This window comes from Bidens hawaiensis, unplaced genomic scaffold (assembly GCF_021521415.1).
Source record: "Bidens hawaiensis isolate Kalapana, Puna unplaced genomic scaffold, B.hawaiensis_p1.1 tig00008968_1, whole genome shotgun sequence".
Classification (NCBI taxonomy): domain Eukaryota; kingdom Viridiplantae; phylum Streptophyta; class Magnoliopsida; order Asterales; family Asteraceae; genus Bidens; species Bidens hawaiensis.
This window is the reverse complement of record NW_027491654.1, coordinates 477,736-549,824: the sequence shown is the minus strand read 5'-3', so window position 1 is coordinate 549,824 and position 72,089 is coordinate 477,736.

Genomic DNA, 72,089 nt, shown 5'->3' with positions numbered 1-72,089 from the left:
ATAGCTGGTGGAGCAATGCTGGATCTCGCGCCAGCATCGACCGGATGGGCCTGGTCTGCAACTGTCCTCCTCGGTGGTGGATTCGTGTCGCCCATAATCCTATCCCTAATGACGGGTTCAGAAAAAGTAGGAGAAGAGAACGTATTACCAACGGATGTAGATGAACTGGAAGACGGTTTGGTACGACGTCTCTCAAAAAGCTCTCTCTCTGGTTCGGGAAATCCTTCAATTTATGGTGGTCCTAGAGATCGTGTACGTCGCATACAACTATTAAAATAAATAAAAGAAACTATAATTAGCTAAAGTGTTTTAAACTAACAAACAAAACAAATAAGAAAGACAAGTAGTAAACAAGGCAAGTCCTAACTCGAGTCGTTCTAAATACGCCTCAAACCGTGTCCCCGGCAGCGGCGCCAAAAACTTGATGTGCGAAAATATATATAAATATATATATATAAATAAAACACAAGTCGCAACTAAGCTTAAAAACCAAACAATCCATCCTAGTTCACACAAACGGCAAGTGTACCGGTCGCGTATAGCACAGATGAGGAAAGTCCGGATATCGAACTCGAAGACACGTGAAAACGTTTATAATCACTAAACTCTAACCAAGACTCACCAAAATATTTAATTGATTTTTTTTATTTGATTTAACTACTTAACTTAACTAAGTGAAAACTTTTGACTAAACTTCGGAAACTTTGACTGCAATGATAAAAACGTCTACCTAAGTAAGAATCATATTGAAGGAGATGATAAGACAATGGATTGAAAACTCTCACGACACCAGTTCTAAAGGATGACACAACTAAGGTTCGCTCAAGAAGGTCAGATCACCTCTCGGTCTCACTAACAAACTCTAACTTATCTTAGTTGATTTTAAGAACAAACCGGGAAAACAAATTATTAACGTGTTCTAATGCCGACTCACCTCTCGGTCTCACCGACACACTAGCCTAATGGAAACGAATACTACGCAACCAAGGATAGAGGAGCAATTCAACTTAACTTAAACTAGACCAACTAATCGCTCAAACACCCGAACCAGACAAGAACAAAACCCGCTCTCGCGCGATCTTAATTCTAACAAGTAAAAGTAATGAGACGAGTTTACTTCTTATCACCTCTTGGTCTCTAAGAAGGTGTTTCACAACTGATTTTATCTAATTAATTTTCCCACTTATCCCTACGGTTGTACTTCCCGCAAATAAACCCTAAACACAAAGTAAAGAGCCTTAAACATGCAACAACTAATCAAAACCGATTCAATTAATTAAAGCACGAGGTTATTAGGTATAATCAAACAAAACACAGCCACTGAACACAATCTAATTTACTGTTAAATCAAACTTTACATTAACAATTTAAGCCATGATCATTAACAATCCATATAACTAGTCAAAACCTAACAATATTCATCAAACCTAGGTAGAACAAACAAGATTGCTACTCATTGATTTTGGACAGCAGCAATATATCAAATTAAACATCATATAACTCATCATAAACATAATAAAACTCATTCAATGATCAAGAACAATCAAACACAAGTCAATCTCTAAGTTACTTGCAAAACAATCCAACAAAAAGATCAGGTTCAACTAGTTAGGGTTCTTGAACAAGAGATAAAGTTTATGAATGAATACTTATGATTTATGGCTGAGATTTTGAGTTTAGATGATGCCTACCAGCTGCACAAGACTCTCCTTGGTGTTCTTCTTCCTCTCCAGCCGTCACAACCACCAAACCCTAGCCGCCACAAGCTTTTCTTCTTTCTTCTCCCTTGCTGCCGATCGCAAATATGGGCAGAATTGGGGCTGCTGAATTTCGGGATTTGTGGCTGGATTATGGCAGAAAATTAAGTTAATTAACTTAATATAATATCATGTAAGGCTTCTAACTTGTGGGCTTGGGTCGGGCCTTGAGTTGTAGTTTTGAAACTTGACCAAAAACGCCCCTAGATTCTTCCAACTTAACTCTTTTTTCACCATCTTTAATAAACCTACAATTAACTTTTAAACTGTGTAAATTATTGCACTTAACCCCCAATACTTTAATAAAATAAACAATTAAGCATAAAAACCATGATAAAATCATAAGGAAAGTAAGTGTGTTTTACAACACATCAATTTCCATGGCATGGAATCCACATACGGTCAAACCTAGTCTTAACACCATGAGTGTTTTCCATCAACTCTTCTTGCTGACCAAAAATCCTTTCCTTTTTCACTAACACTTCATCTGTCAGTACTTCTGTTTGCACCTTGGTGATTTCTTCGAAAAGACTTGAGTTCATGATCAATTGGTTCGACTTCACTGTTGCAATGACTTCTTCATTCTTACGGCTTAGCGCATCAGCGACCACGTTAACTTTACCAGGATAATACTTGATATTGCAGTCGTAGTCCTTTATCAACTCCAACCATCTTCTCTGCCTCATGTTCAATTCTTTTTGCTCGAAGAAGTACTTTAAACTTTTGTGATCTGTATAAATAGTACACTTAGTACCATACAGATAATGCCTCCATATCTTGAGATCATGCACTACTTCTTCTAGCTCTAAATCATGCGTTGGGTAAGTACTTTCATGAACCTTCAACTGTTTGGACGCATAGGCTATAACATTTCCTCGTTGCATCAATACGCAAGCTAACCCACGATGCGAAGCATTAATACAAACAACCAAATCCTCGTCACCATCGGGTAGAGTAAGGATTGGATCTTGCGTGAGTCTTTTCTTTAATTCCTCAAAAGCTTCCTCTTGGAACTTACCCCAACTGTATACTACAGAATTTCGCGCCATACCGGTCAACGATGCAGCTATCTTGGAGAAGCCTTCGATGAATCTCCTATAGTAGCCATCCAACCCTCAGAAGCTTCGTATATCAGTCGGGTTCTGCGGAGTCTTCCAATTTGTTATCACCTCAATCTTAGCTGGATCCACGGTAATCCCTTCAGGATTGATAATGTAACCTAGAAATTGCACTTCTCGCAACCAGAATGCGCATTTCGAAAACTTAGCATACAACTTCTCTTCTTTCAAAACCTCCAACACTTCCTTCAGATGCTCAGCATGATTAGACTCGCTCTTTGAATAAATGAATATATCATCAATGAAAACGATAACTGACTTATCCAAAATCGGCCGACATACCCTATTCATCACGTCCATAAACGCTGCCGAAACATTTGTTAGACCGAATGACATCACGAGGAACTCGTAGTGTCCATACCGCGTCCGGAACGCTGTTTTAGGGATGTCCGCCTCTTTCACTTTTAGCTGATAGTAGCCTAATTTGAGATCTATTCGTGAGAACCAACTTGAACCTTGCAGTTGGTTAAACAAATCATAAATCCGTGGCAACGGATATCTATTATTCACCGTAAGTTTATTCAACTCACTATAATGTATGCACATTCACATACTTCCATCCTTCTTTTTAACAAACAACACAGGTGCACCCCACGGGGAAACACTAGGTCTTATAAAACCTTTGTCGAGGAGTTCTTGTAGTTGGGACATCAATTCTTTCATCTTGGATGGTGTCAGGCTGTAAGGTGCTTTCGCGATGGGTTGGGCTCCTTGTATTAAGTCTATCTGGAATTCTATCTCACGCTCCGGTGGCAACCCCGGAAGATCCTCAAGGAATACTTCTGGGTAGTCGCACACGATAGGAACATCTTTCATTTCTTTCATCTCAGCCATAGATTTGACAACATACGCCAGGTAGGCACCGCACCCTCGCCTTAAAAAACCCTCGGCTTTTATCATCGAAATGACATTAAGCCCAGAACTTTCCTTATCACCATAAACCGTCACCGTACTACCATCTAAGGACTTTAACCTTATTATTCTACTCTTACACACTATCTAAGCTTCAAACTCAGATAACCAATCCATTCACAAAACTACATCGAACCCTCCTAAGGTCATCACATACAGGGTAACAGAGAACTCACATCCCTCTAACTCTATCTTACAATCCTTAACCATTTTCATTCTTTTAACTGAACTGTCACTAGTGGTTTCTCCTATAAAGGTTTCAGGCACTCGGCAACATTTTATTTTAGCTAATTTAATAAATGGTGTAGCTACAAAACTCTTATTCGCACCTGAATCAAACAATACGGAAGCGGAAACACCGTTTACTAGAAACATATATGTGACAACGTCTGGAATTTGCTTGGCTTGCTCCTGAGTCAGCATGTAAGCTCTGGTCTTTGGCCTTGCTTGCTCAGCATCCTTCTTTCCGCTTCCTCCGGCTCCACCATCAGTGCATTCCCTAACACAATGACCTGTCTAACCGCACTTGTAGCACGCGGGCTTGGCATTACACTCATGAGCATAATGGCTTGCCTTTCCACACTTATAGAAAACATTTGTTCCAGCTCTGCACTCCCCAGCATGGATTTTCCCGCACATATGGCATGTATCAGAACCAGTCCCCACCTACACTCACCACCGTGCATCTTACCGCAAGTCTTGCACGACATCTTCTCCCAAACCTTCTGTTTCATGTCTTTAGAGTTCCACAACTGAGTACCGGGTCACTTAGCATGATTGACCAATTTCTTATCCTTTCTCTCCTCCCCCACCACAACATCATCCACAACCAAGTCATCATAAACCATCTTAACAAGTTCCACTGCCGAGTCAAACGTAGCAGGTTTATTTTCCCTGACTAGCGTGCGGACGTTCTGCGGTAGCCCTATTACATTGCACTTGATCCTCTTAGCCTCAATGTTAACCATATCTGGCACCAACCTATACATTCAGTTGAATTTGGTAGTATACTCACGGTGTGTCATCTTTCCCGTCTTCAAGTTCAGAAGCTTCATCTCAGCTCTTTCAACCTCAGCATCAGCACATAACCTCTTCATTACTAACTCCTTCAGGTCATCCCACCTCATCTCCTTAATCATATCCCGGGTCTTCCTCTGCTCCACACTTTCCCACTAATACATAGCTTCATCACCAAACGACTGAGTGGCACAACCCACGGCTTGGTCGGGACGGCAGTCGTTAATTCGGATAACCTTGTCCATTGCAGTTATCCATTGAAGAGTAGCGATTGCGTCTCCCATACCATTTAGTTTTGGCGGATCGCAACCTTTAAATGACTTGTAGTTCACCGACCTGACCTCACTAGAGTTACCCTTCTCTCCATTATCATATTTCTTACCATTCTCTCCTAACTTCTCGGCAATTCTTGCATGACTTCCAGCAGACTTTTCTGGATTCAAGTTCTTCACTGCCGCAGCTACAGCTTGAGCAATGGCGGCTTGAACAGACGGGTCAAGCTGGTCCCTCATTCTGGATTGGCCCTCGTAGAGTCTCACTTGTTCCTTCTACAGAGTTAACAACTGGTTCCCAAGAAGGCTCTCGGATCCTACGTGGCCTACCACGCCGTCCCGTATAACCTCCTTGTCCAGCAACTTTCCTAGCTCCAACCATTCGTATTCTATAAGGAAACATAAACATCATCACTCAAGAAACTATTTAGTACAAGGATAGTAAAGCTAACAGGTAATAACAGTGGCCAGCTGCGATTAGCTGATCACGTTACTCTCTGTGTCCTATACACTTCCTCTTATGAGTCTATTTGTGCTAAGTTCTACTTTTAAACGGTTAAACAATCAAACAATCAGTTAATCCTATCCCTAACATACACATATCTTTTCTTTAGCAATTAAGCTAAAATCATTACACGTTGTTTACCCATACACTTTACCATTACTGAGCTTGCTTGAGTGACACATGGCTTATCTTGAACTGACATCTTCTTTCTTTTCTTACTTAAATCCAATTCTCTGTTCGAGTTTAAGCATGTAGGATGCTTAATTCTCTCGAACTTATGCTTTGATACCAACTTGTAATGCCCTATTATCTGTTCCTCACTTTAAACGTTGGATTTTACTCATAAACATAGTTCTAGATATCAGAGTTAATTAAAACTTTCGCGGAACATAAAAACTTGCATTAAACACTCATAATATTTCATAACTTGTCTTAAACAAAAACTTTGTCTTTCAAATTAAACACCAAATAACATAAAACATCTTGAGTCTTCAGATGCCAGCCTCTTATTCTTCTGCCATGTGCCCCACTCAAGCTAGCTACCTCATTCTACTCACCTACGTACATACTAAAAGTCGGTTACGCTGAGTGAGTTCTAGTTAATCATATAACATACAACACATTCATAATTACATTCTTTCATTCATACTTTATACTTTCATACATTCGAACCTTATACACTTATTTACCTTCATACTTTCTTTCTTTCATTTTTGTACCTTACGTTTTAAAGAGCATTACGCCCTACTTTCCTCGGGTATTATTAGGGACCGGTTCACTCTTGCCTCGAGTATTATTAGGGCCCAGCTCCCTTTTGCCTCGAATATTATTAGGGTCCGGTTCCCTTTTTCCTCGAATATTATTAGCGTTCGGTTCCCTCTTGCCTCGAGTATTATTAGGGCTCGGTTCCCTTTCGTACCATACCACCATACATTACCTTTCTTTTTCATTATCATTATAACATTAATACATACTTTCATAATATCATACATGCAATATTCATACGAGATGTTGTTCCGTCAACGAGTGAAACTTGTTATCTCTGGGTCTTACGTGTGAACAAATATGTGTCAACTCTGATTTGGATTTGAGGTTGTGAATGGGTTATTGTTTGAAACTGGATAGTGACACATATTCGGGTGTTTGTGGGAAAGGAAATTGTTGTTGTTCGTGGTGACCAACCGAAGAAAGTCAAATTGAACTGAAGGTTTTTCGTCATTACTGGATTGCGGTCAGTGCATATTATTTATGTTATTTTCAAGGCGTTCGAGAATTGGATCCTGAAACGTGATGCTTATTTATTAGAGTGAAGATTCTGGAACAAGTTGGATTTAACCGGGAATTAAAGTGTTTATGTTCCTGATCGTTATCCCTGGTGATTGAAGATGCTTCAGATTTTTTAATGGTCATGTGTTAGATTCTGTCAGGGTGGTTTTGTGATGAAATTGATCACTTGATGTTGAGTAGTTGAAGATTAAACCTTATCGTATGCCGACGAGTTGGTGAAGTTGTGGAGGAAGCCCAACTTCATGTGTTGGTGAAGTCAGATGGACTCACGTGATTGGTTGAGATGATCTATTGGCACGGGGATGCATGCATTACAAAGACCTCAATCGTTATAGTCGGAGAAGCTTACACTGAAGGGGAGATCTGATATGGAAGACGTTGGGTGATTGGTAGATTTGTGAAGCTACAGGACAGTTTCAGACACGGCTGGTTGACTGCAAACAGAAGATCATCAGTTAAGAGGGAGTCTGTTGGTGCATGTTTTGTAACAGATGATCTTTCGTGTTTTGTTAGAATTGAGAGCAACGGTCAAAGGGGAGACTGTTGGTGCATTTTGTGACCGTCGCTATGCAATTCTGACAAAACACGAAAGATCATCTGTTACAAAACATGCACCAACAGAATCTGGCCATTGTATGCGAATTTAGCCATTGTATGCGAATTTAGGCATTGTATGCGAATGAGCTGCTACTGTTTGGTCCTTTATTCCCATTACCCTTACTTGTTTTAACATTTATACCCTCATTATGGTATTGTATCAATCCATAAACATTTCCTATTCCCATTTTCGGCCAAGACCTAGCAGGTTTAACCATAAAGCTTGAACCTTTATGGGTTTAAAACATTTTTATGCTAGATCTATGGTTTTCTTTATGAACCATATATATCCATGAGTTCGTTAAGTCCATTTCAAACATCAAGTTTGTAACTTTATGGTTCATCTAGACCCTATCTACTCTAGGGCTAAGTTTTAGGACAACCCGTTCATAAAAACATAACTTTTATATGTAAAGAACTTACCTTTTGACATTTTTAAGCTACGGTTAGCTTCGGTATGAGGTGATAAGTTCGTATCTTGCTTGTATAGTCAAGATCTATCAAAAACTAGGTTCGGTTTGGCCTTGGATCTCTCTTCTTAATTGCGGCCGTGGTTAGGGAGGTGTTTGTGTGTTTTTAGAGTGTGTAGAGAACTTGAATGATAAGAAATGAGGGTTTTATGGAGGTTTAAAGGAGTATTTATACTCTCTTAAGCTCATGGACCTAAGGCCCATCCCATCCCATATTAAATCTTTCCCCACCCAAGTCCATACTCTTTTATTATATAATCCTAATTAAATATTAACACACATTTAAATAAATGAACATCATTTTCCTTTTATTTTTTATTATAATATTTAGGATGTTACATACGCCATTCGATTAGAATCTGCCATTCGATTAGAATATGTCATTCGATTAGAATGGTCATTCGATTAGAACTGTCATGCGATTAGAACTGTCATTCGTTTAGAATTGTGATTCGATTAGAATTGTGTTTCAATTATAATGATGATTCGATTAGATGATATAGCATAATTATTACACCGTTAGCCGTGCCCAACTGAAGAAATGTGTTACAATTAATTCCGAAAGAAGGAGGACCCAGGTGAGTTTCTAGCCCCATTTCCTTGTTATGTTTTCGGGGCTGTGTGCATACTCCAATGTGTTTACTTAATACACTTATCTTAAGTGGTAAGTGTATGCTATATGAATGTTATGAATGATATTTGAATAATATAGAAATGGTTAAGAGTATGTACGTAGGTGTATATGAATATATCTATAACTAAAAGTATGTATGATATGTGATTGTTTTATGAATGTTGTATGTACGATATATGAATGGTAGAGAAAAGATTAAGAGTAAGTATGAAAGTATATAAATATAAATATAAAGAAAGTAATGTATGGTAAGAGGATGGCAGAACCTAATAATATCTTTAAAGGAGGGTGGCAGAACCTAATAATATCTGCCAAATGAGGGTGACAGACCCTAATAATATCTGTGAAAGGAAGGTGGCAGACCCTAATAATATATATGAGGTTATATGGCGAAAGTCTCTTTTAGGGTGGCAGACCCTAATAATATCTGTGAGGTTATAGGGCGAAAGGCTCTTTAAAACGTATAAGTATGTATGTGAAGTAAGATAAAATATGAAGGTATGTAAAACTAAATATAAAGAAAAATAAGTATGGTTTTATGGTAAGAGGGTGGCAGACCCTAATAATATATGTGAAAGGAGGGTGGCAGACCCTAATAATATATGTGAAGGAGGATGGCAGACCCCTAATAATATATGTGAAAGTAGGGTGGCAGACCCTAATAATATCTGTGAGGTTATAGGGCGAAAGGCCCTTTAAAACGTATAAATATGTATGTAGAGTAAGATAAAATATGAAAGTATGAAAGAACGAAAGTATGAAAGTAAGAATGAAGGTATATACATATGTACGTACGAAAGAAAGTAAAGCATGTTAAGTATGTAATATTTGAACGTACTGTATGTTGCCTGACTAACTAGAACTCACTCAGCGAGTTGGCTTTTATTATGCACACATGCAAATAGGATGAAGGAGCTGGCTTGAGAGGGGGGGGACACATGGTATGGACTGAGCTGATTGGCATCCAGTGAAGAAAAGTTATGAAGTTTTATCTTAAGACAATAAGAATGTTATGCTTTTGTAAAATATGTTTGATGCTTTTATATTCCACGAAAAGTTTTAATTAACTCTGATATTAGAACTGTGTTTATGAGTCAATCTAACGCCAAAGTAGGGCACCGGGACTGGGGCCTTACAAATTTTTGAGGCCTCAATTTAAAAATATATAAAGGTCGAATATACAGGTTTTAAGTTGATTTGTGTTGTATATGAAACTTCTCTAGCGTAGTGGTCAGTTGCCTTGTTTTTATTGTGTATAACAAGAGATCGAATCCATTCCCTGTATTTAATTTACTTTTTTTTTCATTCAGCTCAATAGTCTATAATCCAAAACTCAATTACATTTATTTTTCTAAATAAAAGGATTAATTAAATAATATTAACTAATGCTTCAAATACTTTTCATTTTTCTTCATTTGAGAACTATTAGATACACTCATGTTATTATCTTATTGAACTAATATTTATTTTCGAGTTTAGAAGATTAAATTTAAACATTATATTAGTTATTATGACGTTAATTATTTTTTAAAATTAGGATGACATATGAACATTATAATTGTAAATGCTCATTTTCAAAATGTTCAATATATGTGGTCATGTTTTCCACAAAATTTATTCAATATATTTCAATCAAGTTATTTTAATGTTGTATTTCAACATATTTATATTTTCTTTGTTTTCTTTAAAGAGACAAATCTAAAATTGTGATACACTAGCCTAGGGATGAGCTTTTTTTCCTAAATACACGCACCCGTACATGTTTAGTACCTGTATTGTATTTATACATGTACCTGTACATGTCTTTTGGGTACGGGTATAGGTACGCAAATTTACTGATTATAGGTACGGGTACTTTCGGGTACATGTACGGGTATAACGGGTACTAGTACCGTTTAGAATATGTAGGGGTTTTCATTAGGTTTCCAACACTTATGACTTAGCTTTCAAGCGAGATTTTCAAAACTTGAATAAGTTCATTCTCAATTTATATGTGTATATATGTAAGTCCCGAATCTGGATCACTACAACTATGATATCAACCCGAACACGATGTTAGTGCGGAATCCTAACACAGTGGTGATTCAAGAACGAGATACGAAATAATATAAATATGATGCACACAGATGTAATACTCCAAATGCACACGATTATATTATTAAACCGTCTGGTACATGAGATTACACAAAATCGTTATTGCTCTCTAGATGATGGCTTATGTTTCTACTCACCAGTAACTAAACTAGCAACCTAGAACCCAATACAATGCATTCTATATATAGGGTACTCAATACACAAGCCCAACCATAACCCAAAGCCCACCGAGATCCATTGGATCTCGTTTTACATTCATAGCCTAATACGAAACCCAATAAACATATAACTAAGTACAAACCACCAAATATGGACCCAACAATCTCCCCCTTGGTTTGTAGCTTCGTTCTTGTTTATTTCACTTCAGACTAGCCTAACCGAAATCCCTATGGTATTACACCAATGCAATTCTTTAACTCGTCTTTGTTTATCTCACTTTAGTCTTGATCATGTCATGGCCTTTTGATATGCGTCAGTCTAACAAAATTATGGCCCAACAATCTCCCCCCTTAAACTGATGCTTTCAAAACCTTCGGAATCTTTACTTGAACATGATCAGCAACTTCAACATCTGCATCCAATACTCTACCATCTCCCCCTTTTTGCAGCATCATCCAATTTGAATCTCAGATACTTCATATGCTTCCGTTGCAAGAAATTAGTCTTGAAAGAACAATCAACTTTGATAGAAAGATCAACCAAAATATTTTGAAAACAAATAAATAAGACAGACATATTTTTGAATTTTTATTTTTTAATTAATTTTTTTTAATGATTTTCTTGAAAAGACTTGAAATGAGATCATACCAGCTAAACCAACCATAACACAATAACCGATATCATGTTTCATTAGCTGAAGACAAATTTTAAATTGATTTCTTAATACATTTGTTTTGACAAGAGTAATCAAGAAATAAAATAAAATAAATGAAATGAAATAAGACCAAAAACAACAAATAAAACAAATTTAATCACCCGATCTTCTTGTAATTTTGCAAAACTTTGGGATCAAATTTCAGTTTTTGATAAAAACGTCGCCCTTTTATGAAAAGATTCAAACATGGAATCATATCGTTTAAGAGGCAGTCACTAGGATTCATGTTCAGCGTTATTATGACATAAAGAGACAGGTTGATAGCAGGTTTAACATACTTAGCATGATTTTCATTGTGTCAGTGATATGATTAGGGTCCAGTTAGGCATAAAGCTTAGATGGACATCACTCATGGATCTGTGATGCCTCCTATCTCTTCTCAAAGCGTATTTGGCTTTCCCCAGATCACCCCAATTTGACTCCAACCCCCTAGTGCTTGATCAAAAGATTTTATAGATAGTACATATAGTTTTAAGCTTTAAGGTTGAACGTTGGACTTACAAGCCATCCGGACTTGCAAGCCTTTCATTCGAGACATGACAAGACTTACTTTTATGCCCCCATCTCTGTAGTTCTAGTTTGACCCTTTAAGATTTTGAAATACGATTTTTTTTTTTGCTTCACAATATATTTTTTTATTATATATTTTTCTCTCTTTTTGTTTTTCTCTTTTTTTTTACTTCAGCAAAAACTAGAAACATAATATTTTTGGTGATCAAGACAATAACGGACTCATGTATGACTGGGTAATTGCTTTTCTGCCTATCATTCGGAGAGACGTATATGGAGACATGCACATTTCTTCAAAATGACTCTCCACAATAAGTTTAGCATATTTAGTTTATATCACCTCAACTTTTACGCATCATGGAAAGCTACCACACAAATCAGTGATTGTTCTAGAGTCTTCTAAGTTTAATAACTTTACCCGTTAGGCATACAAAAACAATTTATCTATCACTATCCAAAGGTTGGATCAATTTTCATTTGAAAATGTTTTGAAGCTTCAAAAAAGCTGTTAACTGAATAGTAATATCACTTCCCATAAAATTACAGAAGACACACATGTTAAGAACTTAGTCACCTCGGTCACTCTTCATTTTCAGGTAAATGGCTATCCTGTGTGACCACTAGTGGTTAACAGGACCAAAGCACATATGAGAATACCTGTTCCTCCAACTTGGAATTACCGACATAATTTTAAGTGAAAGAATTCAAAACACAAAAACGCAACATAATCGCCCCAGATGCTTTCAGTCTTTAGACAAATGGCTATCCTGTGAATCTACAAGTAGATCACCGAACCAAACATATACAAGTATATGTTCTTCAAACTTGAGCAACCGACATAATTTTAAGCGAGAATGAAGTTTGAAAGACATAAACAAAACTTTTATAAATTAAAATTTTTATTTTTATTTTTTTTAAACACACACACACACACACTTTTTTTGAATTTTTTTAATTTTCTCCCCCTAAATTTTGCAAAAATTTTGACCGAAATGAAAACTTTTATGTACAAATTTAACCTCAAAAAGACTCAATCGTCGAAACATGGAATTTTTTTTAATAATATATGAAGAAATGTGATAGTCGGCCAACTGATGTACTATCATTTCTCATGTATGTTCAAGTCATTTTCTCATTTTTGAGAAACAAAATACACTATACTTGAAAAACTATACGTGAACATATTTTTTGTATTTTTTATAAAAATTTAAAATTATAAATCTTTTTGACTGATCAATCTTTCATACCAAAGTGATACGGTTACCTTTTATCTTCAAGACATCATCTTTCCTTTTGTGAGAATCTCCCCTAGGAATAAGCTTGTTTTGAGATTCTGCATCCTTGCAAGTTGAATGTCTGGAACAAACCTTTTAATATGCAATGTATTCCCTGATTTGTTCCTACACACTTAGAGAGTAGATTAAAAACGTTCTATCACCCTAAAATCCCGTCCAGGCAACAAATAATCCATTTTATAGTTTAAATATTTAAAAACAATGGATATTTGCCCTGTCATGTGCCTGGAACAACCCATTTAATAAACAATGAATTTGTGTTTGTTCCTACACGCATAGCGGGATCAGCTGGACATAGGAACCCGAGTCATAAATGTCTTGGGGTTCCCTTGAGCATCAACATATGTGACCTCTTGCCAACTCATATCTTTCCCATCTTTAATAGAATCGTTTGTTAATACAGATTCTGTTTGCTGAGTCTTAAGTATCCAAGTCTGTCTTGGTTTAGTGAAAGTTGAAAGAACAGACTTTGTAGTGGAGCAATTCGAATTTGAATTCTTAGAACTCTCAACACTCTTTGATTTTTGAAAAAATATTTTTCTTTTAACAGTTTCTGAATCATTTGAGTGCAAATCTGTCATATTAACTTTGAATCTTTGAGTATCTGTGACTCATTGTACAGATACACGTGGTTTTCTAAAATAAGCATTTTGTTTAACTACTGGATTCGTTTGAAATCTGTTACCTTTCACTTGAGAAGCTTGTCTATTAACAGCACGGTAGTGACACCCCTTTGCCAAATGCCCGCCGTTCTCGCAGATGAAACATGCCTTCATCCTTCTTCTAATGCCAACTGAAGCACTTGCTTCATGTTGGAATTCCTTCTTAGGAAAGGCTTTTCCATTCTTCTTGCCTCTTGGCACAGCCTTCTGATTTTGCTTGGAATAGGGAACATATAGATGATGAACACAATTTATGGCTATATGTCCTGGCGTGCCACAGTGGTAACATGTTTGCCTCTTGATATAAAAAGCACCCAATGATTTATCAGCACATGGACATCCAGAGGATCTATGAGGACGATATTGTCCTTGTTGTGCTGATTTCTTATGTGCCTTCCCTTTGTTGCCACAACTATGTGTATTATTATTAGTACAATTTTGTGTGGTGGTGTCATCTGAGTTTGATGACACGTTAGAATAAGATTCATGTTCATTAGCCTGAACCTCTTTACTATCAGAAGAAACATCATTTACTATATCTGTACATGAAGTAGAAGCATCAAAATTGTTCACACATTTAAAAACAGGCTTGATTTCCTCTAGGGATCCTGATCCAACAATTTCAGATTGAACCTGTTCACCATACTTCATGTCCTTTACCTGTTCTTCCTGCTCTTTGGTAAGAGGAAGACTAGTATAGTTGTCATTGTATGGTGGGGGTACTTGACTATATCCTATACCCTCACTTCGTTTTCTTTCCACCATAATTGATTTTCAATCATTGAATTGACTACTTTACTGGAACCCTCAAATTTTTTGAAGTCTAGTTCAGCCCTTTCAAATTTACTAGTTAGATTTAGAATTTCTAACTTGGAGGCTTCCATTTTAGCAGTTAGTTCAACGATTTCCTGTTTGGCATCAAGGTGGTGACAACTTTTAATACTGAAATCAGATTTAAGCTTAGAGATGTCCTTTTTATGTGCTTCTATTATATCTAGAAAACCTTTTTCATTTTTCTTAAGTTTAAAGTTTTCAGATTTTATTCTCTCCATATCTCTAGTTAGGTTATCGTGAATCTTATATAATTCTATTTTTTCAACACAATTTAAAGAACATGGTTGAAAACGTACCTCAAACGAACTCTGAGCAGACTGATTAAGAGTGATTCCCAACATTGAGAAGGTTTGTGGAGGCGAACTCTGAATTTCCCGCCAAAATTTTTCAAAAAAAATATGATCGCCAAAATTCTCAAGAACGACATTCCACTCAAAAGAAGCGTCTAGGAAAAATTTTGTTCAAGACGAATTTTTCCGATTTTCCCGCCAAAAAATTCACCGAAAATCACCCGGAAAAAATGTTTTCGCCAAAATTTTCAAGAATGAAGTCTCACTTATAAGGGGTATCCAGGAAAAGTTTCGTTCAAGAAAAATTTTCCCGCCAAAAAACATGTTTTTTTTTACCGAGAACTTAAAGCTTGACCGAGAACAACCTCTGACCGAGAACAGCCTCTTACCAAAAACAAGGGTTGACCGAAAACCCAAGATACCGAGAACTCCTTGACCGAGAACAGATTAAGTCAATAGACTACTTTGACCGAGAACAAGGTTGACCGAGAACCAAAAAGTTTTGACCGAAAACCTTTAAATCTGGTCGAGAACCCTCAAATCTGGCTGAAAACGATCAGACTTCACAAAAGACTTGAAAGATTTGACCGAAAACCCACAAAACCACCCGAGAACTAATTTCCTTGGCCGAAAACTAGGGATTCAATTTGACATTGACAGTAACAAACTTCCGAATTTAGTGGAATTCGATTTGTTTCCAAAACAAAGTCAATCTTTCACCATAAATAATTCCTTATCTTCTCCGATGGCCTTCTCGCCGAAAAACTCACCCAAACCACCAAACAAAACGAGATCTTGAATCTGTTGATATCAAACTGAGCCTTGAAAGGTTCAAAAGGCACTGATACCAATTGTAAGTCCCGAATCTGGATCACTACAATTATGATATCAATATAACAAGTATTGGTGCGGAATACCAATACTTGGTGATTCAAGAACAAGATACGAAATAATATAAATATGATGAACACGATGTAATACTCCAAATGCACACGATTATATTATTAAACCGTCTGGTACATGAGATTACACAAAATCGTTATTGCTCTCTAGATGGTGGCTTATGTTTCTACTCACTAGTAACTGAACTAGCAACCTAGAACCCAATACAATGCATTCTATATATAGGGTACTCAATACACAAGCCCAACCATAGCGCAAAGCCCACCGAGATCCATAAGGATCTCGGTTTACATTTGTAGCCCAATACGAAACCCAATAAACATATAACTAAGTACAAACCACCAAATATGGACCCAACAATCTCCCCCTTGGTTTGTAGCTTCGTTCTTGTTTATTTCACTTCAGACTAGCCTAACCGAAATCCTATGGATTTCGGTATTACACCAATGCAATTCTTCAACTCGTCTTTGTTTATGTCACTTTAGTCTTGATCATGTCATGGCCTTTTGATATGCGTCAGTCTAACCAAATTATGGCCCAACATGGAGCTGGATCACAAAGAACAACAAGACCACAATCACTTGTGGATCTTCCAAGAACTCTATACTATAATTTAGTTTCTCAGTCTCTAAAGGTGATTATGGAAAGCAAACAGTTGAGAGACATAATTATGTGAGATGATTTTGCTGAATATACTCAAGAACAATTGGAGAAAATGGCCACACTTGATCTATATGACTATCATGACCCAAAAACGTTGGTTGGAAGACAGCCAAAATGAACTCTCCAACTTTCTGAAAGATGAAGCTGACAAGGGATTCCCATTCTTAACGGAGAAGAAAAGCTGGAAGTTGACAAAGCATGATAGAACAAGAAGGGCTACAAAGATGAAAAAGATAGCCAGTGCTGAATTGGATTATCAGTTGAAAGTCAAAGACAAGAATCCACTGTCAAACATGAACACGTGTATAAGCCTTGAAAAGAGAATGACACGCCCAAACTACACTGTTAAGAAAAATGGCATCATTGTTGAAATTGAGTATAAGGAAATAGTTGGCCGTTATATTCTTCTCAATTCAGATGGAATTATATTGGGCATAATCAGAAGAGATGAAGACCTGACCTATTTTCATAATGAAGACCTAAGAGATATAAGGGATTTGGACATTCCTGAAAGTCACATTCATTACAAGATCCTTTCTATTTTTAGACAAAGGGAAGGAACTGTAAGTAAATCGAAGACAAGCCGCCTACAATGTAAGAAGAAGATGAAGATCTTTATAATAGGCTTTGTTTTGTAATGTCTACGGACAGATTTTTGAATATGTAATAATTTTAACTTTTGATATGTAAAAAGTTTGATTTCGATTTGAATATGTATTTTAACTAAGTGTATGTAACCTTAGAGATGTTTTGGGACAGTTGAGGTGTTCCAATCTAGGGGGAGATTGTTGAGTCAAGATTTGACCTAAAAATGATCTTAAGGAAGATTGGAATCTTCTCAACCTCCTTAGAAATCGCTAAGTATGGAACCGGGCACACTTGAGACATCCGAGCAGGGTTTTACTTAGCCGGGCATGATATTTTGCCTATCGATAGTAGGGCACAGTTTGCTACTTTCAAACACTTGACTGAACCAAACTCTTGAAGCTAAGTCATTAGAAGATCTAGCAAGGTTTGCTTAATAAAGTTATCAAGAAGTATTCTTACTTTCCGGGCAAGGTTCAACTCAGAGCAAGCTACAATGTACCGAGCACACTATGGTTGCTTAATAAGTTATCGAACAAATGAGTTGAAGGGATTCTTGAAGAACATTATGGTAGTAGGATCTTTTCAGGAAAAGTCTAATATGGTCAAGAAGATTGAAGTCTACCCGGTGAGTAGTTTGGTAAAATACTCAAAGTAAAGTCTACCCGGAGAACTGTACCCGAGCACACTTCAAGGTTACCAGGTCTTAGTAAAGGCATAGCACAGAGTCTACTCGGAGAAGACAACTACTACAATGACTACTCGGAAGACTTTTTTTACACTTAGTATAGTTTTGAATATGTAATTTTAATATGTATCAATCATGAGGGTTTCTAGAAGGAATGACAGCTGTCAGGAGGTGGCAGGCCTATAAATTGAATATTTAAGGGCACGCCTCCTACGGATTTACTTTTACACTTTTCAGATAAGATCGAATATTCCTGATTGAGTGTAACGGTTTTCCTAGGTTATCATTGAATATACATTCTGACAAGAAACCCTAATTGATTGTCATTTGTATGAATCTCTTTATATAAATGGAAATCTTTTGAGTTATTGTTCGTGTTTGTTACCATTATTAACCTGTTAGCAACAAATCTTGTTTGTTTCTGATTCCGCCGTTAACAAACAAGAATCTTTCCTTATTTAGCAATCCGTCATTAACCTTCTTGTCGACAAAATATGTGTAGGTTATGACATTTTATTGAGTATTGAGAGATTATTCGGTACCGATAAGAGATATTTCCAACATTTCTGAATAAAGGTGTTAATTTCTCAACCTGTACAACAAATCTTGAAGAAATCAGAGATATCAGGAAGACTGGCTAAATGGGTCATCGAATTGGGAATATTGGGGATTGAATACAAATCCAGAACAACCATCAAAGGTCAAATAATGGCTGACTTCCTTGCTGAAAACACACTAAGCAGAAGAGCAGAAAGCCCAGTCGAAGCTCCTGGCTGGTCCTTATACACCGATAAAGCATTGAACACCGATGGTGCCGGGGCAGGTGTAATCCTTAACAGTCCTAAAGGAGAGAAAATTACATATGACCTACGCTTTCACTCTCCCAGCTCGAACAACATGGAGGAATACGAGGCGTTAATATCTAGTCTCGGAATGGCCGAGAAGGTAAGGGAAAACGCCTGATGGCCCATGTGGACTCGATGTTTGTAGCAACATAACTCACAGACGAGTATGAAGCAAAAGAGCCGACCATGATGTCCTACGTGTGTCTATCTAAGACACTACTGCAAGGCTTTGATACCTGCAAATCTTACACATTCCCATAAGCCAAAATAAGAAAGTCAATGCTTTAAGTATATTAGCTTTGGTAACATTCAGCCACTTAGCGAAGGAGGTTCGAGTGGAGATGGTGAAAGAAGCAAGGAGAAATGCTATCATTAGAAACCAGAAAGAGTTCATGGATGACTCTCATCATCGACTCAAGATAAGTTACCCACTGATAAAGGACAAGCAAGAAATTTACAAGTGAAGGCAATGCAATATCATATCCAAGTGGGAATCCTTTATAGAAAACTTACCTTGACCCATTATTGAGATGCCTTGATAAAGGAGAAGCCGATATTGTGGTACGAGAAATCTATTGGGGAATATGTGGAATTCATTTGGGTCTGAGGATGATAGTGGGAAAAGTTATGTATGCTGGATATTTTTGGCCATGAATGCACCAGAGCGTAGTCGAATAAATTAGAAGTTGTGAAGAATGCCAAAGGCATGCTCCTACAACTATGCCTCTTTTCAGACCGTCAAGTTGAGCTTGAGCTTTCAGATTAGATTGCCTTAGTCGAGAAGTGTGCTCCTTTTATGCGGTCCAAGAGTAACCTTATCCCTGTAACATCGGCTTGGTCGTTCCAAAAGTGGGCATAGCCATCATAGGTCCCTTCCCCAAAGCGGTAGGAAAAGTTAAGTTCTTGGCAATGACAGTGGATTACTTCACCAAATGGGTCGAGGCAAAACCTTTGGCCACCATGACAAGACATCAGATTAAGATATTTGTATGGGAACAAATTGTATCTCGATTTGGTCTGCCATTGTACATCATCAGTGAAAATGGTAAACAGTTTGCAGATAACCCTTTCAAAAAATGGTGTGAGAATTTGCACATCAAACTAGTGTTAGCTTTGGTAGACCATCCACAAAATGGTCAAGTGGAACGAGCTAATAAAAGTATTGTCTAAGGGATCAAAGTAAGTCTAGGAAAACAAGGATTGGCATGGGTTGATAAGCTTACACATGTTCTTTGGGTATATAGAACAACACAAAATTCGGGAAAAAGTGAATCACCTTCAAGTCTCACGTATGGTACCGAAGTTGTTATACCAGCTGAAGTAGGAATGCCAATGGTGCAAATCCAGGAACAATCTAAAAACGATAAGTAGCTGACAAAACCTCGAACTGAATTAGGAATGAAAGGAGATGGTTTTCATTAGAGAATTGATATACAAGAGAGAAATGGAAGAGTGTTACAATAAAAAAAGTGAAGGAAGTTAGATTCAAAGAAGAAGAATATGTTATGAGAACAACGAAGCCAGTAGCGTCAAAGAACAGGGAAAACTAGGTCCAAGATGGGAGGGACCCTACATTATTGTTGAAGGGATAGAAAAAGGTGCCTAAAAGCCGCAAAAGCTGGATGGGACACCGGTGCCAAGAATGAGGAATGGCATTCGACTCAAGAAGTGCTACTTGTAAAGCACAAGCATGGATCAGTGCAGTGACCATGTTTTCCTTTTTATTGTTATTTTAACTTTCATGATGTGCTAGATTGAAAAGCTTATGATGTAAGCCTAGTCGTTTAAATTCTAATGAGATATTTTATGTGGTCACAATGAGAAAAATTCCCATTAAAGGAAAAATAATCCTATTAAAAACATGATGATCTCATAAATAAGTGTTATATAAATAACAGGTCAAGTATCGGAAATAAAAAACAAGACCACATGATACCAACCTGAGAATCAGAGACCCACCACTCTGATAAAAAGGCTAGCCTAACTATTATCTCCTTAGTGTGTTAAAAACTGGCCCGAACACACAAAAATAAGGATAGATAAACCCTAACGTAAGGGACAAAACAAAAGCGACTATAGACATGTTGAACAATTATGCATAAAAGCAACCATATCACATATACGCTAAAGAAGCAATCATATTACAAATGCAAACGAAGCAATCACATACATATGCTAGAAAAGAATTTATGTTACATATACACTAAAGAAGCGATCATACTCCAAATGCAAACGAAATGACTAAATGTGTAAGCTAACGAGCAACCATGATATATATATATATATACCCATAAGCTAAAGAAGCACCGACAACATACAAACTCGAAAAACAAGAATGCTACAAATACATAGTAGCAAATGCTAAGAAATTACAAAACTAAGCTTGGTAAACTATACTATGAGGAACAGTGCTAAAAGCTGTTGGGTTTTATACAAGTTTATCAAAGTCAAGTTAACCATATTTAACTAGAAAACGCAACGGAAGCTTATATCTTAATACTTGTTAAAGAACATACCATTATGTTAAAACTAAAACCCAATGAACAAGGATCAATATTACAAGAACAATATGCTCACAAAATGTAAATGTACCTCCTTATACCTTATAGGAAGATGTAGGTTGTTGAAGGGGATGATGAATGAAAGGCAAGCCTCCAAAGAAGAAAACCTCAAGAGAGTGATACCCCAAGCCTTTTGCAACAACACCAATTTGATTGCTAGGATTTATGAACACATAAACAAGCTCACCAAGCTCTCCCAAAATCCCCTCTTTGGCCGTGAGTTTTGGAGGAGGAAGAGAGAGAGGATTTTTGATTCAACTCTTGAATTCAAAATGGGGACAAGATCAAAAAATGCATGTCTTGTGAATGGTGGAGTATAAAGAGATGGTCCACACAAAAGGACAAAACATTTGGTTGAACCAAAACCACCACCCACATGGGGTGGCCGGTTTTCCCTTTTTTTTTTTTTTTTTTTTTTTTTTTTGTTGTTTTGTTTTAACCATTTAAAACATCTCCTTTTATTTTATAAAACTCATTTTTATAAAATGCACATACATTTATGTAATTATTTAACCAATTAAATAATTAATTTATATAAACAAATTATCCAGATAATTTATTTAAATCCTCAAGTGTGTTTGTTTAGAAAACCAATTTTCTACACACGTAGTGTTCGGTATTCGTTTAAATGATCAAATCATTAAAAGAATACATTTGGTGTCGTCTAGCTTGTTATTGGGTATGACCCGACTTGGATCAAACACAGTTAGCCACATTAGTATAAGTATGTGTCTCGGGCATACGTAATTCCAACAATCTCCCACTTGCACGAGATACATAGAAAATTAATGCAAGTGGTGAATACCGCCTAACAACAGTTCACCACCCCTAATGTGTTTGACGAAGTGCCATTCAATAACATCATCCCTTCAAGTCCCTTACTTGATATGATTTAGGTGAATCTATCATTATATCCCTTTGTTACTAGATGTCATGTTGAATCTAAGAGACATAGGTGATCATTCTCTTTACAATTCAACTTTATCAGGCCTTAGACATCTAAACTCTCAACACATAAGAGGAACAAATTCCGTCTTGACTGTATACGCCTCTCACTATCACTTTATACTCCACCTGAGCTCATCCTTATGTACCATCTTTTACGAATAGCGAAGGGGAGAGTCAAAGTGTAATACTTGGTGAAAATCAAGACCCAATATACATCTCAGGTCTAAGGATAATATGAAATTCTCCTTTACTCAAAATTACTAATGATCAAGTCAATCGACTCCATGTAGTAATATTGAGAGCGGGTCAGTCCAATATTTGTATCCCACAAATATCTATGAACTTTGGCAGCAAACCTATGCTCCATATTCATTCCTTATGAATATCCACCAATCCTAGTTCATAATAGTCTTGCTTCATATTTGTTCCCACAAATGTGATCGACTACGGACTTTTAGAATAAGATAACTTATTCATGGATTAAACATGCAATATTAGAATTTAACTCAAGATTCCATAATCATATAAAAGAGTTAAATTACAAAAGTCTTTTAAACGTAATACAAAATAGATCAAATCCAATTACTAGAATATCGAAGTCCTAAGCCACTCGCATGACGCTCATGTTTCGGTCTTTCTAGGAGCTTCGTGAATGGATCCGCAAGATTTTGATCAGTTCCAACTTTGTGAATACATATCTTTCCCTTTTCAACTTCATCCCTTATGTAGTTGAATCTCCGCTCTATGTGCCTTGTCTTTTGGTGCGAACGAGGTTCCTTGATTTGTGCAATCGCACCCTCGTTGTCACAAAAGATTTCTAGGGGGTCTTGAATGGAAGAGACCACCCCTAGATCAGTAATGAATTTCTTCAACCATGCAGCTTCCTGAGCTGCCAATGAAGCGGCGATGTATTCTGATTCTGTAGTGGACAATGCTACCACTTCCTGTTTTGAGCTCTTCCAAGAGACAGCTCCTCCATTAAGAGTGAACACATACCCAGACTGTGATCGAGAATCATCTCGATCAGTTTGGAAGCTCGCATCCGTGTAACCTTTTATAGCGAGTTCCTCCTCACCAGATCCATATATCAGAAACATATCCTTAGTCCTCCTAAGGTATTTCAATATGTTCTTAACAGCCATCCAATGACTGTCTCCTGGATTCTGTTGGTATCTGCTTGTCATGCTCAAAGCGCATGACACATCCGGTCTAGTACATATCATCGCATACATGATGGATCCTATAGCAGAAGCATATGGGATTTGTTTCATCATGTCTTGCTCACCCTTTGAGCTTGGACATTGAGCTGAACTCAATATGGTCCCTCTTTGAATAGGTACAAAACCTTTCTTGGAGTTTTCCATCTTGAACCTTTTCAAGATCTTATCAATGTATGTACTTTGGTTCAAACCTATCAAGCGCCTTGACCTATCCCTATAGATCTTTATTCCCAAAATATAGGCAGCTTCACCAAGATCCTTGATGGAAAATCTACTTCCAAGCCAAGCCTTAACGCTTTCCATGGTTGGAATGTCATTTCCAAATAGTAGAATGTCATCGACATACAATACTAAGAAGGTAATTATACTCCCACTAGCTTTCTTATACACACAAGCCTCATCAGCGTTCTTGATGAATCCAAAACTTTTGATTTCTTCATCAAAACGATGATTCCAAGTTCTAGATGCTTGTTTCAATCCATAGATTGATTTCTTTAACTTGCATACTTTATTAGGATGTTTTGGATCGACAAAACCTTCAGGCTGAACCATATAGACATCTTCCTCAAGATATCCATTTAGGAAAGCGGTCTTGACATCCATTTGCCAGATTTCATAATCATAATGTGCAGCTATGGCAAATAATATCCTAATAGACTTTAGCATTGCCACAGGCGAAAAAGTTTCATCATAATCAACCCCTTGAGTTTGAGTGAAACCTTTAGCTACAAGTCTTGCTTTATAAGTATCCAAGTTTCCATGCATATCAGTTTTCCTTTTGAAAACCCACTTACTTCCAACAGCTTTGGAGTTGAGTGGTGGTTCAACCAATTCCCAAACTTGGTTGTCATACATGGATTGCATCTCAACGTTCATGGCTTCAAGCCATTTGTCACAATCATTCTTGGACATTGCATCACGGTATGTGGTCGGTTCATCCGAATCTACCACGTAGCAACCTTCTACAAAAAATCCATATTTTTCAGGTGGATTGCTAATTCTACCAGATCTGCGAACGTTTTGTGTGTTTTGATCAACCACTTGATCACTTTCAACAACCTCTTGTTGAGTGCTAGTATCAACCAATTGTGTATCATCTTGTGATTCTTGATCCTCATCAAATTTCACTGTTCTACTATTAGTTCCTTCCTCAAGGAACTTAGTTTCCAAGAACTTACCCTTTCGAGCAATAATAACATTTTGCTCACTAGGATCGTAAAAGTAATATCCTAAATCATCTTTAGGATAACCTATAAAGATACACTTAGTGGATCGGACTTCTAATTTGTTTGGGGTGTATTGCTTTACATAAGCTTCACAACCCCAAACTTTTAAGAATGATAGCGATGGAGCCTTTCCATGCCATACTTCAAAAGGTGTCTTCTCCACTTTCTTGGTTGGAGCCATATTCAATATGCGAACAGCGGAAAGTAAAGCATAGCCCCAAAATGATAGAGGTAAAGTGCTTCTAGCCATCATCGATCGAACCATATCTAATAGGGTACGATTTCTCCTTTCAGACACACCATTATGTTGTGGTGTTCCAGGTGGAGTAAGTTGTGAAATAATTCCACAACTCTTAAGATGATCTTGAAAAACACCACTTAGGTATTCACCTCCTCTATCACTACGAAGTACTTTGATTGTTGTCTTAAGTTGTCTTTCTACTTCAGTTTTGAAGTCTTTGAACATTTCAAAAGCTTCATCTTTGTGTTTCATTAAGTACACATAACCATATCGACTATAATCGTCAATAAAGGTAATGAAGTATCTTTCACCATTCCTAGTTATTGGTCTAAAAGGACCACATACATCCGAATGTATGATACCCAATAATTCTTTTGACCTTTCAAAAGTCTTATTAAAGGGTTGCTTTGTCATTTTGCCTTGTAAACAAGATTCACATACATCAAATGAATCAAACTCATTGGTTTCTAGAATACCACTCTTGCGAAGAGTTTGCATGCGATTCTTGCTTATATGTCCAAGGCGACAATGCCAAAGATAGGAATCACCCAAGTCCTTCTTGAGTTTCTTGGTGTTGACATTATACATTGAACTACTATGTGACATACCACTTTGATCTATTTCATATATACCATTCATGGGTATAGCTTTAAAATAAAATATGCCATTCATCAAAACATGAATATCATAATCAATAAACTTAAGATCAAAGCCACATTGTTTTAAAAGGGACACGGAAATAATGTTTCTCCTTAACTTAGGAGCATACAAAACATTTTTCAAAATTACTTCCAAACCACTTGGAAGCTTTAACATGTAGTCTCCTTGAGCTTGGACTTCAACTCTTGCTCCATTGCCCATAAAGAGACTAATGTCCCCTTTGTTGAGTTGCTTACTTCTTTTGAACCCCTGCAACAAATTGCAAATGTGAGTTCCACATCCGGTATCAAGTACCCATGTATTTGAAGAAATAACATTTAGTTCAACATATATAGTAAAGATAATACCTGAGGTTTGCTCCGCATCCCTCTTATCTTTTAACGCTTTGAGATAGGTCGGACAATTTCTTTTCCAATGACCTATCTCTCCACACTCAAAGCATGGATCTTGCGTCGCAACCTTTTGCTTCTTTTCCTTCGGTTTGTAGGGCGTGATGGCTTTCCTCTTTCCCTTTCCTTGGACGTGGCCCTTGCCCTTAGCAACACTTGCTTTGGGGTTGGAGTTATGTCCCCTTTTGCCTTCATTGATTGTTAGAACGGGTAAAACCCTTTTACCCATTCCCGCTTCGGCCGTTCTTAGCATTGCGTGAAGCTCACCAATGCTTTTGTCCCACCCGTTCATGTTATAGTTCATGACAAAGGTTTCAAACCTTTTGGTCAAAGAGTTGAGGATCAAATCCGTAGCCAACTCATTAGAGACGGGACAATTCAACCTACGAAGCTTTTCAATGTAGCTTTTCATCTTTAGGACATAAGATGAGACGCTTTGGGTTTCCTCCATACGACATGCATGAAACGCTCGAACCGTTTCGAAACGTTCCGCTCTAGCTTGTTGAAGGAACATTTCCTTCAATTGAGTTATCATGTCGTATGCCCCATGATGCTCGAAATCCTTTTGGATTTCGGGAATCATAGTTCCCAACATGAGGCAAGAGGCTTGCACCGAATCTTTGGTGTACTTAACCCAATCGTAATAAGCCTCCTCATCTTCCACGTTAGGCTCGTCGGGAATGGGATCGTCTAAGACATATGATATCTCTTCTTGTTTGAGAACTATTCTCAAGTTGCGATACCAATCCATAAAGTTATTATGGTTTAGACGATCCTTTTCAAGGATGGTTCTTAAGGATAGGTTACGGGTGTTATGGGTAGAGGTGTTTGCATTGTTAGCGGCCATCTACAAAATTTAACAAAGTTTTATTTTAGTATTATAAACAATTTAATTATTAATACCCTTTTATTCCAAATTTTAAAATAATAATTAAATTCTAGAATCCAATGATAAATCAAATTTCGGTTAGGTGACCTTTATCCCGTTATTTGATTTAACAAGGTAGTCAACCTTGACAATTGCAACCCTTTGCAACTTCTAGAGGTATGGGACCATTCGAAATCCTTATTTCGTGTTGGCATGTTTATCCCATCAACACCATTGGACCCCATGCTTAGGTGACCTTTATCACATGGTTTCCAATTCAAGTCGTCCTACTTGTATAAACATGTAAGATTAACATACAAGTGGTTAGGTGACCTTTATCCCACAATTATGTTAATATTACCTTAAGTATATTAGTTTGCTCTAAAATGGTTAGGTGACCTTTATCCCATTTAAAGTTTCCTAATACGTTAAGTGTCTTACAAAAGGATGGTGTTAGACTTGTTTCCTTGGTAATTATGAAAAAGGGATTTTTAAGTTTTCCAATATTCTAGTTTGAAAAACATTATGCCATATCCTAACATGCATTTAGTAATATGGCGATTTTGAAAACCAATTTTCAAGGTTCTAGTTATAATAAAACCAATTTTATTATATGTGAGTAATCGCTTAGTTTTAATAAACCCATTTTATTAACTAATTGACGCGATATTACCAAATATATATTAGAACCCGTTTTATGCTAGTTGTCGTTCCTATGTGACGGTTTGGATATCCTAATATCTATCAACCACACATTACATAAAGTAAAACAAACAACCAAGCATACATGCAAAATATAGTCATAACCGAGAACCGCTAAGTTTGACCATACTTGTTAGCCGAAACAAGTATAGGTCATAAGTCTCACCTAAGGGACAAAACATGACACAAGGATGGAATGTTGACTCCCACTTGACCTTGCATCCAAATGCTTCAAGTATCCTTTCCAAGTTGTTGTGTTCTTGTTGGGCTTGTAAATGGGCTCCAAACTTCCAAAAGTCTTCTTGGGCCCAAGAGTGAAATTTATGGGCCTAATGGGCTTGAATCCCATGATGGGCCGGTGAGGCCCAACAAGCCCAAAATTTGGTCCAAGGCCCAAATCCACCAATTCTTGCATCTTCAATTTTTACAAAATGTATCCTAATACATATTTTTCTAAAACAAAGAAAATGCAACTAATCTATTTATTACATACCAACTTATGAATAAATAAATTACATAAGCCTAAGATTATGAATTATTACAACCATATTGAATAATAAACATAATCAACATACACAAACAACAATCAACACATCCAAGGTCTCGGTTTCGGTTATGACACAATCAAACATACCAAATGTTCTAAGCATGCAACCTAAGCAACCAATGCCCAAAATCACCAAAAGGAATCGGCCCCCCCCCCCCCCCCAAGAGGCTACGGCCCATCCCCCCCCCCCCAAAATTTTTGCAATTTTGATATTTCAACATCCAAATGTTAAATGGTTTCCTAAGATCTTTGCATGCATGTCAAGATCTTACAAAACCATGAGGGGTAAAATCCACCAAAATTTCGGACCCCTTTTTCACCCATGAAAAACCCGAAATCTATGAACATGCAAGGAGCATAAGTCCTTGTAACCGGCTCTTGATGCCATTGTTGGGTTTTATACAAGTTTATCAAAGTCAAGTTAACCATATTTAACTAGAAAACGCAACGGAAGCTTATATCTTAATACTTGTTAAAGAACATACCATTATGTTAAAACTAAAACCCAATGAACAAGGATCAATATTACAAGAACAATATGCTCACAAAATGTAAATGTACCTCCTTATACCTTATAGGAAGATGTAGGTTGTTGAAGGGGATGATGAATGAAAGGCAAGCCTCCAAAGAAGAAAACCTCAAGAGAGTGATACCCCAAGCCTTTTGCAACAACACCAATTTGATTGCTAGGATTTATGAACACATAAACAAGCTCACCAAGCTCTCCCAAAATCCCCTCTTTGGCCGTGAGTTTTGGAGGAGGAAGAGAGAGAGGATTTTTGATTCAACTCTTGAATTCAAAATGGGGACAAGATCAAAAAATGCATGTCTTGTGAATGGTGGAGTATAAAGAGATGGTCCACACAAAAGGACAAAACATTTGGTTGAACCAAAACCACCACCCACATGGGGTGGCCGGTTTTCCCTTTTTTTTTTTTTTTTTTTTTTTTTTTTGTTGTTTTGTTTTAACCATTTAAAACATCTCCTTTTATTTTATAAAACTCATTTTTATAAAATGCACATACATTTATGTAATTATTTAACCAATTAAATAATTAATTTATATAAACAAATTATCCAGATAATTTATTTAAATCCTCAAGTGTGTTTGTTTAGAAAACCAATTTTCTACACACGTAGTGTTCGGTATTCGTTTAAATGATCAAATCATTAAAAGAATACATTTGGTGTCGTCTAGCTTGTTATTGGGTATGACCCGACTTGGATCAAACACAGTTAGCCACATTAGTATAAGTATGTGTCTCGGGCATACGTAATTCCAACAAAAGCAAGCAAAGATAGATAAGTAAGAAAGCGACTAAACATCACAAACAAATACCTCATGTCTACCTCAATAGAGAGGGCTTGATATAGAACCATAAAAGTGTCTGCCCCTATACATGCTCAAGAGATCACCAAATACAACCAGTCAAGTCGAAGGATCGGCAACATTATCGGCATCAACAACAGAAGGAGCATGCAGTGCAACTTGAATGGGACCTAGGGAAGCATCGACCAAAGCTTCAAACGTGGGGAAGAAAGGAAAAGGACAACTTATTAAAATCCTGTAAACCCTTCTGGACCTCCGAATTGGCAGCTGGATTATACCCTGAGATATGATCCAAAGGTGTCCCTATGTGACATTCTAGACAAATTGAGGTACACCTTATTTGATATGTAACGAGTAAACAGTTAACCGGTTATTTCGTATCGAGGAAATGATTAACCGAACGATATTGATTATGACCCGGATATCTCAGAGGGGAATATACAAGTGATATATGTATTATAACAATTAAAACATTGATATTATAGCCCTAGTATGTGCAAAATCGCTTAAACGAAAATATTTTCGTTTAATGATATGCTGGGAACTTAATATCATACGTAAGAACCAAAACAAACATTGTATCATTAGTCAAGCCGGAAAATACTTATAGAGCACTTATATATGATGTTTTAAGCAATCTTCCATGAAAATATTTTGTATAAAATATTTTGTAGTTTTACAACGAGATAGTATGTTTTTCATAAGTTACAAAAATTAGCTAGAAAATACTTGTTTATGCGCTGTTTATCAAACCTAAACCATTTTTCCAGCCAAAAACCGAACCCAAACTAAATTTTGGACAGAGATTTAACATTTTGCACGCAAAAAGAGGCATATTGGGCCAAAAGAGAGGCCCATATATGGGGCGAACGCAAGTTAGGGGTGGGACCCCCTTATGTAACTTACTAAATAAGTCTTCCTTCCTCGATATTTTTGCACAAAACTCAAACCAATACAATTTCACATATCTTCTTCACTTTTCCTACTAAAAACTAGAGGTATTGATCCATTTTAATGAGTTTTATACTTGATTAATATGGTTTAAACATAGAAACTTAGGTCTTGACTAATAAAAATAATAAAAGAATCATGTAAAACCTTAAAACGACCCAAAAATCATGTTTAGATCTTAGACATGGTTACTAATCAGAAACATATGGTTTTTGTTTTGCCAAAAACACGGATTAGAACGTTTATATCACGTTCTTAGGTTTGAAAACTTGATTTCAAACCCTAACTGAAACCCTAATTTACATGGCTTGATGATTGATGTTATGTCACACCCCTATCTTAGGGCTGGGCGTATAACCAACAGCTGATACCATATTTGTAAATAAATCAAAGTTACGGTTTAAAGCGGAAGACTTATAAAACATGTGGATTTAAAAAGTAAATATATACATTACAAAAGATGGAACAAAAGTTCCATTTTAAGATTTCTTGTTTTTAAAGTTTACAAACCACCATTTTAATATTTAAGTTTATACAAAAAGATCTGAGCCATCAGATTCTTGAGCACTTCACTATTCCAAGCTCTAATCTTGATCACCTGCAAAATGTTAAGAAACTACGTCAGCAACGAATGTTGGTGAATATCCTGACGCTACAAATAGTTTCCTTCACTTAATCACTCCTCGAGACTACGTAGGTCTCGGCCCATCGTGGCTTAGAAATAACCAAGTTAAAACAACACAATTCATAAACTCAAGTCTCTACACTCGGATCCCCCAGCAAACACCGCAGCGTTCGACTAGATGAGTGCTTATACGTATACACAAGGTCATACTCCCCGCAGGCAGCATAATTGTGACCAGGTGTGATGTGCCCATCACATAAGGATCCAAACAAACGTACACGATAGCCTGAGGCCAGTGTTTATACCTTTGTTTATAAATGTTTTAATGACACTTAGTCTCATGTAAACTTTTCATTTAATCATGTTTGACTCGTTTGAAAAAAAGTTTGTAAAGTTGGGGCGTATTCACCTTTTCGATTTGGATCGGCTTCAAACATCGTCCGAGGGTATTTCTGTTGGTGCATAATGTCAGTAGTTCATAGTCTAGTGTCTGTAATCGAGTCTGTAATGTTTAATTATGTTTTGTATGTTTAAGCGAAGTTACTGACAAGTTCGCTTAACAGGCGAACTTGTTAGTCAAGCGAAGTTATGGACAACTTCGTCTGAACATGCCAGGCGAAGTTGTCGTGTATAAATAGTCCTAGGTTACTGCTTGGTTTGTAATCGTGGTTTAAGTTCGTGTCAGTTGTTCAAGTTCATTGTAACGTGAGGACGAGAGTCTGTAACAGTGATATTACATCACGTGTTTGAGTTATAATATATAACGTGTGTTCGTTTCGTGTGTTCGTGTGATTCGTGTTCTATACTCGTAACGATCTACGCAGGGATTCCGCACCTGAGTAGACCGAGATATCTCGTGCGATCCGTCCAGGGAACCTACAATTGGTATCAGAGCGTTTGCTCGATTGTGTGGTTCGGGATATTCACGCGGGTGTAGAAATCGTCCCGTTTCGACTATTCGCGGGACGTGTTTTCTGTGTTTTTGAGTCAATCTTACCTCCTACCATCGTATTCAAGCCTTTGCACCGTCAAAAACCTCGTAAAATCCAGATTTCAGATCTGCAAAAACGTCCGTGTTCATCAGGCGAAGTTGCCGTCAGGATACGTAGGGTTTCGGCGAAGATATAAGGTTAAGCGAAGTTGTCCACAACTTCGCCTACCTTCTCAAGTTCGCGTAACTCAGCAAAGTTCTCTACAACTCCGCCTACCTCCTAAGTTCGCTTACCTTAAGCGAAGTTAATCATCTGCGAAGTTCTTCAGAGAAGTTAATCAGCGGCGAAGTTAAGGCGTAAGCGAAGTTATCCGTAACTTCGCCTACAGTACTTTTCAGAAATTTTTTTGATTTTTTCGGGTTTCTTACTTTTCGGGAAAGATGTCGTCGATTAACATCTCTGAGTTAGTGAAGATGGAGGTTGAAGCAGGGTCAGCTACTAAGGCCCCAAGATTGATGAAAGGGACCGATTTCGTTGCATGGAAGGATCGGTTCATACAATACGTCAAATACCAGGATGCGAAGATGTGGGTATGCATCCAGGATGGTTATATTCCACCAGTTATGGAGTATGAAGGTCGTGATCAAATCAAAAAATATAGCAAAATGGAAGAAGAAGAGAAAAAGATGTATGAGGCCGAGAGCAAGGCTCATGCTGCTATTACTATGGCTCTTCCACAAGAGATCCTTCATACGTTTAGAAAATACACGTCAGCAAGAGAGCTTTGGGAAGCTCTTGAGAACAGATTTGAAGGGAATGTAGGAATCCGTGCTTCAAAGATAAATTTGCTCAAAACCCAGTTCTCAGTCTTCAAGTATTTGAAGAATGAATCTTTAGATGATATTATCACTCAATATTACCATCTGATGACTGAATTGAGCAACTATTCAATTTCCTACCGAGAAGAAGAAATAGTTGAGAAGCTTCTAGATGCTCTCCCACCAAAATGGGAGATGTACACTGTGCTGATGAGGGAAGACAAAGACTTTCCCACATATGATCTAGAAACGGCAGTCAACAAGCTCAGAACCTTTGAGCTTAACATGGTCAGAAAAGAGACACCTATGGATCAGGTTCAAGATCCAGGTATGTATGGAGCTAAAGTCAACACTAGCTCAGGATCGAAGACTGAATCTGCTGCCTACTACTCGAAGGGAGAGTCGGGGGCAAACTCATCACATGAGGGTCATGTGTCAGTCAACACAAATGGTGATGTTTGCTATGTAGCAGGTGGATCGAGTGGTTCTCAACCCCAGGTAAGCAAGAGTAGTTGCTCTCCAAGTATTCCCAGCAACAACTACTCCAAGATGCCTATGAGTGTCAAGTCTGCTGAAGAGCAGTTTGGTCTCTATGCTTCTTTTATTGCTTCCTATGAGAACTACATTCAAGGGAAGGTTGTTGATCCAGCTATGTTGGATGAAGACTATGACCAGATTGATGCTGATGATCTGGAGGAAATGGATCTGCAATGGCAGATGGCCATGATCGTAAGAAGAGTGAAGCGGTTTATGAGAAAGACTGGGAGAAAATTTGTCGGTGGAAAGCCAGGGTTTGACAAGACGAAGGTGAGATGCTACAATTGTCAGCAAAACGGTCACTTTGCAAAGGAATGCAGGAATGAGCGTGTGGAACGAAGTCAGGGCAGGTCTCCACAGCAAAGTGGGGGTTCTAATGATTATAGTGCAATGATGTCCAGAGAAGATGGTGAATACAACTGGAACCTGCATTCTAAAGAAACTTTTGAGCAGGCAAATTTGGCGAAGGTTGAAACTGAAGAAAATGAGAAGGTTACCGGAGAAGAAAAAGCTCTTATGGCAGACGTTAATGACCAGCTCTCCGAGGTATGTTCTAAACCTACATGCTCTAAATGTGAAAACTTGTCTGAGCAATTAGCAACTATAACCGATTAGTATGTTAGGTTGGATGCTGAATTTAAAACCCTAAAAGAAGATCATCATTTTACAAAAGCAAGAGAAAATAGCTATAAAGTCAAAATAAAAGCTTGTGAAAAAGATGTTAAAAGTCTAAAAACAAAACATGCTGAAAAAATTGAAGTGATTGATTTAAGCTATGAAGTTTTGGAGGAAAAAACCAAACTAATTGCTGATAGAGAAAAACAGATTGCTGATCACCAGGTAAAAGTGGTGGAACTGAATAGAAAACTAGAGCAGTTTAGAAATTCCTCTGCTATTCTTGATCACCTTGTTAGTGATCAAGGTTCCTCTGCTAAGAGAGGAGGAATCGGTTATCATGAGGTTCCACCACCTTATAATCACAATTACACTTTTAACCCTAGTGTTCAGAAATCTGTTGACTTAGAGGTTGCTCAGACAGTACCAGTTAAAGTAACTTGTAAAGAACCAAATGTTAGTGGATGCGAAACAAGTTCGCCTGTTTCAAGTGTTAAAATTTCTGATCCAAGTCCAGTCTCATCAGATTCGGATAAGTCATCCGAGTCTGGTAAGGCAAAAGAGGAGGTGGTATTACCCAATGGTGGAGAGAAAGATAAGACGAATAAAAAGAGTACTCCACTAAACCCGTACGTCCCACCATATATGAGACGAACGGGCGGTAATAAAGCCTCGACATCTAAAACACTGGTTGATAAAAGGGTTGAGCATAGGTGTTGTTTTAGGTGTAATCAATTAGGGCACCTAGTTGCATATTGCCCTCTGAAGCAGCGATTCAGAGGTGTAAGGCCTACTAAAACTGAGAATAAGCCCAATAGTAATTATCATGCTGCTAAAAATGAAAACCATTTAAAATTCAAAAATGTGACTAATTCAGGTTTTCATAGAAACAAATCTCAGTTTTACACTGCTAATAACCAAACCACAAGCTATAATTCTTTCAATTCACAAAGGTTTGGAAGGCCTCACAATCAATCTTCAAGGAGGTATCCTAATAGGACTTACAGGAATTATCAAGATACTAACTTTGGAAAGCCAAAGTTTGGGATGTATAGATCCAAGACCAATTGGTCTTGGGTCCCTAAATTCTAATCTTTTGCTTTATTGTGCAGGAACAGTTGAACAGGGCTGCCAACAATCTTTGGGTTGTAGATAGCGGCTGTTCCCGGCACATGACGGGTAACAAATACTTGTTACACGATTTGAAACCTGTTCAAGGAGGGAGAGTGAGCTTTGCCGGTGAAAGTGGAGGCAAGATTACAGGAATGGGAACGGTGTCGAACGGAAAGATGACATTGGAGAAAGTTAACTTTGTGGAAGAATTGAAGCACAATCTGCTGAGTGTGTCGCAGATTTGTGATAAGGAGTATACCGTTCATTTTACAAAGAATGAGGCGATTGTGTTGCAACCTGGTTTTCAGATACCAGAGGAGTGGATTGTGATGAAGGCTCCACGTGAAAGGAATACATATATTATGGATATAAGCAAGGCATTGTATGGACTACATCAGGCACCTCGTGCCTGGTATTCAACTTTATCAGATTACTTGCTTGAAAATGGGTTTGAAATAGGGAAGATAGATAGCACGTTGTTCTTCAAGAGAGATGGAAGCGACTTCCTGCTGGTGCAAGTCTACGTGGATGACATTATCTTTGCTGCATCAAAAGTCTCCATGTGTCGAGATTTTGAGGCCGTCATGAAAAAGAGGTTTGAAATGAGTGCTATGGGTGAACTAACTTTCTTTTTAGGATTGTAGGTTGATCAGAAGAAGGATGGGATGTTCATTCATCAGACCAAGTATGTCCATGATGTGCTCAAACGCTTCAAGATGGAGGACAGCACTTCATTCGACACTCCAATCTGCGTCAATCACAAATTGGGTGCTGAGTCAGACGGTGATGCAGATGTGGACCCAACTCAATATCGGGCTATTATAGGTTCTTTAATGTACTTAACTGCTTCTAGGCCTGATATAATGTTTGTTGTTTGTCTTTGTGCACGCTTTCAGGCAAACCCAAAAGAATCTCATCTGAAGGGTGTGAAGAGGATACTGAGGTATCTCAAGGGCAAACCGAAGCTGGGGTTGTGGTACCCGAGAGGAGGAGACTTGGAGCTAGTCGCTTACACAGATTCTGATTATGGAGGGTGCAATCAGAGTCGGAAGTCAACAACTGGAGGATGTCAGTTTCTTGGTGGCAGATTGGTGTCGTGGCAATGCAAGAAGCAGACTTCAGTCGCAATTTCAACCTGTGAAGCAGAATACATGGCAGCATCCAACTGCTGCTCCCAGGTTCTTTGGATTCAACAACAATTGCGCGACTATGGTCTGAATTTCTTACTTACTCCTATTTGCATTGATAACACAGCTGCTATCTCAGTAACTAACAATCCCGTGAAGCACAGTAAAACTAAACATATTGACATACGTCATCATTTTATACGGGATTGTGCTGAGAAGAAACTGATTTTGCTTGAAAAGGTGGATACGCTTGATAATTTCGCTGATCTTTATACTAAAGCGTTTGACAAAACAAGATTTCAAAACCTTATCGAGCTGAATGGGATGATCAATCCCGAGTAACCATGCTTTTCATGTTATACTTAAAAAAAAAAAAAAAAAAAAACGTCATAATCGCTTAAGAATATGTCGGTTGCCTCAGTTTGAAGGACTTGTCTTCGGATATGTTTTGGTCCTCATTTTCTACTTGTAGAATTTGAGGATAGCCATTAACCAAAGGACTGAAAGTAACCGGGGCGGTTTATGATGAGTTTTCATTCTTTCGCTTAAAATTAGTCGATCATACTTAGTTAGAAGGACACATACTTGTATGTGGTCGGTCCAGCTGATCCATTGGATCTTCGGGATAGCCGTTTACCTGAAGACTTTGTTTTGGTTGGGGCGATTAATGTTAAAATTTTTTTTAGGGAAATGAAATTATTTTTCAAGTCTGCTACTTCGTAAGAAGTTCGTTTGCTATGTTTAGCAGAAAATTGATCCAACCTTGGAAAATGATAAATATACTGATTCGGTGTACTTAACTAGTGAAGTTATTAGGCTTAAAAGGCTTTAGGACAGTTATTGTATGTCATGGTAGCTTTTTATGGTGCGTAAAAGTAGATGTGATACAAACTAAATCTACTTGATTTTACGTGAAAACTCCTTACGAGTTTTGCATGTCTTCATATATATCTTTCCGAATGATAGGCAGAAAAGCGATTACCCAGTCATACACGAGCCCGTAAGTGTTCTGATTCCCGTGAAGATAGCGTTTCAAGAAACTGCAGTGATCCAGATTCGGGACTTGCAGTTGTTTACTACTCTGAAGTCTATGTAAATGTTTATCATAAAAAAAAAAAAAAAGAAAAAAATTATGAGTTCTGAAAACATTCTAGAGCTGAAAATGTCAAGACTTCTCAATCATGGAGTAAGAAAGAGAACGGGAAGCAGATGAAGAGTACTTACAAACTTAATCAGACACTATGGGTCGAGGTCAATTCGGGGTGACTTGGGGAAAGCCAAATATGCTTTGAGAATAGATAGGAGGCATCATAATCTCTGAGTTGTTGCCCACTTAAATTTTGAGGAATAATTGAACCTAACTCGTATCACAGAAATGATGAAAACCATCTTAAGTTATTTACCTGCTTACAACCTGTTTCTTTATGTCATATTACAGCTAAACACGGATCTATGTGACAGTCAAGTAATTAGTATGATTTCTGTTCGGATCTTTTCTAAAACGTAGTAGTCCCTGTCGAGACTGAAATTTGATCCCTTATACTTTAATTTTTAAAAGTTTCTTGTACTTAGGTAGTTTTATAATTTTGTATCTGGTTACTTGGACTTGATCGTGTCATTTAATTCTTAAAGGGAAGTTTTAGAACTTAATTGCAAAATTTTCGAATTATAAGGTTTGATTTTGTAAATATCGGCGAAGATGTTAAACAGGCGAACTTGTGAATAACTTCGCCTAGGAGAAGTTAACCGTAACTTCGCTTGTATAATCTCTGACCCTATATAAGGATTTTCAAAGGTCAAACGATTCATTATTCACAGATCTAAGCGAACTTATTCCGGCGAACTTAACCAGTTTTCAGCGAACTTGTTGTTTTTCCAATTCCTTGTTCTTTTTTCCAGATTTCGTTTCGATTTCAAGGTTCGTGGTGTCGGTACATCGTGTTGTCAATGCTTATCAAAGGTCGTTTCGACCTGTTTCGATACCTCGGACCGACGGATTTTTGAACCGGATTTTAAAGCTTGTTTTTACGTGTTCATGAACAACCTAATCGTCTAAATATCCTTAATATCTTGTGTTTGGGAGTTCTTAATCGTCAAAATTGACCGAAACACCAGATTTTCGATGTTGAATCGACCTTACTGTCGCCGTTTCAGATTCAGGCGAACTTAGTGTTTCTGCGAAGTTATCCGTAACTTCGCCTGAGGCTCAACTTCGCCTGAGGCGATGTTGTGGTGAGGCGAAGTTATCTTTAACTTCGCCTGGACCTTTTTATTTATTAATTATTAGACGAACTTAAAGATGAAGCGAAGTTGTTCCCAACTTCGCCCCACCTTTAACTTCGCCTATACATATTTTCACAACTTCGCTCATGGTAACAAGCGAATTTGTGTTATACCTTAACGTTTATCTAACTTGGTTCGTTTGTTGCAGATATGGCTGCAGTAGCAGGTGCTGGAGGCGTTGGAGGCGACGATGGAGATAATCAGAGGCAATTCTTTCCGGGTCATAACATGTATATCACCTTAGACCCGGAAGCGAGCGGTGTTGAGGATTACCGCGAGATAATCACATTCCTCATTCGCTCGAGTATATTCCACGCTATCACTACGACTCTGCCGATATCCTTACCCAATATCGAGGATTTCTGGCAGACTGTGGAATACGATTGCCGCGTTGAGCCCCCGGTTATGCGAGCAACCGTCAACAATCAAGAGGTTCAGTTCTCATCTGAACAAATACGGGTGGCTTTACGGTTCGGTGAGGAGACTAGGGATGACCCTACAGAGTTTGTGGCTCCGTTCCGTGATGGAGCGTTTCTCCGAATGGGCTATTCTGGTCCATTGGGTGATACTCAGAGGAGGAAGGGTTTCCTACTCGATCAGTGGCGCTTCCTCATGCACGTAATGATTGTCTGCATGTCAGGGAGGAAGGCGGGCATTGACGGGATGGGTGCGACCATGCAGTCAGCAATGACTGCTCTGACTTATAACAAACGTTATAACTTTAGTCAGATGGTCTTTTATGAGATCGATAGACAGAGGAGAGCGATGGCTCGTGAGCGGTTCATTATGTATCCAAGATTCATTTAGATGCTCTTGAATCATGTTGCTCCCACGTTGCCTCAAAGACATCCAATACGATACGTGGAGAGTGTGAGCAAACGGATCTTTGCTCAATGCCGGACTTCGATTGCGAGAAGCAAGCCTGAGCTGAGTCCGAGGCATACTCCACTGTTTGGGTATTTAATCAACCCGGAGTATGTTCCTGCTACTGGGGATGAGTTCAGAGACCCTCAACCACGACAGGCAGGAGCAACTCGAAATGTACCTGCTGTGCCTGTTGTATCGACTGAGGAGGATGTAGACCTTGATGCTGCATTTGGCGGCCAAGGATTCTTCGATATGGACCGGTTTGATCCGCAAGAAGAGGTGCAGGTCTCTGCTGCACAGGTTCGGGAAGTGAATGTTACTAGAGCAGCTACGACGGTGGCTGACTCAGATCTTGATGATGTAATGAATGAAGCGAGAAGGATGTTGGTGACTCGAGAGAGGACGATTGGGAAGAGAAAGAGGACAGTTGATGATAGCGATTGAGAAGAAGAAGAGGATATTCACAAGTTGATTAGACGTTCAAGACGGGAAAGGACAGGTGCAGGTTTGGGAGCTGGAGAGACTTCAAGAGTTGTACGTTTCGCTCCGCCCGCACTGTCAGGTATGTCGATTGTTCCTACATCACTACAGGTCACAGGTTTAAGCGCCGCGGATGTTCCCGTGGTGGCTACATCATCAGCTTTTGGCATCCCAATCACTACTATCCAGCTGACGAATCCGGAGATTGTGTCTTTACCACCTCCAACGCTTACTCCTTCAGAGGTGGTTGCACAATTTGTAGAGTCCACAGTCGTTGCAACTGCAGGGTTGTCGGTCACGATACCACCTGCGGTTACGTCCACAACTACTTCTGATGTCCCGGTTACATGTGAAATCCCACCTCAGTATTCTCAAGACACATCTCACATGAGGTTTGATTTCAATGCAACCCTCTCAGACTCGGAGAGAATAGCTGCACTTGAACGGGTCGTGGCAGAGCAATCGAGGATAAACTTTATCCAGACCCAGGCTATTCAGCGCCTAGTAACAGAGAATCAACTACATTCGTCCCTCCTGGTTGAACATGGGAGAATTATAGATGCTATGAAGGAGTTCTTGGCATCTCAGGGGGAGACAGGCTGTAAAGGCGACGAGTTAAGGACAAAGAAGAGGAATGACAGAGACGATGATCCCAATGCATCGAAAGATGCAGGTGGTGAGTTGCCAAGAACTACTCAAGCTCTTGGGACTTCCACAGCTCAGGGGGAGTCTGCAGGTGCGGCTGGCAGTTCTGGTGGTGATGAGGTGGTGATGGTTGATGACGAAGGAATGGGAGATGATGTGATTGATGCTTTGAAAGAATTAGATGATGATATGTTTAGTGATGATGTGTTGTTTGATGATGATGTGCTGCCAATTGAGGAGATTGAGAAGATTGGAGCTCAGATTGTGATTGAAGAAGATGTTGAAGAAGGTGAAATAGTTGAAGAGAATGTGGAGCATGACATTCCAGGTGTGGAGAAAGCAGATATGGGTAATGAGACAGTAATCGATGAGACTGAATGGGAAGAGCAGCCTAGGTGGAAGGAAGGCTATGCTCAGTGGTTCGTCAAAACGAAGAAACCAGCGGTCCCTACAATGTTTAAGAAGAGTTACAATATTAAAGGCTATGCTGAAGCGAAGAAAGGGATTATTTGCTGGATCTATGATGAGCAGTTGAAGCTCTTTGTGATTAAACGATATGACGGCGTTCAGTATTTTAAAAGAATGTTAAGGTCGTTGAATACACTGCCGGAATGTGAAGTGAAAGACTTAGCCAGATTGGGGTTAATCAATCGAAATGACGATAATATGGCTAGAGTCATTGAGAAAATTGTATGGAGAGAGAGTATAAAAGAGAAGAAGTTTGAACTGTTGAAACCGCAGAAGGGAAAACTTGTTGAAGACAAGGATAGAGGTTTGAGAGCTGATGGAAAACCTTGGATGGTCATGAAGTATAAACCGATCCGGTGTTTGAAAGAAGTACCGATGAAGCTTATGCCCAAGGATGTGCTTAAAGACCTAAAGTGGTGGTATGTGGATTGTGAGACAGCAGAGGCAGTGATGGAAGACGAGGATGAACAAGAGCTCCTAAGAGTTTACGATCCGATGCATTTGGTAAATTTATCGCAAGCTGATTTGCAGGTGCTCAATGAGAAGAAAATCTTTTATATTCCTGCTTGGTAGGACGAAGCGAGGAAGTATCAAAGAGTTGTGTCAGTTTGTGTTAGAGAAGGAGTGCATGCGTGAAGATACAAGGTTGAAGATTACAAGACAAGTGCTTAAAGATAAAGATATGAAGCTACTGCCAAGGGGGAGTCTGTTGGTGCATAATGTCAGTAGTTCATAGTCTAGTGTCTGTAATCGAGTCTGTAATGTTTAATTATGTTTTGTATGTTTAAGCGAAGTTACTGACAAGTTCGCTTAACAGGCGAACTTGTTAGTCAAGCGAAGTTATGGACAACTTCGCCTGAACATGCCAGGCGAAGTTGTCGTGTATAAATAGTCCTAGGTTACGGCTTGGTTTGTAATCGTGGTTTAAGTTCGTGTCAGTTGTTCAAGTTCATTGTAACGTGAGGACGAGAGTCTGTAACAGTGATATTACATCACGTGTTTGAGTTATAATATATAACGTGTGTTCGTTTCGTGTGTTCGTGTGATTCGTGTTCTATACTCGTAACGATCTACGTAGGGATTCCGCACCTGAGTAGACCGAGATATCTCGTGCGATCCGTCCAGGGAACCTACAATTTCCCATTGCTATCTCGCACTTATAGTACGAGTATAACCATTTGTTAGTCGGATATACAATCCGGCTTAAGACCTTTAGTCTTATTTTATAAACTTTACCTGGATGAACCTTTAGTTCAAAATCTCTTTTACTTTAAAACCTTTAGTTAAAAAGTAATATTATAAACCTTTAGTTTATTTACATAAAACCCTACGTTTCTTCTTCTCTAAGAAACGTATTCTTTTCTTTTCTTTATTATTTAAGAATAGTTATTATTACTTAAATAATATTTTCATAACAAAGAATCACATATAATATAATCACATTGATATATATATATATATTCATAATTCTATCTTTTCTTTTCTTTGTTATGATTTTCTTTTATTTTATCGAGGTATCGAGTATAACCTCGACTTAGGTTTTAAGCCTTTTTAATATTTTATTATTATTTTATTCGGGCATTATGCCTACCTTTGCTCGGCTTACAAACCCTAAATACTCGAGCAGCACCTCAACACTGTTTCACCTTCTTTATCTTCTTGCTCGTCACCCTTTCCTTAACACGCCAATTAATGAACACCAATACTTCACCACTTGTTGATATGCTTCACTAGACCATTCGTCATGATGTCGGGGAATGGCAAACTCCTTCTTGGTTGGTATGTCGGTGGAATGTGACACGAAAAACGAGGAAAAGACACGGTAAGCGAGGAATCGGGGCACGCTTTTTGAGGTGGATCGATAATTTGAAACTTGGGACTTGGAGAGATGTTAGAGAACATCCCAAAATTTTGAATAAAAACATTTGATATGTTATTTATTTCAAAATTAAGTTTACTCGAGTTAGTAAATAAATAATAAATTAATAATGATAGGGAGATAAGTAGGATAATTAGATGGAGCTAGTAATGGACCAAAAAGGAAAGATGGGTCTTAGGTCCATGGGTTTAAGGGAGTATAAATTCCCCTTAAACCCTAAATCTTTCCATTTCCATCCATCTAATCCATCTTATTCTCTCTACACCTTCAAAACACACACACCTCTCTTACAACTTACGGCCGTAAGAAGAGAAGGAAGATCCGAGAACAAAATCAAGCCTTTTGTTGATAGATCTTAGATATCCAAGCTAGATACACGATTCAAGTTCATAACCAAGCTATCCGTGACCTAACAAACGTCTAAAGGTATATTCTTTACGTTAAAGGTTGCGTTTTTATGAACGAGTAATCATGAAACTCAAACCTAGAGTAGATCGGGTCTAGATACATCATAAAAATGCAAGCTTGATGATTAAAATGGACGAAATTGACTCATGGGTATGAACGTTTCTTAAAGGAAACCCTAGATCTAGCCTAGAACGTTCTAAATCTATAAAGGTCTAAGCTTTATGCCTAAAACGGGTTAGATCTAAGTGATGATATAGTGACGGGTGTAAAACGGTTAGTATGAATAGAAAGGGGTGGTTAAAGTTCGTGATATGAACCATAAAACAGTTACTGAGCTAGGTAAAAGTTATAAAAAATAGAAAGGTGAGATGAACACACCTAACCTGAGGGTTTTCGGCCAATATTGAGGGTTCTCGGCCAACCTATGTTCTCGGTCGATTAGAGTTCTCGGTCAGACCTGAGTTCTCAGTCAACCAAGGGTTCTCGGTCAGTGATCTCTGCTAAACATGAGTTCTCGGTCATCATGGTTCTCTACCAAGATTTCTCGGCCACTTAATCACATGATGACTTTGGGCCTGGCAAGTTGGGCCCAAGGTGGTATGATAAACAATGGGCCTGAATTAACTAAGTCCACATGGTGCAAGCCCATATCTAAATTAAAACAAACCAGCCCAATAACTTAGGCTTAACAAATAAGCCCAGTTTAGAAAATAAATTAAAATGTTAATGGAAAATGTGTTAAGACAGTTAATGAAAATAAAATTTTTCCAAACTGACGTGGCATCTTAACCCCAACAAGGGGCTCTACCCCTTGGACCCCGCTAGGGGTTGCCGCCCCTAGAACCCCGCTGCCAGGGGCGCTGCCCCCGGACCCCCGTTCGTTGAGGGCAATAATTAAACTAGAAACGCGATATGGGTAGTGATAGTTAAATTGATACGTGTAATTGTTATACGGTTAGTCGTGCACAGCTCAAGAAAGGGATAACCATAAACGGTGAACGTAACCGCATCCAGGTGAGTTTCTTGCCCCATTTCCTTGTTATGTTTTCGGGGCTGTGTGCATACTCGATGTGTTTAGTTAATACACTTACCTTAAGTGGTAAGTGTATGCTTATTATGATATATGTAAGAATGGTGAATGCCTGTCGGTACATAAATGATCTTCGGATATTGCACGTACTGTCATGTGATAGCTTGAAGTTGTGATTGCTTATATATGTGTATGTATGATGTATATATGTTATAGGTTATGAGTATGTAACGGAAGTATATGAAAGTACGAAAGAAAAGAAAAGTATGAAACGAATAATTGATGGTAAAGGGTGGCAGACCTTAATAATATCTGTGAAGGAGGGTGGCAGATCCTAAATAATATCTGTGAAGGAGGGTGACAGACCCTAATAATATCTGTGAAGGAGGGTGGCAGACCCTAATAATATATGTGAAGGAGGGTGGCAGACCCTAATAATATCTGTGAGGTTATAGGGCGAAAGGCTCTTTAAAACGTAGAAGTATGTATGTAAAGTAAGATAAAATTTGTAGGTAATAAAGAAAAAAAGTATGAAAGTAAGAACGAAGGTATATACTTACGTATGTACTAAAGAAAGTAAAAGAGGTTAAGTATACAATATAAGAACGTATTGTATGTTACTTGTATTAACTAGAACTCACTCAGCGTAGCTGACTTTTAGTATGCACGCAGGTGTGTAGAATGAGGCAGCTCGCTTGAGGGGAATACGTGGCATTGAATAAGGGACTGGCATCGCAAGATTCAAGACGTCTATTAGTTTATGCCTTAAAGACAATATGTTATTTAAGACAAGTTATGGATTGATGTGTAATGTTTTATGAAAGTTTTTATTTTTCCGCGAATGTTTTCATTAACTCTGATTATTAGAACTATGTGAATGAGTAAATCCAACGTCCAAATGTAAGGCACCGGTAACGGGGCCTTACATGTTAGAGAGAGAGAGGAATGCTGATTTGAGGTGTGAGTTGTGAAGAACCCGTGGCCTTCTATTTATAGGCAAAAACAGGGCCCCATCGCGATACGCGATGGCCCTTTGGCTAAGCCCATCTCGTATCGCGATGTAGGCTCGGCCAGTCACCACGTAGACCTGCCACTTGGCGACACGTGGCAGACGTTGCGCGCGTAGTGGACGTGCTGCCATGTGGTGACACGTGACGGACATTGTGCCACGTGTGGACACGTGGCACACCACGTGCTCAATGTGTCAGACAACCTATCGTGATATGCGATGGGTCTCTCTTCTTATCCATCGCGTATAGCGATGGGTCAGGAAAACCTTATTTTCAATTTAGACCTTGGAGTTTGGAATTTTGCATATTGGATCCCTAGACTTTGGAAACTTGCTATTTTTAACTCAAAATTTTCTCGATGTTACATGTTAAATGCTTGGTTTTGTGTTATATGACCTGTAGATATACCAACTAGAGAACCATGAACCCGAAAAGGCGATAAAAAGGCCTAAACACTCGGAAAGCCGCAAAGGTAATAACCGATTACTCGTTTAGGGGCTGTTTAGGATGAGCTTGTTATGTGATTGTTTTTATCCTATAAAACTTTGCAGCGACATCAAGGATCATATGAATGGGTGTATGTACAAATTTGGTAATTTCTCGATAAAAGGAGAATATTTGGCGAGTTTATTCCTTTTTATTGGTGATTTATTATGAAAAATAGTTAAACTTCTTAAAAAATTATGAACTTTTGTGGAGAACTCAGGAATGTAATTGTAGGATCACACAGAAAATTTTGGTCAATTGGAGAAAACTAGATATAGTTTGTGCATTTTCGTTTAATCGAGTTTTAACATGCGAATTGTGCGCAAAAATGTATTTAGCCAAACAATTAAGTTCTAGAAAGTCTACAAGGATTATTTGATGTTATTTTGACCACTCATAAAATTTATCGGCTTTTTCCTGAATCATTTGGTATAAATGGGTGATTTATCGATTAATTATAACATATAAAACGAATATTTATAAATAAATAAAAAAGTTTTAATAGTTCTGAAATTATTTTTATAAATTTCTAAATTTTTTAATTTGTTAGTACAAAAATTCTCATAATTTTTATATAGTTATATAAATAGTTATAATAATTTATAGGTTTAATTTATATATGTTTTGATATGTTTAATGAACAAACTAGTATATCAAAATGTCAAAAGTGATCAAATATCATAGTTTTGATTGAGATTGATAAAAACGAACTTTTTAAGAGATTTTCAGAAAATCGGGTGAGTTGTACGCGTGTTGTACAATCAAACCCGTATAAAAACGAAAACGAACCCTGCGGTCAATCCAGATATTGAAACCATAATTTTCTTTTATAAGTCGAATCATTTTATCAAACAGTTCATTTACTCAAGTTTGTGTGATCTTACCTATTTTCGAAACGCGTAAACAACCAACTTTGCTAGGCACAAAAAACGGTGAAATTGAACCAAAGTTGATTTTAAACATTTGATATCGTACAACGTCACAATCTAAGACTACTAACATGTTCTGGGCGTAACAGCCATGCTCATACTAGATATACATCCCGATTCAGTTTAAAGAACTGTACTAGTATTAACACTATTATACCAATAATAGGATACGAGCAATAATCGAGGCGTATTAATTGCTGCAATTGTTACCCGTATGATACTATGTAGGTTCCCTGGACGGATCACACGAGATATCCCGATATACACAGGTGCGGAATCCCTGTGTAGATCGTTACGGACGTAGAATACAATCACACGAACACACGAACACGATACGAACAAACACACGTTATATTAATAACCCAACACGTGTTACTTACAGCCTCTCGACCTCACGTCACTTGACTCACTGAATTACACGTAAATTAACCAACTAATCAACCTCTAAAACGATCAGCCGTACACTATATAAATACACGACAACTTCGCCTCAGGCGAAGTTGTCCATAACTTCGCTCGTTTAACAAGTTCGCCTAGGCGAACTTGTCAACAACTTCGCTTGGTTAACAAGTTCGCCTAAGTGAACTTGTCAACAACTTCGCTCTAAACAAACAAATACATAAACAATATTACAGACTCGATTACAGACATTAGACATATGAACTACTGACATTTATGCATCAACAGACTCCCCCTTGGCAGTAGCTTCATATCTTGATCTTTCAGCTCTTGTCTCGTAATCCTGTATCTTCACGCGTGTACTCCTTCTCTAACACACACCGTGACTACTCGCTGATATTTCCTTGCTTCATCCTTCCAAGCAGGAATATAGAATATCTTCTTTTCATTCAACACTTGCAGATCAGCTTTCGATAAGTTAACAAGATGCATCGGATCATACACCCTCAGCACTTCTTGTTCATCTTCGTCTTCCATCACGGCTTCAGCAGTCTGGCAATCAACGTACCACCATTTTAGATTCTTCAACACATCTTGAGGCATAGTCTTCATTGGAACCTCCTTGATGCATCGGATCGGTTTGTACTTCATCACCATCCATGGCTTGGCATCTGCTCTCATTCCCATTTCTGTATCCTCCACGAGCTTTCCCTTCTGTGGCTTTAATAATTCAAACTTCTTTTCTTTTACGCTTTCTTTCCACACGATCTTCCCAATCACTCTTGCCATGTTGTCGTCACTTCTATTTATCAAGCCCAACCTGGCCAAATCCTTCACCTCACATTCCGGCAACGTATTGAGAGATCTCAACATTCTTTTGAAGTATTGAATACCATCATAACGCTTCACCACAAACAACTTTATCTGTTCATCATATATCCAACAGATAATTCCCTTCTTCGACTCAGCATAGCCTTTGATGTTATAACTCTTCTTGAACATGGCTGGAACAGCAGGCTTCTTGGTCTTAATAAACCAATGAGCACAGCCTTCCTTCCACCTAAGCTGCTCCTCCCACTCAGTCTCATCCATCTCAGTACCCATGTCGGCTTTCTCAACATCAGGGATCTCGTGTTCAACATCTTCTACTACTATCTCTCCTTCCTCAATCTCACTCTCAATCTCAATCTGCTCACCGATCTTCTCAATCACATCACTCGGCAGCACATCTTCATCAAACAGCACATCATCGCTGAACATGTCATCGTCAAGTTCCCTCAACGCATCAATCACGTCATCCTCCACCAACACCACATCATCACCACCAGAACCACCAGCCGCGTCGACAGACTCCCCCTCAGCTGTGGAAGTACCAAGAGCTTGAGAAGTTCTTGGCAGCTCACCACCTGCATCTTTCGATGCATTGGGATCATCGTCTCGGTCATTTCTTCTTTTAGTCCTGAGCTCGTCGCCCTTACAGCTCATCTCCCCCTGAGATGCCAAGAACTCCTTCAAGGCATCTATAATTTTCCCATGCTCAACCAGGAGGGATGACTGTAGTTGATTTGCTTCCACTAGGCTTTGAATAGTCTTTGATTGCTCTGCCACGATCCGCTCTAGTGAAGATATTCTCTCTGAGTCTGACATAGGCGAAGGCGAGACATCAGAAGCAGGCGTAACCGCAGGTGGTACCATACCTGATAACCCTGCAGCAGTAACGACCGTTGACTCTACAAATCGTGCAGCTACCACCGACTGAGTAAGCGTTGGATTCTGTCAAGGTGGTTTTGTGATGAAATTGATCACTTGATGTTGAGTAGTTGAAGATTAAACCTTATCGTATGCCGACGAGTTGGTGAAGTTGTGGAGGAAGCCCAACTTCACGTGTTGGTGAAGTCAGATGGACTCACGTGATTGGTTGAGATGATCTATTGGCACGAGGATGCATGCATTTCAAAGACCTCAATCGTTATAGTCGGAGAAGCTTACACTGAAGGGGAGATCTGATAACTTCGCCTAAACCCTAACTTAATATTCAGGAAAATTTATCTAGGCGAACTTGAGCTTCAGGCGAAGTTACGGATAACTTCGCCTAAACCCTAACTTCGCCTGAATCTGAAAAGGCGACAGTGAGGATTATGGAACAACGTGCAGTTGATGTTTTCGTGATTAAGGAATCCGGAAAACATGAATGAACATGGAATATATGATAAATCGACATCTCGAACCTTGAACTTAATGAAATCTGGGAAAAATAACACGTAATCGGTTTAAATAACAAGTTCGCCGGAGAATCGGTAAGTTCGCCGGATAAGTTTGCTGGATATTGAAAAGTGATGAACAGTTTACCTGTTGAACATCCTTATATAGGGTCTGGGTTATACAGGCGAAGTTACGGATAACTTCGCCTAGGCGAAGTTATTCACAACTTCGCTTGTTTAACAACATCGCCTATATTTACAAAATCAAACCTTATAATTTGAACATTTTTCAATTAACTCTTTAAAACTTCCCTTTAAGGAATAAATGACATGATCAATTCTAAGTAACCAGTTAAAAAATCATAAAACTATCTAAGTACAAAAACTTAAAAAATTTAAAGTATAAGGGATCAAATTTCAGTCTCGATAGAGACTGCTACGTTTTAGAAAAGATCCGAACAGGAATCATACTAAGTATGTGACTGTCACATAAATCCGTGTTTAGCTGTATTATGACATATAGAGACAGATTGTAAGCAGGTAATATACTTAAGATGGTTTTCATCGTTTCTGTGATACGAGTTAGGTTCAATTATGCCTCAAAATTTAAGTGGGCAACAACTCAGAAATATTGATGCCTCCTATCTCTCCTCAAAGCGTATTTGGCTTTCCCCAAGTCACCCCGAATTGACTTCGACCCATAGTGTCTGATTAAGTTGTAAGTATTCTTGATCTGCTTCCCGTTCTTCTCTCTTACTCAATGATTGTGAAGTCTTGATTTTGTCATCTCTAATATGTTTCAATAACTCCAAATATAAAATTATTATTATTTTTTTTTTTATTTTTTTTTTTAATAAACATAGACTTCAAAGTAGAAATTAACTGCAAGTCCCGAATCTGGATCACTGCAGTATCTTGAGACGCTATCTTCACGGGAATCAGAACACACATGGGCTCGTGTATGACCGGGTAATCGCTTTTCTGCCTATCATTCAAAAAGATATATATGAAGACATGCAAAACTCTTAAGGAGTTTCCACATAAAATCAAGTAGATTTAGTTTGTATCACGTCTACTTTTACGCACCATAAAAAGTTACCATGACATACAATGACTGTCCTAAAGCCTTTTAAGCCTAATAACTTCACTAGTTAAGCACACATAATCAGTATATCTATCATTTTCCAAGGTTGGATCAATTTTCTGTTAAACATAGCTAACGAACTTCTTACGAAGTAACAGACTTGAAAAATAATTTCATTTCCCTTTCTTTCTTCCAAAATTTTAACATTAATCGCCCCGACCAAAACAAAGTCTTCAGGTAAACGGCTATCCCGAAGATCCAATGGATCAGCTGGACCGACCACATACTAGTATGTGTCCTTCTAACTAAGTATGATCGACTAATTTTAAGCGAAAGAAAGAAAAACTCATCATAAACCGACCCGGTCACTATCAGTAATCTGGTTAATGGCTATCCACAAAATCTACAAGTAGAAAATGAGGACCAAAACATATCCGAAGACAAGTCCCTCAAACTGATGTAACCGACATATTTTTAAGCGAATAGTGACGTTGTTTTTTTTTTTTTTTTTTTAAATATCACAAGAAAAGCATGGTTACTCGGGATTGATCATCCCATTCAGTTCAATAAGGTTTTGAAATCTGGATTTGTCAAACGCTTTAGTATATAAATCAGCGAAATTATCAAGCGTATCCACCTTTTCAAGCATTATCAGTTTCTTCTCAGCACAATCCCGTATGAAATGATGACGTATGTCAATGTGTTTAGTTTTACTATGTTTCACGGGATTGTTAGTTACTGAGATAGCAGCTGTGTTATCAATGCAAATAGGAGTAAGTAAGAAATTCAGACCATAGTCGCGCAACTGTTGTTGTATCCAAAGAACCTGAGAGCAGCAGTTGGATGCTGCCATGTATTCTGCCTCACAGGTTGAAATTGCGACTGAAGTCTGCTTCTTGCACTGCCATGACACCAATCTGCCACCAAGAAACTGACATCCTCCAGTTGTTGACTTCCGACTCTGATTGCACCCTCCATAATCAGAATCTGTGTAAGCGACCAGCTCCAAGTCTCCTCCTCTCTGGTACCACAACCCCAGCTTCGGCTTGCCCTTGAGATACCGCAGTATCCTCTTTGCACCTTTCAATGAGATTCTTTTGGATTTGCCTGAAAACGTGCACAAAGACAAACAGCAAACATTATATCAGGCCTAGATGCAGTTAAGTACATTAAAGAACCTATTATTGCCCGATATTGAGTTGGGTCCACATCTGCATCACCGTCTACTTCAGCACCCAATTTGTGATTGACGCAGATTGGAGTATCATATGGAGAACTGTCCTCCATCTTGAAGCGCTTGAGCACATCATGAACATACTTTGTCTGATGAATGAACATCCCGTACTTCTTCTGATCAACCTGCAATCCTAGAAAGAAAGTTAGTTCACCCATAGCACTCATTTCAAACCTTTTCTTCATGACGGCTTCAAACTCCTGACACATGGAGACTTTTGATGCAGCAAATATAATGTCATCCACGTAGACTTGTACCAGCAGGAAGTCGCTTCCATCTCTTTTGAAGAACAACGTGCTATCAATTTTCCCTCTTTCAAAACCATTCTCGAGCAAGTAATCCGATAAAGTTGAATACCAGGCACGAGGTGCCTGATGTAATCCATACAACGCCTTGCTCAACCTGTACACGTGATCTGGAAAGTCTGGGTCAGGAAAACCCGGAGGTTGCTCAACATACACAACCTCATCAACTTTCCCATTCAAAAACGCACTCTTCACATCTAGCTGAAACACCTTCATCTTTTCATAAGCAGCAAACGCTAAAAACAATCTTATGGCTTCCAACCTAGCGACAGGAGCGAACACTTCGTTATAATCAATCCCCTCTTGTTGATTAAAACCTTTAACGACTAGCCTCGCCTTGTTTCTTATAATAATCCCCTTATCATCTCTCTTGCACTTAAACACCCATTTTGTGCCTATCGCATGCACATTCTTTGGTTTTTCAACCAAAGTCCAAACTTCCATCTTCTCGAATTGAGCCAACTCTTCTTGCATGGCTTCGACCCACGAGCTGTCCTTTAAAGCCATTTGATAATTCTTCGGTTCAATCTGGCTTATAAAGCAGGTATACAGGCATTCATTGATTATTCATGTCTCCTTAATGCTTGTATAAACACAGGTGTGTTCATTCAAGCTACTTCTCGTTTGTACACCTGAGGACACATCACCAATCACATTATCCAAAGGGTGATCTTTATGAATTCTCGTGGTCGGAATAGAACCGACATGCAAATTATCTTCCAAATTAGAAGAGATCTCGTCAATGGTTGTTTCTGGCTGAGAATGAAAAGGATTGATAAATTCTTCTTCAGTTGAGGCAGCAGGGGTACCGATAGTGTTTGATGAGGAAGTTTGACACTTATCAATCAGCTGTCTTTGCAATAGATTTTCTTACTCATTGAGTATCATCTTCGTCGCAGCTCTTTCTTCTTCTTCAGAAATTTCCAAATCCGGTATGTTAAACGACTTAAAAAGCTTAACATAGTCGAAAAGCTCAGCAGGTCCATTGCTTGGTTTTGGCGGTTGGTAACTTGTGATGTCGGTGTTACACACCACCTCCACCTTGCAAGTCGAAGTATTGAAGACACGTCTGTTGGGAGTACCAACAACATAACCTACTAAGATTCCTTCATCGGCTAATTCGCCAAATTTAGAGTTTGTCTTCAAGATCGAACAAGGGGACCCGAATGGTTCAAGACCACTCAAGTTGGGCTTCCTCCCATGCATAAGCTCGTAACACGTTTTACCAAGTCTCTTAACGGTTAACACTCTATTCAGAACATAGCAGGCTGTAGCAACTGCTTCAGCCCAGAACATCACAGGAAGCTTCGAATCTGCCAGCATAGTTCTGGCTCCTTCAATTAAAGTTCGGTTCTTCCTTTCAGCCACTCCATTCTGTTGCGGAGTATACGGAGCGCTGTATTGGTGTTCAATTCCTTTCTGAAGACAGAAGATCTCCATTTCAAAATTCTTGAACTCCGTCCCATTGTCACTTCTGATGAACTTAACTGTTTTACTCATGACGTTCTCAACTTTGGTAATCAAATTCTTCACCATTTGAGCCGTCTCATCTTTCGATTTCAGAAAATATACCCACGAATATCGCGAGTAGTCATCAGTGATCACCAAGCAGTAAGAAGTACCTCCTAGACTTTTTACATTCACGGGACCGAAGAGATCCATGTGAAGCAGTTCTAGAGTACTGGCAATAGAGTTGACCTTCTTGGTGAGATGGGATTTCTTGTGTTGCTTTCCCTTCTTGCATGCTATACATTTGTCTTCAAAGTTAAAACTTTTCAAGGGAACGCCCATCACAAGTCCATTCCTGACAATGTGGTTCATCTTCCGAAGATGAATGTGCCCCATCCTCCTGTGCCACAATTCGGATTCTGATTCGCTTGCTTTTGTCATTAAACATGATTCTTCCGTGGCCATTTCAGTAGACCTCATATCCATCACATAAGTATTTGTATCACGTGGAGCTTTCATCACTATCCACTCGTCTGGTATCTGAAAACCAGGCTTCAACACGATCGCCTCATTCTTCGTGAAATGAACAGTGTACTCCTTATCACAAATCTGCGACACACTCAGCAGATTGTGCTTCAACTCTTCTACAAAGTTCACATTCTCAAGAGTTATTTTCCCATTGGACACCGTTCCTTTTCCAGTAATTCTTCCTCCACTTTCACCAGCAAAGCTAACTCTCGCTCCTTGAACAGGTTTTAAGTCGTGCAACAAGTATTTGTTACCCGTCATGTGCCGAGAACAGCCGCTATCTACAATCCAAAGACTGTGGGCAGCCCTGTTCAACTGTTCCTGCACAATAAAGCAAAGGATTAGAATCTTGGGACCCAAGACCAATTGGTCTTGGATCTATACATCCCGTACTTCTGCTTTCCAAAGTTAGCATCTGGATAATTCCTGTCAGTCCTATTAGGAAATCTCCTTGGAAATTGAGTGTGAGGCCTTCCAAACCTATTTATATTGAAAGTATTATATCTTGTGGTTTGGTTATTAGCATTGTTAAACTGAGGTTTGTTTCTGTGAAAACCTGAATTAGTTACATTTCGGAACTTTGAAGGGTTTTCATTTTTAACAGTATTTAAATTACCATTAGACTTATGCTCAGTTTTAATAGGCCTCACGCCTCTGAATTTCGGCGTCAGAGGGCAATCTGCAACAAGATGTCCTAACTTATTACACCTAAAACAACACCTATGCTCCATTTTCTTTTCAAATGTTGTTTTGGATGTTGAGGCTGTGTTACCGGCCGTTCGTCTCACATAAGGTGGGACGTACGGGTTGAGTGGAGTACACTTTTTATAGGTTTTATCTTTTTCTCCACCAGTAGGTAACACTACCTTCTCTTTTGTCTTACCCGATTCGGACAACTTATCCGAATCTGATGAGACTGGACTCGTAACAGAAATCTTCACACTTGAAACATGCGAACTCGTTTCGCCACTACTAACACTTGGTTCTTTACTCGTAACCTTGATTGGAGCTGTCTGAGGAACTTCAAAATCAACAGATTTCTGAACATTAGGGTTAAAAGTGTAATTGTGGTTATAAGGTGGTGGAACCTCGTGATAACCAATTCCTCCCCTTTTTGTAGAGGTACCTTGATCACTAACAAGGTGATCAAGAATAGCTGAGGAATTTCTGAACTGTTCAAGTTTTCGATTCAGTTCCACCACTTTCACCTCGTGGTCAGCAATCTGCTTTTCTCGTTCAGCAATCAGTTTAGTCTTTTCTTCTAAAACCTCATAACTTAGATCAATTACTTCAATTTTTTCAGCAAGTTTTGTTTTTAAGCTTTTAACATCTTTTTCACACGCTTTTATTTTAACTTTGTAACTGTTTTCTCTTGCTTTCATAAAGTGATGATCTTCTTTAAGAGTTTTAAATTCAGCATCTAAACGAACATACTGATCAGTAATGGTAGCAAGTTGCTCAGACAAATTCTCACATTTAGTACAAAAAGATTTAGAACTTACCTCGGAGAGTTGATCATTGTTATCTGCCATGAAAGCTTTTTCCTTACCAGTAGCTTTCTCTTCTCCGATAATCTTCTCACATTCTTCATTCTCAACCTTAGCCATATTTGCCTGTTCATTAGTTTCATTCGAATGCAGGTTCCAGTTGTATTCACCTGCTTCTCTGGACATCATGGTATTGACTTCTTTACTACTCCCAGTGTGCTGTGCAGACCGGCCTTGACCACGTTCAACTCGCTCGTTTCTGCACTCTTTGGCAAAGTGCCCGTTTTGTTGACAGTTATAGCACCTCACCTTAGACTTGTCGAACCCTGGCCTGCCACCAACAAACTTTCTCCCCGTCTTTCTCATAAACTTTTTCACTCTCCTCACTATCATGGCCATCTGCCATTGTAAATCCATTTCCTCCAGATCATCAGCATCGATCTGGTCATAGTCTTCATCTAGCATCGCAGGATCAACCACCTTTCCTTGAATATAGTTTTCATATGAAGCAATAAATGAAGCATAGAGGCCAAACTGCTCTTCAACATATTTGACGCTCATTGGCATCTTAGAGTAATTATAGCTTGAGGAACTTGAAGATCCACTAATCTTGCTTGCTGTCTGTTGAATACCACTTGATCCACCCGCAACAAAGCAAACATCCCCATTTGAGTTTACTGACACATGCCCCTCCTGTGAAGAATTTGCACCCGACTCACCCTTCGAGTAGTAGGCGGCAGAATCAGTCTTTGAACTTGAATTTGAGTTTACTTTAGCACCGTACATGCCAGGATCTTGAACCTGATCCATAGATGTTTCTTTTCTTACCATATTAAGCTCAAAAGTTCTGAGCTTGTTGACAGTGGTTTCAAGATCATAAGTAGGGAAGTCCTTGTCTTCCCTCATCAGTACAGTATACATCTCCCATTTTGGTGGGAGGGCATCGAGAAGCTTTTCCACAATCTCTTCTTCTCGGTAGGAAATGGAGTAGTTACTCAATTCAGTCATTAGATGATAATATCGAGTGATAATATCATCAAGAGATTCGTTCTTTAAGTACTTAAAGACTGAAAATTGAGTTTTGAGCAACTTTATCTTTGAAGCCCGAATACCTATATTCCCCTCAAATCTGTTCTCAAGAGCTTCCCAAAGCTCTCTAGCTGATGCATACTTTCTGAACGTATGGAGGATCTCCTGTGGAAGAGCCATTGTGATTGCAGCATGAGCCTTGCTTTCGGCTTCATACATCTTTTTCTCCTCCTCTTCCATTTTACTGTATTTCTTAATTTGGTCTCGACCCTCATACTCCATGACTGGTGGAATATATCCATCTTGGATGCATACCCACATTTTCGCATCCTGGTACTTAACGTATTGTATGAACCGATCCTTCCACGCGACAAAATCGGTTCCCTTCAGCAACCTTGGGGCCTTTGTAGCTGACCCCGCTTCAACTTCCATCTTTACAAGCTCCGAAATGTTGATCGACGACATCCTTCTTGAAGACTAAGAAACCCGAAAAATTCTGAAAAGGCGAAGTTAAAAAATTTCCTCTTGAACAGTCCTGTAGGCTAAGTTAAGGATAACTTCGCTTAAGTAATAACTTCGCTGGATTCTTCTTAAATTCGCGTGACTGGGCGAAGTTGTGAATAACTTCGCTTAGGGTAAGCGAACTTAGAAAGTAGGCGAACTTGTAGAAAACTTCGCTGAGCTAGGCGAACTTGAGGAGAACTTCGCTGAGTTAGGCGAAGTTGAGGAGGTAGGCGAAGTTGTAAATAACTTCGCTTCTCCTTATATCTTCGCTGAAACCCTACGTATCCTGACGGCAACTTCGCCTGATGAACAGCAACTTCGCCTGACGAACTTAAACTTTCTGCAGATTTGAAAAACGGATTTTAACGACGTTTCTGACGGTTTAAAGGCTTAAACACACTGGTAGGAGGCTAGAATGAGCAAAAACACCACAAACTCGTCCCGTGAATACCCGAAATGGGACGTATTCTACACCCGCGTGAATATCCCGAACCACACAATCGAGCAAAAGCTCTGATACCAATTGTAGGTTCCCTGGACTGATCACACGAGATATCCCGATATACACAGGTGCGGAATCCCTGTGTAGATCGTTACGGACGTAGAATACAATCACACGAACACACGAACACGATACGAACAAACACACGTTATATTAATAACCCAACACGTGTTACTTACAGCCTCTCGACCTCACGTCACTTGACTCACTGAATTACACGTAAATTAACCAACTAATCAACCTCTAAAACGATCAGCCGTACACTATATAAATACACGACAACTTCGCCTCAGGCGAAGTTGTCCATAACTTCGCTCGTTCAACAAGTTCGCCTAGGCGAACTTGTCAACAACTTCGCTTGGTTAACAAGTTCGCCTAAGCGAACTTGTCAACAACTTCGCTCTAAACAAACAAATACATAAACAATATTACAGACTCGATTACAGACATTAGACATATGAACTACTGACATTTATGCATCAACATACTACAATAAGGTGAGTTTCATGACCCCACTTTTAAACTGTTTTATGAACTTTTGAGGTGAAAAGCATGGGTACATATATCTATCTATTTGGAAACTTTTTATGATATGAATTATCTAAGTGCTAACACTTGAAAGTCCCCCCACACGAGTGATTAATTACGAGCCTGTGGTATGTGAATAGTACTATTGGTTTGACAAACCCAATTGATAGGGCCGGTGGAGTATGCTGGGACATGTTTTACAATTGCACATGACCATCTAAACCTGTTGTAAAATGTTATGGGGTGTTAGACAGAGTACCTATTTGGGGCAAAAGGGACAATGTGGCCACGAGGAAGTGCGTGGGCAGTAAGGGGCCACGTAATAACCTCACGTCCAGGGTTCATTTGTAGCTTAGCATAATTACATCATATACATACATATTGTGAATACTATGATTACATATACTGATCTCGTACAAACTTATGAAACTCACCAACTATTCGTAGTTGACCTATTTTAACATGTTTTTCAGGTGAACTAAGGTTGGAATAATGTTCTTATGTGCTTTGTGCTAGAGTTTGAGACTAACACTGTGTAGATAGACGCAAATATACTATTAAAGAATAAACAGCCTGAAAAACCGGTTATGTGTATATCACTTAGTTTGTAAACATAGTATAAAACAATGTAAAATGATGTAAATTAGTTTTTTAATTTTCTTTATGAACAATGTGTGGATACCATAGTTATATGTTACATTCTCGTGTTACACTTCCGCATTTACCTATTCGGGGTGTGACACGCATGTAGCCTTCCACCAAACCTGCATGGTACCCCAAGCAATTAAAGACATTGTTGATGGTCCCTAGTGAGGTTATCAGATCTGCGCTTGTCTTTACCATCGGCGTGAACTGCTCCAATTCTATCTCGAACAACCGTTTATTCTGCTCCGATAGGCCAGCCACCAAGGCTTTAAAAGAGGTCACTTCTTCTTCAACAACATCTACAATAAAATAATAACAACCTATGAATGACGTGAAAAGTAAGAAATAAACAAAACAAAATAGGCTCACCAGAGGAAACTACCTCAAGACGATCGGCTAGTTGGCGATTGTAATGTTTAAAACATGGATAGTGTCGTTGGTCGGCCGGGCAGAACATGCTGCAAGAAGTCGCGTCATGTGTTGATGGGTAAATGCATCATGAGCCTCATCTTGGGCATGCACCAAAGCGATATTAGCTTCCTGAACTCTTTCTACATGTCGATGTTTTCTGTCTTCAACTTTTTCATCTTAGTCGATGACACTTGGGCTCGTAACACCTGGCCTTCTAACTTCTTGATCTCCGCCAAAGCTCCCACCCACCTCCACTGGAGCTCACTCTTGTACAGAACCCCTTGTGCACCATGAATCATAACAGTATCATAATAAGCAGGATCACTTAGTTGATGAACATGAGTGGTATTTAAAGGCAACTTGACATTGTAAACAAAAACTTAGCAGAATCAGCGTGACAAACAGTAAGTCAAGTTCCAATCAGGAACGTATTCTCATTGCTTCGACAACCCACAACCTCTTTAGAACGAACACAGCTGTTGATGCATAAATGTCAGTAGTTCATATGTCTAATGTCTGTAATCGAGTCTGTAATATTGCTTATGTATTTGTTTGTTAAAGCGAAGTTGTTGACAAGTTCGCTTAGGTGAACTTGTTAACCAAGCGATGTTGTTGACAAGTTCGCCTAGGCGAACTTGTTGAACAAGCGAAGTTATGGACAACTTCGCCTGAGGCGAAGTTGTCGTGTATTTATATAGGTTACGGTTACTGTTTGTTGTTGGATTTTAGAGTTTGAGTTACGTGTAATTCAGTGAGTCAAGTGACGTGAGGTCGAGAGTCTGTAAGAATCACGTGTTGAGTTATTAATATAACGTGTGTTTTGTTCGTATCGTATTCGTGTGTTTGTGTGCTTGTGTTCTACGTCCGTAACGATCTACACAGGGATTCCGCACCTGTGTATATCGGGATATCTCGTGTGATCCATCCAGGGAACCTACAATTGGTATCAGAGCTTTTGCTCGATTGTGTGGTTCGGGATATTCACGCGGGTGTAGAATTCGTCCCATTTCGACTATTCACGGGACGAGTTTTTGGTGTTTTTGCTCATTCTAGCCTCTTACCAGTGTGTTCAAGCCTTTAAACCGTCAAAAACGTCGTTAAAATCCGATTTTCAGATCTGCAGAAAGTTTAAGTTCGTCAGGCGAAGTTGCTGTTCATCAGGCGAAGTTGCCGTCAGGATACGTAGGGTTTCAGCGAAGATATAAGGAGAAGCGAAGTTATTTACAACTTCGCCTACCTCCTCAACTTCGCCTAACTCAGCGAAGTTCTCATCAAGTTCGCCTAGCTCAGCGAAGTTCTCATCAAGTTCGCTTACTTTCTAAGTTCGCTTACCCTAATCGAAGTTATTCTCAACTTCGCCCAGTCACGCGAATTTAAGAAGGATCCAGCGAAGTTATTACTTAAGCGAAGTTATCCTTAACTTCGCCTACAGTACTGTTCAGAGGAAATTTTTTTTAACTTCGCCTACTCAGAATTTTTCGGGTTTCTTAGTCTTCAAGAAGGATGTCGTCGATCAACATTTCGGAGCTTATAAAGATGGAAGTTGAAGCGGGGTCAGCCACAAATGCCCCAAGGTTGCTGAAGGGAACCGATTTTGTCGCGTGGAAGGATCGGTTCATACAATACGTTAAGTACCAGGATGCGAAAATGTGGGTATGCATCCAAGATGGATATATTCCACCAGTCATGGAGTATGAGGGTCGAGACCAAATCAAGAAATACAGTAAAATGGAAGAGGAGGAGAAAAAGATGTATGAAGCCGAGAGCAAGGCTCATGCTGCAATCACAATGGCTCTTCCACAGGAGATCCTCCATACGTTCAGAAAGTATACATCAGCTAGAGAGCTTTGGGAAGCTCTTGAGAACAGATTTGAGGGGAATATAGGTATTCGGGCTTCAAAGATAAAGTTGCTCAAAACTCAATTTTCAGTCTTTAAGTACTTGAAGAACGAATCTCTTGATGATATTATCACTCGATATTATCATCTAATGACTGAATTGAGTAACTACTTCATTTCCTACCGAGAAGAAGAGATTGTGGAAAAGCTTCTCGAAGCCCTCCCACCAAAATGGGAGATGTATACTGTACTGATGAGGGAAGACAAGGACTTCCCTACTTATGATCTTGAAACCACTGTCAACAAGCTCAGAACTTTTGAGCTTAATATGGTAAGAAAAGAAACATCTATGGATCAGGTTCAAGATCCAGGCATGTACGGTGCTAAGGTAAACTCCAATTCAAGTTCAAAAACTGATTCTGCCGCCTACTACTCGGAGGGTGAGTCGGGTGCCAATTCTTCACAGGAGGGGCATGTGTCAGTAAACTCAAATGGGGATGTTTGCTTTGTAGCCGGTGGATCAAGTGGTACTCAACAAACAGCAAGCAAGATTAGTGGATCTTCAAGTTCCTCAAGCAATAATTACTCTAAGATGCCAATGAGCGTCAAATCTGCTGAAGAGTAGTTTGGCCTCTATGCTTCGTTTATTGCTTCATATGAAAACTATATTCAAGGAAAGGTTGTTGATCCAGCGATGCTGGATGAAGACTATGACCAGATCGATGCTGATGATCTGGAGGAAATGGATTTACAATGGCAGATGGCCATGATAGTGAGGAGAGTGAAGAAGTTTATGAGAAAGACGGGGAGAAAGTTTGTTGGTGGCAGGCCAGGGTTCGACAAGTCTAAGGTGAGGTGCTATAACTGTCAACAAAACGGGCACTTTGCCAAAGAGTGCAGAAACGAGCGAGTTGAACGTGGTCAAGGCCGGTCTGCACAGCACACTGGGAGTAGTAAAGAAGTCAATGCCATGATGTCCAGAGAAGCAGGTGAATACCACTGGAACCTGCATTCGAATGAAACTAGTGAGCAGGCAAATATGGCTAAGGTTGAGAATGAAGAATGTGAGAAGATTATCGGAGAAGAGAAAGCTACTGGTAAGGAAAAAGCTTTCATGGCAGATAACAAGGATCAACTCTCCGAGGTAAGCTCTAAACCTATTTGTACTAAATGTGAGAATTTGTCTGAGCAACTTGCTACCATAACTGATCAGTATGTTCGTTTAGATGCTGAATTTAAAACTCTTAAAGAAGATCATCACTTTATGAAAGCAAGAGAAAACAGTTACAAAGTTAAAATAAAAGCGTGTGAAAAAGATGTTAAAAGCTTAAAAACAAAACTTGCTGAAAAAATTGAAGTAATTGATCTAAGTTATGAGGTTTTAGAAGAAAAGACTAAACTGATTGCTGAACGAGAAAAGCAGATTGCTGACCACCAGGTGAAAGTGGTGGAACTGAACCGAAAACTTGAACAGTTCAGAAATTCCTCAGCTATTGTTGATCACCTTGTTAGTGATCAAGGTACCTCTACAAAGAGGGGAGGAATTGGTTATCACGAGGTTCCACCACCTTATAACCACAATTACACTTTTAACCCTAGTGTTCAGAAATCTGTTGATTTTGAAGTTCCTCAGACAGCTCCAATCAAGGTTACGAGTAAAGAACCAAGTGTTAGTAGTGGCGAAACGAGTTTGCCTGTTTCAAGTGTGAAGATTTCTGTTACGAGTCCAGTCTCATCAGATTCGGATAAGTTGTCCGAATCGGGTAAGACAAAAGAGAAGGTAGTGTTACCCACTGGTGGAGAAAAAGATAAAACCTATAAAAAGAGTACTCCACTCAACCCGTACGTCCCACCTTATGTGAGACGAACGGCCGGTAACACAGCCTCTACATCCAAAACAACCTTTGAAAAGAAAATGGAGCATAGGTGTTGTTTTAGGTGTAATAAGTTAGGACATCTTGTTGCAGATTGCCCTCTGACACCGAAATTCAGAGGTGTGAGGCCTACTAAAACTGAGCGTAAGCCAAATGGTAATCTTAATACAGCTAAAAATGAAAACCCTTCAAAGTTCCGAAATGTAACTAATTCAGGTTTTCACAGAAACAAACCTCAGTTTAACAATGCTAATAACCAAACCACAAGATATAATACTTTCAATATACATAAGTTTGGAAGGCCTCACACTCAATTTCCTAGGAGATTTCCTAATAGGACTTACAGGTATTATCCAGATGCTAACTTTGGAAAGCAGAAGTACGGGATGTATAGATCCAAGACCAATTGGTCTTGGGTCCCAAGATTCTAATCCTTTGCTTTATTGTGCAGGAACAGTTGAACAGGGCTGCCCACAGTCTTTGGATTGTAGATAGCGGCTGTTCCCGGCACATGACGGGTAACAAATACTTGTTGCACGACTTAAAACCTGTTCAAGGAGCGAGAGTTAGCTTTGCTGGTGAAAGTGGAGGAAGAATTACTGGAAGAGGAACAATGTCCAATGGGAAAATAACTCTTGAGAATGTGAACTTTGTAGAAGAGTTGAAGCACAATCTGCTGAGTGTGTCGCAGATTTGTTATAAGGAGTACACTGTTCATTTCACGAAGAATGAGGCGATCGTGTTTTTCAGATACCAGACGAGTGGATAGTGATGAAAGCTCCACGTGATACAAATACTTATGTGATGGATATGAGGTCTACTGAAATGGCCACGGAAGAATCATGTTTAATGACAAAAGCAAGCGAATCAGAATCCGAATTGTGGCACAGGAGGATGGGGCACATTCATCTTCGGAAGATGAACCACATTGTCAGGAATGGACTTGTGATGGGCGTTCCCTTGAAAAGTTTTAACTTTGAAGACAAATGTATAGCATGCAAGAAGGGAAAGCAACACAAGAAATCCCATCTCACCAAGAAGGTCAACTCTATTGCCAGTACTCTAGAACTGCTTCACATGGATCTCTTCGGTCCCGTGAATGTAAAAAGTCTAGGAGGTACTTCTTACTGCTTGGTGATCACTGATGACTACTCGCGATATTCGTGGGTATATTTTTTGAAATCGAAAGATGAGACGGCTCAAATGGTGAAGAATTTGATTACCAAAGTTGAGAACGTCATGAGTAAAACAGTTAAGTTCATCAGAAGTGACAATGGAACGGAGTTCAAAAATTTTGAAATGGAGATCTTCTGTCTTCAGAAAGGAATTGAACACCAATACAGCGCTCCATATACTCCGCAACAGAATGGAGTGGCTGAAAGGAAGAACCGAACTTTAATTGAAGGAGCCAGAACTATGCTGGCAGATTCGAAGCTTCCTGTGATGTTCTGGGCTGAAGCAGTTGCTACAGCCTGCTATGTTCTGAATATAGTGTTAACCGTTAAGAGACTTGGTAAAACGTGTTACGAGCTTATGCATGGGAGGAAGCCCAACTTGAGTGGTCTTGAACCATTCGGGTCCCCTTGTTCGATCTTGAAGACAAACTCTAAATTTGGCGAAGTAGCCGATGAAGGAATCTTAGTCGGTTATGTTGTTGGTACTCCCAACAGACGTGTCTTCAATACTTCGACTTGCAAGGTGGAGGTGGTGTGTAACACCGACATCACAAGTTACCTACCGCCAAAACCAAGCAATGGCCCTGCTGAGCTTTTCGACTATGTTAAGCTTTTTAAGTCGTTTAACGTACCGGATTTGGAAATTTCTGAAGAAGAAGAAAGAGTTGCGACAAAGATGATACTTGATGAGGAAGAAAATCTATTGCAAAGACAGCTGATTGATAAATGTCAACCTTCCTCATCAAACACTATCGGTACCGCTGCTGCCTCTGCTGAAGAAGAATTTATCAATCCTTTTCACTCTCAGCATGAAACAACCATTGATGAGATCTCTTCTAATTTGGAAGATAATTTGCATGTCGGTTCTGTTCCGACCACGAGAATTCATAAAGATCACCCTTTGGATAATGTGATTGGTGATGTGTCCTCAGGTGTACAAACGAGAAGTAGCTTGAATGAACACACCTGTGTTTATACAAGCATTAAGGAGACAGGAATAATCAATGAATGCCTGTATACCTGCTTTATAAGCCAGATTGAACCGAAGAATTATCAAATGGCTTTAAAGGACAGCTCGTGGGTCGAAGCCATGCAAGAAGAGTTGGCTCAATTCGAGAAGATGGAAGTTTGGACTTTGGTTGAAAAACCAAAGAATGTGCATGCGATAGGCACAAAATGGGTGTTCAAGTGCAAGAGAGATGATAAGGGGATTATTATAAGAAACAAGGCGAGGCTAGTCGTTAAAGGTTTTAATCAACAAGAGGGGATTGATTATAACGAAGTGTTCGCTCCTGTCGCTAGGTTGGAAGCCATAAGATTGTTTTTAGCGTTTGCTGCTTATGAAAAGATGAAGGTGTTTCAGCTAGATGTGAAGAGTGCGTTTTTGAATGGGAAAGTTGATGAGGTTGTGTATGTTGAGCAACCTCCGGGTTTTCCTGACCCAGACTTTCCAGATCACGTGTACAGGTTGAGCAAGGCGTTGTATGGATTACATCAGGCACCTCGTACCTGGTATTCAACTTTATCGGATTACTTGCTCTAGAATGGTTTTGAAAGAGGGAAAATTGATAGCACGTTGTTCTTCAAAAGAGATGGAGGCGACTTCCTGCTGGTACAAGTCTACGTGGATGACATTATATTTGCTGCATCAAAAGTCTCCATGTGTCAGGAGTTTGAAGCCGTCATGAAGAAAAGGTTTGAAATGAGTGCTATGGGTGAACTAACTTTCTTTCTAGGATTGCAGGTTGATCAGAAGAAGGACGGGATGTTCATTCATCAGACGAAGTATGTTCATGATGTGCTCAAGCGTTTCAAGATGGAGGACAGTTCTCCATATGATACTCCAATCTGCGTCAATCACAAATTGGGTGCTGAAGTAGACGGTGATGCAGATGTGGACCCAACTCAATATCGGGCAATAATAGGTTCTTTAATGTACTTAACTGCATCTAGGCATGATATAATGTTTGCTGTTTGTCTTTGTGCACGTTTTCAGGCAAATCCAAAAGAATCTCATTTGAAAGGTGCAAAGAGGATACTGCGGTATCTCAAGGGCAAGCCGAAGCTGGGGTTGTGGTACCCTAGAGGAGGAGACTTGGAGTTGGTCGCTTACACAGATTCTGATTATGAAGGGTGCAATCAGAGTCGGAAGTCAACAACTGGAGGATGTCAGTTTCTTGGTGGCAGATTGGTGTCGTGGCAATGTAAGAAGCAGACTTCAGTTGCAATTTCAAACTGTGAGGCAGAATACATGGCAGCATCCAACTGCTGCTCTCAGGTTCTTTGGATTCAACAACGGTTGCGCGACTATGGTCTGAATTTCTTACTTACTCCTATTTGCATTGATAACACAGCTGCTATCTCAGTAACTAACAATCCCGTGAAACATAGTAAAACCAAACACATTGACATACGTCATCATTTCATACGGGATTGTGCTGAGAAGAAACTGATAATGCTTGAAAAGGTGGATACGCTTGATAATTTCGCTGATTTATATACTAAAGCGTTTGACAAATCCAGATTTCAAAACCTTATTGAACTGAATGGGATGATCAATCCCGAGTAACCATGCTTTTCTTGTGATTTAAAAAAAAAAAAAAAAAAAAAAACGTCACTAATCGCTTAAAAATATGTCGGTTACATCAGTTTGAAGGACTTGTCTTCGGATATGTTTTGGTCCTCATTTTCTACTTGTAGATTTTGAGGATAGCCATTAACCAGATTACTGATAGTGGCCGGGGCGGTTTATGATGACTTTTTCATTCTTTCGCTTAAAATTAGTCGATAATACTTAGTTAGAAGGACACATACTAGTATGTGGTCGGTCCAGCTGATCCATTGGATCTTCGGGATAGCCGTTTACCTGAAGACTTTGTTTTGGTCGGGGCGATTTATGTTAAAATTTTGAAAGAAAAAGGGAAATGAAATTATTTTTCAAGTCTGTTACTTCGTAAGAAGTTCGTTAGCTATGTTTAACAGAAAATTGATCCAACCTTGGAAAATGATAGATATACTGATTCTGTGTGCTTAACTAGTGAAGTTATTAGGCTTAAAAGGCTTTAGGACAGTTATTGTATGTCATGGTAGCTTTTTATGGTGCGTAAAAGTAGACGTGATACAAACTAAATTTACTTGATTTTACGTGAAAACTCCTTAAGAGTTTTGCATGTCTTCAGATATATCTTTCCGAATGATAGGCAGAAAAACGATTACCCAGTCATACACGAGCCCATGTGTGTTCTGATTCCCATGAAGATAGCGTCTCAAGATACTGCAGTGATCCAGATTCGGGACTTGCAGTTAATTTCTACTTTGAAGTCTAAGTTTTATTTGAAAAAAAAAAAAAAAAAAAAAAAAAAAAAAAAAAAAAATTGGAGTTATTGAAACATATTAGAGATGACAAAATCAAGACTTCACAATCATTGAGTAAGAGAGAAGAACGGGAAGGAGATCAAGAATACTTACAACTTAATCAGACACTATGGGTCGAAGTCAATTCGGGGTGACTTGGGGAAAGCCAAATACGCTTTGAGGATAGATAGGAGGCATCAATACTTCTGAGTTGTTGCCCACTTAAATTTTGAGGCTTAATTGAATATAACTCGTATCACAGAAACGATGAAAACCATCTTAAGTTATTTACCTGCTTACAACCTGTTTCTTTATGTCATAATACAGCTAAACACGGATCTATGTGACAGTCACATACTTAGTATGATTCCTGTTCGGATCTTTTCTAAAACGTAGCAGTCCCTATCGAGACTGAAATTTGATCCCTTATACTTTAAATTTTTTAAGTTTTTGTACTTAGATAGTTCTATGATTTTTTAACTGGTTACTTAGAATTGATCATGTCATTTATTCCTTAAAGGGAAGTTTTAAAGAGTTAATTGAAAAATATTCAAATTATAAGTTTTGATTTTGTAAATATAGGCGATGTTGTTAAACAGGCGAAGTTGTGAATAACTTCGCCTAGGCGAAGTTATCCGTAACTTCGCCTGTATAACCCAGACCCTATATAAGGATGTTCAACAGGTAAACTGTTCATCACTTTTCAATATCCAGCGAACTTATCCGGCGAACTTACCGATTCTCCGGCGAACTTGTTGTTTTATTTCGATTCCGAGTTATTTTCCCAGATTTCATTAAGTTCAAGGTTCGAGATGTCGATTTATCATATATTCCATGTTCATTCATGTTTTCCGGATTCCTTAATCACGAAAACATCAACTGCACGTTGTTCCATAATCCTCACTGTCGCCGATTCAGATTCAGGCGAAGTTAGGGTTTAGGCGAAGTTATCCTTAACTTCGCCTGAAGCTTAAGTTCACCTGAGGCGAAGTTATCCGTAACTTCGCCTGAAGCTTAAGTTCGCCTGAGGCGAAGTTATCCGTAACTTCGCCTGAAGCTTAAGTTCGCCTGAGGCGAAGTTATCCGTAACTTCGCCTGAAACTTAAATTCGCCTGAGGCGATGTTGTGATGAGGCGAAGTTAACATTAACTTCGCCTAGATCATTTTTACTTAATATTAATTAGACGAACTTAAAGCTGAAGCGAAGTTGTTCCCAACTTCGCCTCAACTTTAACTTCGCCTATACAGAGTTTATCACAACTTCGCTCATGGTAACAAGCGAACTTGTGTTATTCATTAACGTTTATCTAACTTGGTTAGTTTGTTGCAGATATGGCTGCGGTAGCTGGTGCTGGAGGTGCAGGAGGAGACGATGGTGATAACCAACGTCAATTTTTCCCGGGTCACAATATGTACATCACCCTTGACCCGGAGGCGAGCGGTGTGGACGATTACCGCGAGATCATAACTTTCCTCCTACGCTCGAGGATTTTTCATGCCATCACAAACACTCTGCCGATATCTCTACCAAATATCGAAGACTTTTGGCAGACGTTAGAATATGATTGTCGTGTTGAGCCCCCGGTCATGCGAGCGACTGTGAACAATCAGCAAGTTCAGTTCAATTCTGAACAGATACGGGTGGCTTTACGATTCGGTGAAGAGACTAGGGATGACCCTACAGAGTTTCTGGCTCCGTTCCGTGATGGAGCGTTTCTCCGAATGGGCTACTCTGGTCCATTAGGTGATACCCAGAGGAGAAGGGTTTCCTTCTAGATCAGTGGCGCTTCCTCATGCACGTTATGATAGTTTGCATGTCTGGGAGGAAGGCGGGCACTGACGGTATGGGTGCGACCATGCAGTCTGCAATGACTGCACTGACTTACAATAAACGCTTCAGTTTCAGTCAGATGGTCTTTTACGAGATTGACAGGCAAAGAAGGGCGATGTCTCGGGAGCGGTTCATTATGTACCCACGTTTTATCCAGATGATATTGAACCATGTGGCTCCGAATCTACCTCAGAGACGCCCGATCAGATACGTAGAATCTGTGAGCAAACGTATCTTTGCTCAATGCCGCACTTCAAGTGCGAGGAGCAACCCTGAACGTCGTCCCAGGCATACTCCACTGTTTGGGTTTTTAATTAACCCAGAGTATGTTCCTGCTGGTGGGGACGAGTTCAGAGATCCTCAACCGCGACAGGCAAGAGCAACTCAAGCTCCACCTGCTGTGCCTGTTGTGTCGGCTGCAGAGGATATAGATCTTGACGCTGTCTTTGGAGGTCAAGGTTATTTTGATATGGATCAAGTTGAAGAGGTGCAGGTCTCGGCTGCACAAGGTTCGGGTGTGAGTGCTACTAGAGCAGCTACATCGATGGCTGACTCAGATCTGGATGAGATTATGAATGAGGGGAGACGGTTGATGGTGTCTCGAGAGAGAACGTTTGGGAAAAGAAAGAGAATGGAGAATGATGAAGAGTCAGAAGAGGAAGAAGATATACATAAGCTGATAAGAAGATCAAGACGGGAAAGGACAGGTGCTGGCATGGGAGCTGGAGAGACTTCAAGGATGGTACGTTTTGCTCCGGCCGCACTGTCTGGTATGTCTATTGTTCCTTCTTCTGTACAGGTTACAAGTACAAGCGCTGCGGATGTTCCCGTGGTGGCTACATCATCTGCTGGCATTCCATCGATCACTGCTATCCAGACGTCGACTCCGGAGATTGTGTCTCTACCACCTCCAACGCTTACTCAGTCAGTGGTAGCTGCACGATTTATAGAGTCAACGGTCGTTACTACTGCAGGGTTATCAGGTATGGTACCACCTGCGGTTACGCCTGCTTCTGATGTCTCGCCTTCGCTTATGTCAGACTCAGAGAGAATAGCTTCACTAGAGCGGATCGTGGCAGAGCAATCGAAGACTATTCAACGCCTAGTGGAAGCAAATCAACTACAGTCATCCCTCCTGGTTGAGCATGGGAAAATTATAGATGCCTTGAAGGAGTTCTTGGCATCTCAGGGGGAGATGAGCTGTAAGGGCGACGAGCTCAGGGCGAAAAGAAGAAATGACCGAGACGATGATCCCAATGCATCGAAAGATGCAGGTGGTGAGCTGCCAAGAACTTCTCAAGCTCTTGGTACTTCCACAGCTGAGGGGGAGTCTGCCGACGCGGCTGGTGGTTCTGGTGGTGATGATGTGGTGTTGGTTGAGGATGACGTGATTGATGCGTTGAAGGAACTTGAAGATGATATGTTCAGCGATGATGTGTTGTTTGATGAAGATGTGCTGTCGAGTGATGTGATTGAGAAGATCGGTGAGCAGATTGTGATTGAAGATGGGATAGAAGAGGGGGAGATAGTAGAAGAAGACGTTGAACACGAGATCCCTGATGTTGAGAAAGCCGACATGGGTACTGAGATGGATGAGACTGAGTGGGAGGAGCAGCCTAGGTGGAAGGAAGGCTGTGCTCATTGGTTTATTAAGACCAAGAAGCCTGCTGTTCCAGCCATGTTCAAGAAGAGTTATAACATCAAAGGCTATGCTGAGTCGAAGAAGGGAATTATCTGTTGGATATATGATGAACAGATAAAGTTGTTTGTGGTGAAGCGTTATGATGGTATTCAATATTTCAAAAGAACCCTGAGATCTCTCAATACGTTGCCGGAATGTGAGGTGAAGGATTTGGCCAGGTTGGGCCTGATAAATAGAAGTGACGACAACATGGCAAGAGTGATTGGGAAGATCGTGTGGAAAGAAAGCGTAAAAGAGAAGAAGTTTGAATTATTAAAGCCACAGAAGGGAAAGCTCGTGGAGGATACAGAAAGGGGAATGAGAGCAGATAGCAAGCCATGGATGGTGATGAAGTACAAACCGATCCGATGCATCAAGGAGGTTCCAATGAAGACTATGCCTCAAGATGTGTTGAAGAATCTAAAAAGGTGGTACGTTGATTGCCAGACTGCTGAAGCCGTGATGGAAGACGAAGATGAACATGAAGTGCTGAGGGTGTATGATCCGATGCATCTTGTTAACTTATCGAAAGCTGATCTGCAAGTGTTGAATGAAAAGAAGATATTCTATATTCCTGCTTGGAAGGATGAAGCAAGGAAATATCAGCGAGTAATCACGGTGTGTGTTAGAGAAGGAGTGCACGCGTGAAGATACAGGATTACGAGACAAGAGCTGAAAGATCAAGATATGAAGCTACTGCCAAGGGGGAGTCTGTTGATGCATAAATGTCAGTAGTTCATATGTCTAATGTCTGTAATCGAGTCTGTAATATTGTTTGTGTATTTGTTTGTTAAAGCGAAGTTGTTGACAAGTTCGCTTAGGCGAACTTGTTAACCAAGCGAAGTTGTTGACAAGTTCGCCTAGGCGAACTTGTTGAACAAGCGAAGTTATGGACAACTTCGCCTGAGGCGAAGTTGTCGTGTATTTATATAGGTTACGGTTACTGTTTGTTGTTGGATTTTAGAGTTTGAGTTACGTGTAATTCAGTGAGTCAAGTGACGTGAGGTCGAGAGTCTGTAAGAATCACGTGTTGAGTTATTAATATAACGTGTGTTTTGTTCGTATCGTATTCGTGTGTTTGTGTGCTTGTGTTCTACGTCCGTAACGATCTACACAAGTATTCCGCACCTGTGTATATCGGGATATCTCGTGTGATCCGTCCAGGGAACCTACAACAGCATGCTGATTCATCACCAACCCAATCCATTTCTCTGAGTCTGCATAAGTAAAATAGTCACGTTAAAATGCAACGACAAGCTACCAAATTTACAAAAAGAGAAATAGTTACTTGCGACAGCCTTGGCTTGAGCATCGGAAGTGATA